The sequence below is a fragment of the Micrasema longulum genome, unplaced genomic scaffold, assembly GCF_059751315.1.
Source record: "Micrasema longulum isolate JH-2025_06_02 unplaced genomic scaffold, ASM5975131v1 h1tg001813l, whole genome shotgun sequence".
Taxonomy (NCBI): Eukaryota; Metazoa; Arthropoda; class Insecta; order Trichoptera; family Brachycentridae; genus Micrasema; species Micrasema longulum.
Window position 1 is genome coordinate 389,385 of NW_028278987.1, and position 72,089 is coordinate 461,473.

The following is a 72,089-nucleotide window of genomic DNA, read 5'->3' on the forward strand; positions in this document are numbered from 1 at the left end:
TTTGTAAATATACACAAAATAAAATAGTTTTTTTAGACACATAATTGATTAAATACACATTTATTAAAATTGACTGCCTAGTGCATCCTTTTGAGGAAATAGTCAAAGTATAGATACCTACATACAACAATGTTGATATTACTTAATTCTATGATTCTGCTGTCAAATCAAAATAATTTTAAAACAAAATATCAACCAAAGACCTTAGTTTAATCAGAGGCGAACCTACCACAGGTCTAGTTGGCACAAAGAACCAGACACTTGCTGACAAGGGAGGGAGAATACTATGCACATATTCATTTACAAACATGTATATTCCCGTCCCTTTCCAGTAAGTGACTGGCGCTAGATTCGGCACTGGGTTAAATAAACAAAGTTTTGATAATATTGACGTTTTTTAACGATCTTCCATGATAAAACTTCAGTTATTCTAGAAATATCTACAAAGAACTGATTTTAATAAAAATGTCAGTAAAATTTCTGGGTTTGGTTGAATTGTTTTGTTTATTAAAGAGCTCATTGGTCAATAAACAAAATAATAAAACTACGCTAAGAGATTTTATAGATATTTTTATCAAAATCATTGACAATATTTTGATTTATAAAATAAACACGTTAACCCTTTCCCACACTAAACATCAAAAAATTACGCATGATCCAAATGCGGGGACCAAACGACACCAGCGCCTACTTGTATATGGCGTCAGGAGAATAAAACGTTGGAAGTGCTTATGACCGTGCAATAATTTAGTCATGTTTTCGCATACACATATTTTACTCATTCGTGTATTTTATTAATTTTTGTTAGTTGGTCGAATGCTTATGTACATAAATTGAAATTGATCTTTGTATTATTTATGTCTTTTTTTGTTTTAATATTTAAAAAAAAAAAAAAACAACTATTTCAAAATTTAAAAACAAAAACAGGATAATGCTTCTTTCGATTAATTTCACGGTTACAAAAAACATACGGCAAATAGCTTTAATAATACTTGAGTTATCGAATTAAATTCGGTATATTTAAATTTTAGTATGAATTTTTTCGTGTTATGTATGCATTGAAATATTTTGTAATGTACATAAACGTTTATAAAATAAATAAATTCAAATTGAAAATGAAATCTCTTATGAAATATTAATGTGTTTTTTTAATAACATTTAACTTAAATATTTAACAAGTCAACAATATTTTGAGTTTGTCCAAATTTTTGTAGACAAGGACCGGATTCAACTCCCTGGGGAGCTGTTTATATGAACATATTACAACAGAGAAGAAGTTGATGAATCCACCTGGTCCATGAAGAAGTATAGAAATTGAAAAAATAACATTTTTAGGCGTTGCGTTGCGTTATTTTTTTATTTTTTGCACCACAACAGGCCAGGAGGCCCAATTACAGTGGTGCCCAATTACATTACAGAACTACCAGGCTTGAGAAAAATCACATTTTAATTTTTGTGTTCTCACCGGGAATCGAACCCGGAACCTTCCGTGCGTGAGTCAAGCGTCTTGACCACTACGCCACGGAGGCCGCCATATGTCATATTTACCATGTCAGGAATCAAACCAGAGACCTCTTGCACGGTAGGCAAATGCACTGACCATTACAAAACAAGGCCGACGATAAAATAAATACAAAAGAATATGTCAATCACCCCTAATTTCGCCATTCCCCGCGGGCTGCAGTTTGCCCAGGGTTGTTATGGATAGCTAGTATAAAAATAATGTTTAAATTTGTTGCAACACAGAAGGAAAACGTCGGCCTCGCGGTGTAATGGTCAGCGCATTTGCCTACCATGCAAGAGGTCTCGGGTTCGATTCCCCACATGATATAAAATATTATTTAAAAGGGTGTTTTTACACTAGAATATTTCATAGTCCCTCGACTGGTACCTGAAGCGTAAGACTGATCACCTTACCTTCATGTAAAAAAAATTGATCAAGATACGCTGCGATTGGTGTACCAATGCAGTGCCCTACGCACCATTAGGTGCGCAAAGGGAATGATGATGATGATGATGAGAAGGAAAACACTTTTGAGAAGGGAATATGGGAGTCCAGGCATTTACAGGGCCTACAACCTGTCATTGGCTGGTCCAAGTGGCCACCTTACACACTGTGCAACATTCACCATTCTGCCTATGTTTGAACATCCACACTTCCTCAACTCTTTCATCTGTTGAAACCTTTATCGTGTGGGTGAGATTCATCCGGCTGAACCAATTCACCTACTAGGCAACGCCTGAAAACAATTTTCCTATTTTTTATACTTCTTCTTTTACCAAGTAGTTAATTCAACAGCCAATGATAGGTCGTAGGCCCTGTAAATGCCTGGACTCCCATATTCCCTTCTCAAAAGTGTTTTCCCTCTCTGTTGCAGCAAATTTAAATATGAACAACTCCTTAGGGAGAAAATCCAGCCAGTCTGCAAGCATTTGGACATACTCAAAATATTTTTAAAGATAACGTGTCTATTTATTATACGTCATTGTCTATTTATTATACATATCTGTTTTTTTTTTACTTATAGTCCTTAAAATATAGCTTGTTTAGAATGACAGCTGTCAAACTAATTTCATTAGTGATGGGAAATTAGTGATCACTAATCAAATCGATTTTATCGGTTTTTTCATGCAATCACGAAACTCTGTATCCGAAAATTGATATAAAAACGCAAAAACAAGCCTATTATAGTGTGTTTAACACAATTATTCACCAAAAAATAAGACATTTATACTTTTTTCATGAACAACATCGAATGAATTATTTTTTTATTCAATCAATTTACATTGATCAATTTGTCCCATCTCTAACGTTTTTGAAAAATGATGTAACCTTGTAAGAACGTCGTTAATATTTAGGTTTATTTTAGTTTTTTTTAGTTTTAAAGCTGATTTTATATATTTATGTTGATTTATGTGTCAACCCAGTGTTGACCCAAAAACATTGATACAAAGAAGAAAATAGAAAAGACACAAAAGAGTATAAAAAGCAAAATACCAGATTCATTAATATCTCAAATGAATAATAAATGAGTAAGTGACCTAGAATACGGGGCTGATATAAATACTTTAATGGATCACTTGACATGCACGGATGACAGCGTAACACCCACCACTATCTTTAAAGATAGGAAACAATTACATATAGCAGATATTGAAATGCAGGACACAGAACCTGTAACTTCTCCCACTGAGAAATCTCGTAGATTGCAAGTTGAAAATATAGAGAAATTATCAGATTTAATAAGAATGTCCCAGTTTCCGTCCTCTGAGGAGATATTAATATTGGTTAAGATAGTCTCAGATTTAATTTGGTAATGTATCCAAAATAAAACAAGTTTATTGGATTGTAATTCTACTTTATTTTTTATAAAAAATATACAATCCAATAAACTTGTTTTATTTTGGATACATTACCAAATTAAATATGGAATTCTACCAATTATCTGCATACACAATAAATAGTCTCAGATTATCTGCCTGTCCATCAGTCTAAGATACTCGTAGCGAATTATTCTCGGGCCATAGAACAAATAGGTGCAAATTGGGACTCTAAAAAACTAGAGATGGCTCCATCACTGACTTATGATGTATCTCCCTTCTATTTGTATCTTTTGGGCACAACAAGTGCATATTCATACTGTAATTCTAGAGATTGCCTCCACATTGGCAAATTCTACAGACCACATCAAGTCCTGTTCCAAACAAATGTCAGAACAAGTTCAAGCTGGCATAGTTTCATTGGAACATCAGACTGTACAATACAATCAAATAGCAAGGGTAGTAGGTGATCTGATCAACAGAATTGAAGTCACAAACTGCGAAGCTACAAAGGTAAACTTTAAGGCTCCCTCAAAATCACACATACCTTCTTCATCCAGATCCTCAACAAATATTGGTGAAATTCCCACCTGTATACGAAAGTTAGATCTAAGTATACAAGGTACATACAAATGTGATTATGGTGTCCTTCTATATGATACAAAATTGTCATGGTTCCCTATAGGCAATGAAGGGCTCATTCTTGATGCCCGGGTCAAGACTGGAATTAGTATTCAAGGTCTTGAGAGACTTTTTAATAATGATTTGGACCAAATTGTAAGATATACCAATGAACATCAGGATATAATCTTACGACTATCTAGGGAAGTTGATCCCAATATCAGGTATGCTATCTTTTCAGAGATTTACACTACTTTACGCTACTACACCAAAAACACATCAGTGGTATAAGATCTAAGACTATTATGAAGATTATCAAACACATAAAATACCTGAACTAATACCTAATAAGAAAACAAAAGCAAATAATTATGACAATATGAGGAAGCATTGTATTAAAAAAATAAATTAACACGCCAGATACAAATTATTTTTCGTGTGTCAATATAAATAACTCCTTAGATGTCACTACAAAGTTATGTCGTCACTACTTCTGACAAACATAATTCTAATCAAGCTATATTTTAAGAACTTTAGTAATGAACTGGACGATCGAAGTAACTTACGACATTATAAAATTGTTAAAATAACACTTACACAATATTATTTACAGGAAACATTTTATTGTAACTTAAAATTATGCAATTTCGAGTAAATTTTTTTAGGATTAAAAATTAGTTAAGCGCTAAATGAAATTGTGCAGTCAAACTCGGTTATAACGATCACAGAAATAGCGAGATCTCGGATGTAACGAGGAAACAGTAGTTGACATTTAGTTCATGGTTTTCTCCATACAATTATTCACTGTTATAACGAGCTACTTCTCGGACATACCGAACAAAAGTATTGTCAAAAATTACACAAAAGATCTTCAATTGTTAAAAACATCGTTCTCGAAATAAGAATCCAAGTAATAAAATCTAAACAGTCGGCTAACGTAAAGGATAAATACCGCCGGGCGTTGGGATCGAATTATGTTTATAGTAAGTTATGTAAGTGTCTAAGTACCTAATTGGATTTTTCGCCGAAAATATTGAAAAATTAACACATATAGTTTTTCAAAAATCCACGCTTTGTAAACTTAGTAAGTGCCGGTTAGGCACATTGTTACAATTTACAGCGGCTTTTGTAGTTTATGAATGACATGCTCCACGCACATTCCACGCTCCGCGCATATTCCACGCCCAGCCTCCGAACAGGCTGGGTGTGAAATATAGTTCCTCTCTCCCACTTTAGTTTAAAATTTTAAAATATGTGTTTAATTGTTCTAAACATTGAGTTAAGTCGCTGAGGTGTGGACATGCTATAAACAAAGAGTGAGAAGAAAGATAATTCATTTAAAGCATTGTTTTATACACATTATTATATTCAACGCTTTGTTCCAAACAAAATATATTTACTCGTGATTTTATAACTATGCTTCTGTTAAAACTGTTCAAAAATGTGTTTATATGTGAAAATCAAGTGCCGAAATTGAACTATTTATTATAATTATAATAAGTTAAGGAATGCTATCTTTGTTTAGTTTTTTATCGTTTACTTTTTGTGCTGTTACATGTTCACTTAATTGCCATACTTACTAGTTCCTTGCTCGATGTATTATTATTTTTTATTTTTATTGTAATCTTTTTCAACTTTTTAAAATCATTATTATGCTGATGAAATTCGACTGGTCAATGCACTTTGTAGCTGCAAGACTTTTTGTTAGCTATCATATTTTATAAATCGTATTATGTAAATATAATCATCTATCAAATATCTAAATTTAGTAAATGAGGTCTAGAATTTCAACCGTCCATGCGCTCAGTAGCTGCAAGACTTGTTGTAATCTAACTTCTATTTTTATAAATTTGTTTTTTATTTCGTTTTTTACAATATCACTGAAACTCTAAACTTCATTGTCAGATAAATTAAAAAAAAAATGTAAATAGGAGCTAGATTTCTTACTGTCCATGCGCTCCGTAGCTGCAAGACGTGCTATATTGTGATCTAGCGTGATCTAGCTCCTATATATCGTATTTTTATATATCATAATTGGAGACGAGGAACTAGAATCCCAACCGTCCATGCGCTCTGTAGCTGCAAGACGTGCTGGGATATTTATTTATTGTACAGCGCCCTTGAGGTGATTTGCTCAAAAAAAATTATCCAAACATATATATATATATGTATATATATGCTAGTTTTTGGGTTTTTAATGGCTTTTTTAGATATTTTAATGTTCTAGGCTTATTTCAATTCACAATAAACATTACAAGTGGGTGATATCAAACGAGTTCTAGACCACATCAGTTAAAATCTAACCACTGTAAAAAAATTCTGTATGAATTGTATGTACACAAATGTATTTACTTGTTTACTTAGTGACAATGTGCAATAGCGATTGTATAAAAAAACCTTTCTCTGATACAACGAGTAACGCTTATAACGAGCAAATTCAAGTGGTTCCATCTTCCTCGTAATAACCAAGTTCGACTGTATTTTGAAAATGTACTCTCGATGATAACGCTAGTATTATGGTGTAATAAATGGTATCACAAGTTTATTTATTGACACAGGAGAAGGTTGATGACATCCCCAGCTTTCACTCCTATTTAATGAGGGAAGTTATTTAGGCCCCCACCAGTCTAAGGGTGTAGGTCACAACGAAACCCCTTGACTGGTAAAAATTGATGGATAAAAGTGATCAAAGTATTAGATGTTAACATAAGTTGTGTGTGATTTTTAACACCAAAATTAAAACAAAATGGTACATGGATCAACCTTGGCAAATAAATGTTTGTCGCATGTACGATAGACGCACAAATGTTGAGATCTGTACATTATGTAAGTCTGAGACAAGCATTATCGACAAAATCAAGAAAAGAGCTCTGAAATCATAAACATATTACAATAACAGATCTATTAAACGGTTACAATAATAAATATTTGTCGCAAGAGGCAGAATTAGCAGTTCACAACGGAGTCCTGGTCCCGACCCTGATGTATGGGAGCGAAGTGTGAACTTGGAAAAACAGGGATGAATGTAGGCCGAATGCTGTCGAAATGCGATCTGCCAGGCGAATGTGTGGTAAAACTATGTACGATAGATGCACAAATGTTGAGATCTGTACATTATGTAAGGCTGAGACAAGCGTTATGGACAGAATCAAGAAAGGAGCTGCGCGCTGGTTTGGACATGTAGAGCGAATGGACAGCGAAAGAACGGCTAAGAATATTTACAATGTGAATGTTGATGGATGCAGAAATACAGGAAGACCGAGAAAAACATGGCATGAGCAAATCCAACAAATACTCGAAGATGGACGTGTCGAAAGTCAGAATAATCGGCACGCATGCATTACAAGATGTATGAATGTAGAGGAAGCGAGACCTGTATGCAAAGATAGAGTGATGTGGCGTTCTATCCTCTCTGCCTACCCTTATGGAGAAACGGTGTGATGGTTTGTTGTTATTATTATATGTCATTTGAAAGAAAATTTATTTCATTCATTTAAAGAGTTACAAGATATTGTTCGATTTCACGTGGCGTATATTATTTTATTGTCGGTTTTGTGGTGTAGTGGTCAGCACGTTTGCGTGCTTACCACTACACGGGTTCAATTCCCGATGGGGTTTTTATTTTTAAAAAATAAATTATTTATCATATTTTTTTCTTTGCATTTTACAATAGATAAGTTACAAATACAAAAAAACTCTTACATTAACACAAAAAAAAAAACGAATAAAAAAATTATGGTTGACATGAAATATTTATTGAAAAAGGTGTTTTTACACTAGAATATTTCACAGTCCCTGGACTGGTATCTGAAGTGTAAGACAGATCATCTTACCTTCAAGTAATAAAAATGATCAAGACACACACTGCGATTGGTGTACCAATGCGGTGCCCTATGCACCATTAGGTGCGGAAAGGGAATGATGATGGTGATATTATTTTATTTGATTACAAGCCTTCAAAATGGAATGTCCAGTAGACGAAAGTGAGCATTTTCGACACATGCTCCGTTCGCGTTCAACCGAGGGAATAAAGCTGCTTGCGATATTTGCGCAGTGTCCAGTGAAGCTGCTAAGAATTGTTGAGAACACATTCGTCCTAATTTGATGTTTTCCTATTCTTTTAATTTGGAATAAAATGTACACAACTTATGTTAACTCCCAATAGTATTTTTCTTAATATAATTTAAATATTGTCCCACCAAGAAAATTTAGTAGAGAAACTCAATGTATAATTTTGTACCAATGAGTAAGTTCTGTGCTACGGGAAATTGAATATAAAAATATGAAAAATAGTGAACGTTACGCAGTGTGTAAAGTGACCACTTAAACCAGCCCTGTAAATGTCTAGACTTCCATATTCCCTTCTCAAAAATGTTTTACCTCTCTTTTGAAATAAATGAAAATGGCAGTTTGGAATAGTTTCCATATTTACACTGGTGAAATTCAAGTATGTGATGGCGCAGCAGGATTATACGTCGCGAAACGTAAATATTTTGACATTTAATATTAGGTGTTCACGGATGTTCCATTGTGATCGCGAATACGATAATCAACCATGGTGAGAAATTGTCACGTTATCGATAGTTATTTGTGATTGAGCTACTGGTTATTGTTTCCATGAACATGTGACTTTTCAAAGTAGTTAATTTTTATTCGAACCATTTTTATTATTTTTTATTCATCAATACTGCTCTACGGGGTTGAGACATGGACTCTCAAGGTGAACTCCATGAACCGATTAGAGGCTTTTGAAATGTGGCTTCACCGGAGAATTGCCGAGAATCCCGTGGACAGATTTAGTGACCAACGTGGAGGTGTTGAGACGAGCCAGTGCCGAAAAAGAACTACTGTCCTCAATAAAAAAGAGAAAACTCGCATATCTGGGCCATATCATGCGCGGAAGCAAATATGCGCTTCTACAGCTGATCATGATGGGAAAGATCGAGGGAAAGCGTGGAGTTGGAAGGCGACAGATGTCCTGGTTGAGAAACATCCGCGACTGGACTGAAAATGCGCGGGGTTGAGGCGCTGTTCCAGTTGGCGCAGGACCGAATGCCTACTCTAGATTGATCGCCAACGTCGGGGAGACCTGATATGGCACAGAAAGAAGAAGATTCATTTGCAAGAAATTTGGCCATGCAATTAAATGCTTTAATTTTTACCGCATGTAAGAAAACATTTTTTATATCCTATTTTCCATAGCACTGAACTTCCCCATTGAGTAAAATATCAAAAGGCACACTGTAATAATAACGATGCTACAGTGTTCTTCTCATATTTTAACAGTCAAATGAGCAAATACCACAAAAAGTACTGAGTGCCATTACTGTCAATATGCATTGAGTTACGAGCATTAATCAATTTGAAAAAAATTGTCCATGCTCTCCCACAAATTGGCCGATTAAGACAAACCACAGTATTCACCTGGGGGACGATTTGTACATACTTACGCTATGTGGTTCTTTACCGAATAACACAGATAAGCTTAAAGGTATCATAGATTAAAACATGGTTGTAAAGTCAGTTTGTTCTACGTCGCTGGCGGTTTTGGCGTCATACAATTTCCATCAGGGTATCGTTTTTGAAAAGCTTGTATCAGTTCTGGATCCACGAGGCGAACTCCATCTACTTGATTACCTAAAGTTATCCTAAAAAAAAAAAACTAATGTTATTATCACTCATATCACTCCCTCCCACTTCTGCTCAATGTACTTCATAGTCCTAACGCTCCTATATACCTGCGTGAAAAATTTCAACGCTTATCAGTTCATGGTTTACCTCTTTGTTCTAATTCTCAAGGCACTCTCTTAATACCCATCCACAATTCCTCTTTCTTCTCTAACTCGTATGGTGTCCATGCGGCTCGACTGTGGAATTATCTCCCATCCACCATCAAAGATGTTACTACATTATCTCTGTTTAAATCACGTCTGAAGAAACATCTCCCTTCTCTTCCTTAATCTCTCCTCCTTTCCTTTTTCCTCTTTTTTTCTTTTTTCCCATTAAGTAATAGTTTCGATTTAAGGTAATTTATAAACAAATATGTTTTTTTTTATTTTTATATATCTTTAGCTTTTTAATTTTTTTTTCTATTGAATATGTTCTGTGACTTGAATTATAAAAATAAAACTTTTATTTTATTGGTTGGTTGGAAGAAATTGCCATTTGGCAATAAGCCCGTCAATGTACAAATAACGTTATGTACAAAAAGTTAAATAAATAAATAAAAATAAATATCAACCATTTCTATCTTACCTGGTGCTCAATCACAGATAACTATCGATGTGCTAATAATCGATCTGATAACAATTTGTTTATCATATTCGCGATCACAATGAAACATCCGTGAACACCTAATATTAAATGTCTAAATATTTACGTTTTGCGACGTATAATCCTGCGCAATCACATATTTAAATTTCACCGGTGTAAATATGGAAAATATTCCAAAATTGTTATTTTTATTTGTTTATTATTTATCATGCTATTCGTTGCCTTTAGCCGGCGGTTGGCAAGCCAAATGTCAAGAAAAGCAGTCGCCATAGAAATTGTAATTTAATTTTCACTTTTTTGTATAAGATACTCCTTACTATTTTGCAAATGCAATATATTGTATTATTTTTTATAGTAAAAGCCGATTTTTTGCCAGTGAACTGTAGTTATTTACGAGGAAAACAAAAATCAAACAGACACGAGCGTTGACTTAGAGATTACACACGCGTTGACTTATTACCGCGATAGCTTAAGCATGTTCATTGTGATCGCTCAAATGCTTAGCATCTTTTTAAGCACGCCGATAGTTATTTGTGATTGAATGAACAGAATTATAAAGGAGTTGCATCTTTGGGGTTAGGATAGAGGATAGCCGAGACTAATATTCGTATCATCTGTTATGCTGACGATGCTGCAATTGTAGCAGAGTCTGAGGATGACTTGCAAAGACTACTGCACAAGTTCTACCAGGCGGCGAAGAAAATATGACCATCTCCATTAATAAGACTTCAAGAAGATTCAAGCAAGTCATCGAAGACAATCTGATAGAGTGGGTGATGCAATTAAAATATCTGGGTGTTGAGATACCCAGCCACGGTGATCTCTACAATGAAGTTGAGGAGCAAACTAATAAGGCAGCAGTTATATCCGGCTGTTTAAAAGGCAAAAAAAGGCAGAATCGAGTTGTGGTCCCGTGGCTAGAGTCTCAGACTTACTGCTAAAAGGATCAATGTGAGATGTGGCAAGAGACCGCAGTACTAGAGAGGCCACGTGTCTACTTTCCAAGAGGATGGCTCCCGTTCAAGAACAGATTAATGATATGAACTCTCTAAGTGGGGGAAAAACTCTCTAGTGGGTGCTGAAGGCCTTCAGGGAAGCGGTAGAAGGCCCAGAGTAAATTGGGAGAGTGACGGCCTAAGGGGCGATGGCTGATTAAAAGAAATGTATCATGTATCGAAGGTCGAAATGGAATATTGATTGAAAAGGTGATGAAGGCTGATCACCTTACCTTCATGTAACAGATGCACCATTGGGTGCGGACAGGGGTATGATTATGATGGCGATGATTTAACCATTAAATAAGAAAACGTTGAGCGCTTTACCAATTAGGCTGTACATTGTGTGGCCGACCAAATAGTTCAATTTTTCTTGTTCCTGGACTGAGGCGTTCGATGATTCCGTAGATCTCATCGGGCTTATGCGAAGTCGCGCGCACTTCCGCGACAATCACATCGCAGTCCAGACTGCGGTTCAGGTGAGTGGGTCGCCCCTTCATACCAACCTGTAGAACAGAAAAAAAAGAATGAGCTTTCATATTTCTACAATCAATAATATTAACGACAAAAAGTAAAGGTTTCAGGAGAAGGTTTTTTTATGATAAAAAAATTATTACTAGGATTTTGACAAAAACAAAAATACTGTTTTATAGAAATTTTGTATATTTGTAAATATTGTATTTTTTTTCGTTATAATGGCTGTTTTTTTCTTTTGGTAAATAAAAATAAATATAAAGTTTATATTTGAAGCACTAACTTTGTGGTTATTCATTATAATAAAATAAATAAAACAACTTTGTTTTTAAGTTACGTAAACCTTGACAAAGAAGCTTGTTTGCTTTGAAACCGGTCGGTGAAAATAAAAATTAGTGGTTAAAAACAAAGTTGTTTTATTTATTTTATTAAAAATAAATATCCTTAAATGTGGCAGGTAAATTTTATAGAGCAATGATGTTTTTTACACTTGTGCAGGGGGCAATAAGGAACACTTTTCCTTAAAAAAACGCAACTCGCCAAAAGTGTTACTTAGGTCGTTCTGCCGATTACGGCTCGATATATCGTTTTGCTAAAATTTTATTTCACCAAACAATAAATCTCATATAGAAGAATCGATTTCCATTAAAAAAACACATTTAGTTTTTTTTGGAGATATTTATTTATTTATATATAATCCCAATAGGCATTTTTATGGACACATTTATACAAAGAAAATTATTATAAAAAAAGTAGAAAGACTCAATGGTTTATAGTAGACTTTGTGGGAGTGGAAGCGGGAGAGAGGTGTTTATAATTTAATTTGATTCAGTGATCGTTTGAAAGAAGACAACTTGTTATCAAAGAAATCAAGACTGGTATGTTTGTTGGCAGACCTAAGAATTCTGGGCATAGGGGAATGAAAACCATAGTTAGTTCTATGGTTATCGGTATGAAAGAGTAAGTTTTGTCTGAGGTTTCTAGTTGGGATATTTAATTTTATTGAGCTCAGTAGTTCAGGCTCATCAAAGAGTGAGTTGAGAATTTTAAATAGGATTATAAGGTCGGATTTATATTCAAGGTAGTTTCTAACGAAAATTATTTTCAGGCGTTGCCTAGTATGTGAAATAATTCAGTCAGATGAATCTCTTCACAACAATAAAGGTTTCAGCTCTTTAAAATCAACAGATGGAAGAATTGAAGAAATATGGATGTTCAAACATAGGCAAAAATGGTGAATGTTACACAGTGTGTAAAGTGGCCACTTAAACCAGCCAATGACAGGTCATAAGCCCTGTGCCTTGACTTCCATATTCCCTTATTTAAGGTATTCTCCACCCCTGTTGTAATTTGTTAATCTAGTTTCTAGCTCATTAAACGCATATAGGTCTCTGGATAAGCCCAACCTGCAGCCTATCCTTCTCAAAAATCGATGTTGAACTGATTCAATATTCTTGATGTGAACATCATAATATGGAGACCAGATAACAGAGGAATACTCTAGGTGCGGGCGAACTACAACAGAAGAGAGAAGAGAGTTTTAAGGGTATTGATATTTTTGAAGTCAGCTGTGCTTCTGTTAATAAATCCAAGAAGTTTTAAGGATTTATTGATAACATGTTCAATATGAATTGTAAAAGAAAGTTTAGTGTCAAGTATAATACCCAAATCTCGTATACTAGACACAGAAGATAATATTTCATCGTTCAGTGAGTAGTCGTATATGATTTGATTTTCCAGACGAAAAAATCTCATAACCTTGCACTTACTTAAGGTGAGATGTAGATTATTGGATGAGCACCAGGCGCTAAAAGACAATAAGTCGGATTGTAATAGTGAAAAATCGGAAGGACTGTCAATCTGTTGGAGAATATTAGTGTCATCAGCAAACAGCCAAATTGATGAAGTAAGAAAAGCATTTTTTATATCATTGATGGACAGATTGAATAGCAAAGGAGCAAGGTGAGCACCCTGTGGTACATCCGAAGATACATTAAAGCTGTTTGAGATGGAATTATTTACCCTTACAAACTGTTTCCTTTCACTGATATATGACTTAAAGAAAGATAACAATGGATTACGAATTCCAAACCAATTAATTTCGCTTTGTGAAAACAGTCCTCAATGGGGAACTTCAGCCTTGCGGGAAATTGGATACAATAAACGTTTTCTTGCAGGCGGTAAAAATTAGAGCACATAATTGTACGGCAAAGTTTCCTGAAAATGTACAAAAAAAATTATAAAAAACATTTTAATAAAAACGACGAATGACATCACTGGTTCATATGAATCAACCAATGATAAGAGAGTTATGGAAGATTTCTGGTTTGCTTGCTGTGAATGGGCAGAACTGTGATGGGCAGAACTGATCAAGAATAAGCGGAAGAGAATCTCTGACGTCACAGAATACGAAACTTTTAAAAATCGCAGCGCTGATAATACGATATATAAAAATTGAAAAAAAATTGTTTGGCTTAGTTTAATAGTAATTAACACGGAACTTCCTCATTGGGAGCGATTGTGGAAAAGAAAAAGAAGACAAATAGTCTTACCAAACAATGTTCCTTTCCGTGGTTGAGCCAGTGTCCCGTTCTTCCCGTCCGAATGATCCTCTGCAGTTGGTTAGTTTTGACCCATATAATTTCGTCCACTCTCTCGTAACCCCACAGTTTTAGACATTCTCTCCCCAACTCCATAGCTCTGAAATCATAAACATATTACAATAACAGTCTACTAAACGGTTACAATAGTAAATGTTTGTCCCAAGTGGCAAAATTAGCAGTTCACAATGGAGTCCTGGTCCCGACTCTGATGTATGGGAGCAAAGAATAATAATGAAAGTAGTTTGAATGCTGTCGAAATGCGATCTCTCAGGTGAATGAGTGGTAAAACTATGTACGATAGATCATTGATATATTCTTGAACTGGAGCCGTGCTCTTGGGAAGTGGAGCACCAGCTTTTTTTCCATATTTTTGGTGATTTCCCACGGGTATATTGTGAGCATTCACATGGAGAGTTCTTGTACAATACATTCTATTCACTGTGAATGGAGGGGTTATACTAAAACAGGTAGAAGAATTTGTGTATCAAGGAAGTATGTTTATTAGGGATAGAATGACTGAAAAAGATATTGATAGGAGGGTGAGTGCCAGGAACAGAGTGAGCGGTGCACTCAAATCAACATAAGCAAAAATAATGTTTGTCGCGAGAGGCAAAATTGGCAGTTCAAAATGGAATCCGAGTCTCGACCCTGATGTATGGGAGCAATGTATGGACTTGGAAAAACAGGGATGAAAGTAAGCTGAATGCTGTCGAAATGAGATATCTCAGGCAAATGTGTGGTAAAACTATGTACGATAGATGCACAAATTTTGAGATCTGTACATTATGCAAGGCGGAGGTAAGCATTATAAAAAAAATCAAGAAACTATGCATCTTTGCAGGGCATTTCACAGATAATCATATTATGAAAATGATTTTTTTTAAATTGGCATTTAGGATAGCTCAGAATTTGGCTTTCTTACACAAAAAGGTTGCCAATCTATCGTGTAGATGATCTTTTGATTCTATCTATGATTGGTCCGTAACGCGTTACGGGTAACACTTGATTGCTAACCAAACTCGGTTATGGTAAATCGTTGTCGACATTGAAGATTTAATTACCTGCCCGTAACCCAGAGGAAGATGAGCCCGTGGTCCTGCAGCTGTGGTACTCCGAGCTGCCTCATCTCATCATCAGACATGGTTCCATAAGGCAACTCCATGTGAATGTCCCAGGGAGGGTCTGCCATTATCACAGCAAATTTTCCTAGAAAGAAAAAATATTAAATACTCATTTGAGTCATCCATGCACACATATATGAATGCATACATATTCCAGATGAATACACACATCTACATGCATATATAAAACATACACAAACACATACATTACATGCGGTACATGTACATATTATAAACCACTCAAGAAAAATACATTTTCTGTATAAATGCAATGTGCAGTTAAAAATGTCTACATTAATACCGAGTCCATTATAATTTTTACAGGTAAGTCAAAAAAAAATATTTTAGGTATAATTATTTTTACAAGTAGGCATACAAAAAAGGAAATGTAATCTGGTAAAGCGAAGAGGAAAACGGAAACCAATATTTTGTAAAAGGTATGGCGAATCAACCATATTATTTAGAATTTTGAAAAGAAAAATTAAATCACATGTAAGACTCCTTTTTTGTAATGATTCCATATTAAATTTAATTTTAAAAAATTAAATGCAATATTTTTTTATAATCAAACCGTGAAAAATATCAAAACTTAGAAATTTTAAAAGCATTTTTTGTAACATGTTTTAATTTTTTTTTTTTAAAAGGAATAACCAGCTAAGCCTCTATTTTGAGGCTTGTCAGCAGGTGGGATAGAGGGGACATGGAAGGAGGTAATGAAAAATACACCACAACACCCAGACCAATTGAGAAAAAAACTTTCTTGGATTTTTTTCTAGCAACTGGCGGGAATCGAACTCGCGACGCCAATTTCACAGTTGGCCGTCTAACCAACTGCGCCCCGGCGCCTTCTTTCCTTGAACCGTTTTATGATCAATAGTGTGATAGTCAAACATTTAAGGAATTGAAATGAAATAAATTACTTATTATTATTTTATTGTTTAGCCCTGTTCTATAAGTTGTTTACATGTGATCGGCTCGTTAAATGTTGTTAAATCTTTCGCTCATTTGCAACAATTTTGCAAAACCTTGCAACAAAAACATTGGTAAATTAAGGCATGTATCACTCAAATTTGGTTGCTTTGCCGAGAAAAGAAAAAAAAAATATTTTAGGAGCAAAAATTCACAAACATTTCTTGTATATTCACGAACAGGCCATGCCTTTAATAATAATATTTGGCTGATTTATATAGCGCCATTTTTGTAAAAAATCACCTCAAGGGCGCTTTACAATTGTATACCTAAACTTACATTCTAACTAAACTTAAGTGATACATTATATTTCCAGATTTAAAATTGAGGGTATGATAGTTTAAAGAAGTGGGATTTTAGTTGGGATCTGAACTGACTGGGACTGTCGATGATTCGTAAGCTTGAAGGCAATTGGTTCCAGGCAGAGGGGCCGGCGGCGGCAAAAGCACGATCTCCAAATCTAGTGTTTATTTGTATTATTATTACTATTTTTACTGCTAATATGTATTTCATTGCTATGTAATTATCCTTTATTTTTTTAATACTCTGTTTTACCTTTTATGTATATTGTAAAAAAAACAAAAAATAAAAAATAAATAAACCCACACGAAAAACATTCACTTCAAGGGACGAACATTACTTAATACCGAGAACGCGTACGATGTTTGCTCGGAGACACTTTTCATATAAAGCTCCAAGAGTGTTCAACGTCTTGGATGAACATATTAAGTTCTCCAAAACAACGTCTATATTTAAGATGAAGATCCATAACTGGATTGTATCGAGGGGTAGAGACCACTGTATGAGATTGCTTCGGGAATAAATGCATAACATCGCTGCTGTTTTCATTTTTATCCATATACGTATATCGTATATGTGTATGTCATCACTGTCATACGTATTATTGTATAACTTTTGATTCCATTTTTGACATGTATTATAAATTTTATTTTTCTATTACTATTTTGTATATTGTTTTGATTATTTTGCATATTTTTTTTGATGACCTGTATATTGAATGATCCTTTTTTTTTTTTTTAAATCTATGTTGTTTATATACTCATCTTCTTTTTTATACCAACTTTACTTCTTAAAAAAAATTTCGTAAAGTTCATGTGTTTCCGGTTGAAACTTGAGTTTAAATCTGACCAGTATATTCATATATGTAAAAAACATCACCTACTGCCTCTGCAAAAACGTCGTGAAATAGCGGATATAATTTATTTACTTAAAATTGCCTCTGGTTCAATTGACTGTCCTGAACTACTTTGCAAACTTTCTATCAATGTTCCTTCCAAAGTTTTAAGAAATAACCCTCTTCTTCACATACCTCTTGTTTCATCTAATTATAGGCAAAATTCATATTTATGGCGAACTTTTAATAATTTTAATGCAATAAATAAATCATTTAACATAGATTTATTTGAAAATAATCTTAATAACGTGCGGCGTTTGCTTTCGAAATAACTCGTAGTATTTTTTTCTTTTCTTTTAAATTTACATTTAATTACTATTCATTTTGTGTTCGAGAATCTTTTTTAACTTACTGTGATGCTACTTGTGAAAACCTGTAATTGGCTTATTTGTTATTTGTTTTGTTATATAAATATGATATAATTATAGCTGTTGGTTATCCAAATAAAAAAAATAAAAAATAAAAAAAACACTGTTCTATCTTTTGTTGCTTTATATTGTATTTTTTAAATTTAATGTTGTTTATATACTTATATTTTGTAAAACTTTCATGTATGTAAAAGCCTTATGGGCGTGAAAAAATAATAAAATAAAAAAAAAAATAAGAAAAAAAAATATTGTTTTAATATGTAAATAAATATTTTTGATTTTTGATTTATATATCGAAGAGTCCCGACTTAACACGGAATTTTCTAACAAGTCGGGACATAAAAAAACGTATAATTGTGTCTGTGTAAAATTGTGTATTTTGTGCATTAAATAAAAAATAAAATTTAAAAAAAGGGATTTCATCATAACTTGGACATCTGTTGATCTTGGAAAGTAATAAACAGTGCAGTTAGCTCATAAACCCGCCATGGTCCATGAGGATTTGTGTGAGTTTGTGAGAGTTGTAGAGCGCCTGTCTTTACTGCAGTATAGTCAATTGGTAATTGATCTAAGGATAGGTGGCAATATTGCATTTCTCATTGCAAGAGGCATGTAGTTCATTCCAGAGTCGGGCACCTTGAATAGCAGAGTAATGTTTAATAAATAATTGATTTAAAATGTTTACCTAAAACAGTCATGTCCAGAAATCTGAGGTCACACTGGACCCACTGAGGTGGATAAAGTACGGTGGGGTCGCCTGATGCGGCCGCTCCTGATATTCTGCTCAGCGTGCTGGAACTCGATAATCTAGATCCTGGAAACACAGGCAAAAGTCAGAACATCACAATCAGAAATAAACGAGAAAATGGTGAAATTTCGCACGTCAGAAAACTAATCTTGAAATCAGCCAGAAAATTGAACAGAATTTAAAATTACAAAAAAAAAATGCACTAGACTCCCATTTTATAGGTAAAATAACGCAGTGCAAAAAAAGATTAACAAATTACAACGGGGATGGAGAATACCTTAAATAAGGGAATATGGAAGTCTAGGCATTTACAGGGCTTATGACCAGTCATTGGCTGGTTTAAGTGGCCACTTTACACACTGTGTAACATTAACAATTTTGCCTATGTTTGAACATCCATATTTCTTCTATTCTTCCATTTGTTGATTTTAGTGAAGTTTAAGAGCTGAAACCTTTATAGGCGCCTCTCTAGGTTACGCATTATTACTCTGAGGTTAGTTTAGTTTGTTTTGTGATGTAAAACCGATCAAATAAGACTTTGTTTTTTACAGAGCAACACAAGTATTTTATTAGTCAATCAATTCAAAGGAATTAATGTTATAAATATAAAGTTTAACTTTTAAAAATAAACAGAAAATAAATAAGAAGTTTACATTAGTCGACATAATTACCTGATCCGTTTGGGACTCCCGAGGACACAGCAAGGGACTGGGAACAGCCCTGCGACACCCAGTTAGAGTTACCGGAAGTGGGAACGCTCCCGCCAGCCTCTCCATCTTTTTGCTGCACAGACCCGTCTACTTCATAATGCACGTATCTAAACAATTCATTTGCAAATTAGGACACAATACTGATTAGACTAATGGATTTTTGCAACAAATCAAGATCTAAATAACTCCGTAGGGAGGAAATCCAGCCTGTTTACAGACATTTGGACATACTCAAAACATTGTTAGATATTTTTTATTATTATTATTAATAATACACTAGCAGCTATTAAGCTGATGCGTGTATGTCAAGTGTACATGGTTATTAAACATTATAAATTGATGTGTGCATCTAGTTAACATGAACTGAACTAGCACCAATCACTTTCTCGGGAAGGCCATTCCATTTCTTCACTCGGTTTGTCAGGAAGTTCTTCCCGGGGTTGGATGAGAAGGAGGCAGTGTTTAGTTGCAAGGAATGACCTCTGAGATGGCGGTTTTCATTCATAGTGAACATTGATTTCAACTTGGGTACATTATATTGCTCAGTTAAGATTTTGAATGTTTGAATCGAGTCACCACGCTATCTCCGCTCTTCCAGTGAACTTAACCCGAGCTCCCTTAAGCGGTCCTCGTATGTCCAAATGCTTGCAGACTGGCTGAATTTCCTCCCTAGGGAGTTGTTTATATTTAAATTTATTTCAAAAGAGAGGGAAAATTTTTGAGAAGGACTTCCATATCCCCTATCAAAAATTTTCCCTCTCTGTTGAAATAAATTTAAATATGAACAACTCCCTAGGGAGGAAATCCAGCCAGTCTGCAAGCATTTGGACATAGTCAAACATTGTTGAATTACTACCTGGTAAAAGAAGAAGTATAAAAATTGGAAAATTGTTTTCAGGTGTTGCCTAGTAGGTGATTTGGTTCAGCCGGATGAATCTCACCCACGTGATAAAGGTTTCAGCTCTTTTACTTCACAAAAGTCAACAGATGGAAGATTTGAGGAAATGTGGATGTTCAAACATGGGCAGAATGGTGAATGTTACACAGTGTGTAAAGTGGCCACTTAAACCAGCCAATGACATGTCATAAGCCCTGTAAATGCCTAGACTTCCATATTCCCTTCTCAAAAATTTTCCCTCTCTGTTGAAATAAATTTAAATAGGTCCTCGTATGATGTATTTCTTGGAGAATTCAAGAAGTAATAAGTAGTAAGTAATAATTTAAGAGAGTTTAATTTATTCGGTTAACAAACCATGAAAAATAATACATGATATACAGAAATATTCAAATAAAAAAAAAACATTGATAAAATACGCATTTAAATAAAATTAACAATATGGATTTTTAAAATTAAATTATTGAAATACATACAATCATACACTTTTATAAAACTAATAAGAGCAATAAATAAAATATGCATTGGAATAAAACTAGCAATGTAAGTTATCAAAATGAAATTATTGTAAAAATGAATATATTCATATAAAAACGCATCTTGTATATATGTGGCGGCCTCCGTGGTGTAGTGGTCAAGACACTTGACGCACTCACGGAAGGTTCCGAGTTTGATTCCCGGTGGGAACACAAAAATTCAATGTGATTTTTCTCAAGGACTGGATTCAACTCCCTGGGGAGCTGTTCATATTAACATATTACAACAGAGATGAAGAACATTTAAGAGAAGGTAATATAGAAGTCTAGGCATCTACAGGGCTTATGACCTGTCAATGGCTGGTTTAAGTGGCCACTTTACACACTGTGTAACATTCACCATTCTGCCTATATTTAAACATCTATATTCCTTCAATTCTTTCATCTGTTGATGTTTGTGAAGTTAAAGAGCTGAAATCTTTATTTATGCGGGTGAGTGTGTGTTTATGAGTTTAAATATGTTTATACTTTACAATTAATTTATTTATTTATGCTTTGTTAAGTTAGTTCATAACATCTTAAGAACTAATATAAACCTTTAATAATATTACAACTTTTTTATCAAAATTTTTCAATAATATATTTTTTCAAATGAATTTGAAATATTTTAATTTTTTCTATTTCCTTTATTTCTTCAGGTAACTCAATACAGCTTCAATCCCTTGTAAAATGAGTTTTGAGATTCTGTTTTTCTCCTCATTGGTAATCTTATCTTTTTTTTACCCCTTGTTTCATATGTATGACATTGTTGGTTAAATTTTATTATTGTTTTAATTTTATTAATCCCCTTAACTATTTTATGAATAAAAATTGCTACATTATATTTAATTTGTTGCTGTACTGTGAGCAAGCAAATTTCTTTGTGCATTCTTTCTACATTAGAAAGAAATTAAAGTTGAAAGTACCGTACATATAATGTAAAATTACCAACCACCTGCATGAAAAATATGATCTTTGAGAAGCAATTGAACTCTAGAAAAACACTAAAAATGGCTCCCCTGAACATGATTGATTTTGTCGCTTGGTCAATTTCTCGTGTATGCCCACGATATATTTATTGTAACGTGGATTCTACGAGCCACTAGAATGACACTACCCCTCCCCCCTCTATCCAATGAATAAAAAACATACTTGCAAGAGTCCATATGAAAGCAAGTGTTGAGGAAGGAACAGTCTCCGAGTGTCTCGTCAGTATGGGACTGAATTATTTTCTTGAAGTGCAGCTTCTTGCATATGTAGATGCCTTGCAAACTGATTTTCTGGTCGATTTCCTCCTTGATCGATGGCTCGCTGGATTGCTTCTGTTGCGAAGTGTGGTTGCGGAGACATTCAGCCCGAGTGCCGTGTGGGCAGAATTCCATCACTTGAGCGCCTGGGAAGAAATAAAAATTAATAAAAAATTGATCATAGAGCTAATTGAGGTTTTGACTCTTTTTAATCAAAAATCCTTAGGTTAGCTAAACATTACCTTAGTATATAACGTATTAGTCCAAATATTATGCTACATTTTAAAATCAATCACCAGTTGTTTTTTTGCACAGTTTCAGGGATGTCAGAGGAGGGGTAATACGCATACAATCAGCGATGTGATGCGATGTGTACCATCTGCGAGAGAGTGACATACGGCTCTCTTCCGCGGCCAATCGCCTTAATTTGAATAAGAGGTCATTAATCATTCCTTTCCGCACCTGATGGCGCATAGGGCACTGCATTGGTACACCAATTGCAGTGTATCTTGATCATTTCTGTTACATGAAGGTAAGATGATCAGTCTTACATTTCAAGTACTAGTCCAAGGGCTATGAAATATTGTAGTGTTAAAACACCCTTTAGAATAAATACTTCATTTCAACCATGCCAGGAATCGAACCCGAGACCTCTTGCATGGTAGGCACACGCCCTGACCATTAACATCACGAGGCTGACAATAGAATCTCCTATAATGAAAGAATTAAATTATTCATCAAGGATTTAGATTTAATTTTAGATACAGGTAGATTTATTATTAGTCTGAGTTAATCCAGTGTCAAGAATGTGCAGATTATACAACACCATTGAAAACATAGAGATTGACATTTTTGACGCAGGATTGTGTAGGTTTTAGCGTATACGAAATGCGTTTTTATACTGATAAATTATTTTTTACATTTTGATGGATTACATTGCTGGTTTTGTTTCGATGCATATTTTGTTTATTGTTTTTATTGGTATTTTATTGTTTTTATAAGTTTCATATTGATGAATGATTTTTTTAAATAATTTATTTTTGATCATTTTTATTGTTAATTTTATTTTAATATGTATTTTGTTAAGGTGTATTTTATTATTAACTCATACAATTTTTGCATTTTTTAAACTCATTTTATATAAATATGTATTTAGTTAGTGTTTACAGGTAATTGATGAAAAATAGGTAGTGTCTATTTTTTTTATTGTTTCAATATTTATGTGGATTATGTATTATTTTTCGTTGTTTGTAAACCAAATAAATAAATAAAGGACACAGCAATGAGGGTGCGATACGGTCTGTGGATGCCTCAGGAGCCTTAATCTAAGTTGCTTACTTATAGGGTCTCCTGGAGGAGTCTGGTGATGTCCACATGCTCCACTATACTAGGAGCGGATGTAGAAAAAGCAGAAGACTTAATATTAGCAGCATTGGCTTACCTCCTTGTGATTTAAACTTCTCTGCTAAGGACCTTTCTTTCGCTGTGGGTTTGCTCAGAAGATCTAAAATTTCTTCTCCCATTTTTTTGTTCTCTTTTTCTCGACTCGATGGCATAGACAGAAGCGACTGAAACACAGTACAGTTATGCTAAAATGTGCATTTATAAGGCATGTGATTTAGCAAAGAAGATCAGAACATATCGTCCGAGGAAATCTGAAATGCTGCGAGGGACAGGGTGTAAATGGGTAGGAAAATATTGCCGTAAGGAAATATGCCTGCCCTTATATGAATACAAAGCAGGGGCGAATCGTCAAAGTAAGCGATTATACACAGCTTACCATTATATTTGACTACAAATTATAATAATTTATAGTAACCATGTTTATGGGAAAATATATAAAGTAATTGTTATTTATTATAAATCACCGTTTATATCTTTCTACAAAAAAATATCTATGAAGTGCGCCCAGTCCATTCTCACTGAACGATAAAACTAGCCGATTACCTCAGCTTATTCTTCCATACAAAAAAGTACACTGTATTTTTCGTCTTTAACCCAAGTCGGCTTTTTTAGTACTAAAACAAACTTGCAGATTACAAATATTTTTAGAAGATTCTCTATTTGGAAACTAGTATTTCGAACATTATTTCCGAAGGACTATTTTTCTTTGATGGGATACCGTTGACATATTATGTATCACATAGGAGAGGTGGCGTTCGCAGTGGCCGTTTTAGGCATTATTAGTTTTAAAAGAAATCGGCCAGTGCTCAAGTCTTGACAGTACTGTCGATGACAGATCATAATGAAAATATCTGTTGAATGTCATTGTGGTATGTGTTAATAAACTTTTGTACAAGTTTAGTATTCTAATAAAATAGTGTTGATAAAAGCTACATATATCGCGTGGTTAGTAATAATTGTCGTTTGAGTTGATTTTCACAGAACCACAGAAAAAGTAGTAATTTATAATAACATTACTTACATGTTATGTAAGTACTTATATGTAGTACAAATTAATGAACATTTTTAATAGATTACCTATAAAATGAATCACGGCTCGCCACTGATACAAAGTGTTGAATAAATAAATAAACCGGGTTGTGGTCCCGTGGCAGTATTGTGGACTCACTGGCTAAAAGCTCAAGGTTCAAATCCCACTCAACCACAATTCGATTTCCGTTTTCGTCTAAGGGAAGAGACCATTGCAGGAGACGGCTGCGAGATATTGCATAGATTTATATACTATTAAGAGTGTTGTCCAGATGTTTATTGAAATATATGTTAATGCAATAATTTTTTATTTATCTTTTGCTATTATTTAATAATGTACATGCTTCCACTTTCCATTATGTTGTATACCAACTCAACACAGGGCTCTTGGCCTCATAGAGTTTGGGATACGTTATTATTAACTCGAGAGTGGCTCGATGATTTGGGGGTCACATGACCTGAAGTACTCTATTATGATAGAGAAAATCCAAAAGAAGTTTCTGAGATATCTCTACATGAGAGAGTGCGGGTATTATCCTTGGCTCTACCCGACCGAGTTACTCCAGGGTATGCTTGGCTACAACAGTTTAGAGAATAGAAGGAATGTGTATTTCACTACACATTTTTATAAATTGTTGCGCGGTATGATTGATAATTTTGAGATTATAATGAGCATTGGTTTGTATGTTCCTGATAATTACCTAAGACAGCGTCAGCATAGATTGTTTCATATTCCGATATACAGGACAAACCGGCCTATGGTTATGCCGGTTGGAAGGGCTACCGCTATGCTGAACAACATCGCTCTGGATATTGATCTGTTCCATGTATCCGAAGGGGTTTTCCGGAGCAGGATTCTCCTACTACTTTGACACGAGTCTCTTTCATGTATTTTTTTCTTTTTTATAATATGTACGTATTGAATATATGTTTGTAATGTATATGTTATATTTAAAATAAATGAGTTGAATTGAATTGAATATTTTTTTGTTATATACGTATTTGTATGAATAATTTAATTTACTTACTAATATATCTGGTTCATTTTTCTTAATTGACTTTTTGTCATCCTTTTCTGTCCCCGTCTTTGCTACTTTTTCATTAGAATCGTCCACTTCATCTTCAGCTAAGAGTGGAGAAAAACATTAAATTATAACTCATACTTCTACTAATTATCCGGCATTAGAAAAAGTATAAAAATTGAAATTAATAAATAAATTAACGGGTTGAATTGGGCTGCTTCTGGAAAGCCGAAACACGTATTTGAAAATCACAAACAATTTGAAGGTTAAAGTCTACGACTCTTGTGTTCTGCCGGTGACAACGAACAGTCTTTGAACCATGGCACTCAATGCTTAGTGTCCACTAAATCGAGTGTACTCAGCGGTCTATGGAAAGACAAATGTTGGGCGTCACCTTAAGGAAATGAACAAAGAGGAACTGCAATTCTTGGTAACAAAGGTCTACGATGTATGCGAGGGAAGCGATTTGCTGATGAATGTCAAATGTGATGGTTTTTGAAAGAAATGAAAGTATGACTAAATATGAAATCACTGAGAATAGGGTTATACTAAAACAGGTAGAGGAATTTGTGTATATGGGAAGTATGTTTACTAGGGATGGAATGACTGAGAAAGATATTGAAAGGAGGGTAAGTGCCGGGAACAGAGTGAACAGTGCACTTAAATCAACATTGGCAAAAATGATGTTTGTCGCGAGAGGCAAAATTGGTAGTTCAAAATTGAGTCCTGGTCTTGACCCAGACGTATGGGAGCGAAGTATGGACTTGGAAAAATAGGGATAAAAGCGGGCTGAATGCTGTCAAAATGCGATAAAGCAGGCGAATGTGTGGTAAAACTGTATGATAGATGCACAAATGTTGAGATCCGTTCATTATGTAAGGCTGAGATAAGCATTATCGACAGAATCAAGAAAGGAGCTCTGCGCTGGTTTGGAAATGTAGAGCGAATGGACAGCGAAAGTACAGATAAAAATATTTATACTGCAAATGTTGACGGATGCAGAAATAGAGGAAGACCGAGAAAGACATGGACTGACCAAATCCAACAGATATTTAAAGATGGACATGTTGAAAATCGGGCGTGTGTGCATGAGAAGATGTATGAATGTAGAGGGGGCGTGATCGGTATGCAAAGAAGAAACGGCGCGATGGTCTGTTTGTTTGTTTTGTTTACCTTTTCGTTTTCTTGAGATTTCATCCGGTCCTTTAGCGTCGGCTTTGTCATTAGATTTCAATTCCATGTCATGTGTCATGGCTGCCAACTTGACATGTTCGATGGACAGAACCTCCATTTGTGGAGGATTTCCGGGTTCTTTTAAAGACTCCTTTATACTGCAAACGAAAAAAAAAAAAACCTTATTAACACACCGGCTGGGGTGAGCACATTAACATTCTTAGAATTTAACCGGTGGTCCTTCAAGCATGTGGCTTCTTTTGTAATAACTCTTAAAAGACTGGTAAATAATCCCTTTGCAGTGATGTAACATCGTGCAAACAGAGCCGCAACTTGTAAAAGAACAGCACCTTTCTTCTCAGAATTTCCCTTTAGCTTTGCTAAACGCTGTATAAAACAAAATACGCAGCAGCGTTGGGAGGGTTATTACCGAGCTTCTTCTACAGGTAAAATCACTAAAATGTTTTTCCCAACGCTGGCTGATGCAGCAAACTTCTGTTATCATCACCAAGGTACTTTCGAAACGACCCAAATTTTTACCGGACACGGAGCTATGAGAAGTTACCTACATAGATTTTTAAATTAAGGAATGATGACTATTGTCCATGCGATGTTATTTCTTCACAGAGTATCGAACATCTGTTATTTCAGTGCCAAATTTTCAGTTTGCAACGCCATAATCTTGAAGCAGAATGCAGGAAAGATGGAATATCCTTAACAGATATCCACACTGTAGTTAAAAGTAGTTATCACGCGACATAGGTAAAATGTATCCACTGTTTATGAAATTTGGTCTATTGGTCTATATAAATTGGTTATGTTTTTTATGATTATTTTAGTTTATATTGTTTAATATGTTAATGATAATTAGGTTAGTTAGATTAATTACGAAAGATAAGATTGGATCCATGCCTTAGTGAGCCCAGAAATTCCAAAAGTTACTTCTAATCTTTCAATAAGGATGGTAGATACATGCTGCATTTGGAGTACCGATGCAATGCTCTAAGGGGAAACGATGATGTTTGTATTTACACGATAAGTTGCTGGACGGAGAATTTGTGCAGTAGGCTGGTGATGGTTGAGGACATTCCATCCTTTCCCAGGAGAGTGCACAGCTCCCGGCAGGATACAGGAAGTGGAAGTACTCCGGAAAGCAGCCGGATAAGCCCTCGCTCCGTCTCCACCGACTCTTCGAACTTCGACTGCGAATCCGCTGGAGGACAAATTAACAAAACAAACATATAAAGATATTTTCCCGTAATGGCTTAAATTGAACGAAAAAATTTATAAATTTGGTAAAGGAAATGAGGAAGTTTAGTGCTACGGGAAATTACAGTACAATTAAATTAGAGCATTTAATTGTACGGTGATGTTTAAAAAATTGAAAAAAAACAAAAAACCTAATGAAACAAACGTGGTTTTAGGACATGTTGTTTGAGTTTTTAGGCTCTTCTAGAAATTCTGCTTTTTTTAAACATGACTATTTTATCGAATGTGCAGCTTATAAGTGGCAGTTACATAATCTATCATACATTGAAAACTTCAACCTTTCAGTAGATCTTATTAAAAATACTGTCGAACTTGGATATAAGAGAGCCCAAGTGACCGGAACATTTTTCTCTTATGGAGGTCTCTCTTATATCCATGCCTCTTTTACAGAGCTCTACAAACATAACCGGGCTTCCTATTCCTATTATGTATGTACATGAACGAAATTACATGAAATATGCATGTGTTAGGTTAAGAGGCACATAAAGAGATACACATACATACATCATACAAATTGAACTGAGGTTTTATTGCTCGGGTGCATGTACATAACAACCTGACGCTGAGGCTACATCTGCGAACCAAATGCTCTTTTGTAGAGGTCACGGTTTCGGCTCTCTCTTTTATATAGAGGTCAGTTCAGATAGAACGACTTTCTTATACATAGTTTTTCCCGCTCTATTTTAAATCGGTTTCCGGGGTAAAATGATGGGACCTTAAGCTAGCTCTCTTTTAAAGATGTCTCAGGTTGCTTAAGTGTTAATTATAGACATAACTTTAAAAACGGTTTAATTGTTATTTTAGAAAAGTTTGCCCAGAGGTTAATTGTGATAGAATATTTAAATACTCTCGATATGGTTACCTGGAATTTTCTATCATGATATTGTAATATTTGTATGTTATTTTCAGTTAGCTTAACAGTTATAGAGTACTAATCATGTTATCGATAAAATTTCATACAAATACTTAAATTTATGTAATTATAATCGCATTGTAATGCGGTGTTGTGGAATTACTGATTTTGCAGTAGTTTGATTTCAATTAAATAATAAATATTTGGCAATACTTTCACTTGTTACTTAATTGAAATAAAAACTCTCGTGTAAGCAAAAAACAATTTAAATTAAGTTTATTTTAACTCATAAAGCACAAGTTTTCTAAAAAAAATTAGAAAAAGATGTTTATTTTAAAAGGATTTATGGCAAATGTTTAGGGGTACTTACAGTTTTCATTTTTGATGCTGCAGGGACTGGATACTCCCTTTTCTTGCTTGATTGGACCTGGTGATCCCTCAGATTTAATGACAACTCCAAGAGTAGCGCCTAAAATATCCTGCCGCTCCTTTTTCCTTTTTTCCAACCTTTCCCTGTAACTGTTTTGTTTACTTTTCAGAGCTTGCCATTCTTCCCAAGCGTCAGACATTTCGGTAAAATAAAGATCACCGACAAAATTACAAGCGGCAAGAGATTGAGGTTAGGTCGAAGAAAGCGTCACTATTTTTTCACAGCCGGCTTCTCGGATGGAAGTTTTGGCATTTCATAAATAAACCGACACTTGGGAAATTAAACAACTGGGTGGGTTTGCCATTTTTCGTGTTTTTAACAAGCCATTGGCGTTATTTAAATCAAACACCGTCGGCCTGTCAAAGTCAAAATAGTCAACAAATATATTTAAAAGACATCTGTTGAAGAATTTAAACAACTATGAAAAATGTCGTAAATCATTTTTTCAGAAAACATTATGTAAAAATTGACATTTTTGTAATTCTTTTGATCCAGAGATGGCGAACAAATGTTCATTTTTAGATAATAATGGATTATTAAAATGCACAATTTTATTTTTAAGTTATTTTTCCTGTTTTTCAAAGGATTTGAGATTTTTCGTTTGTGACCTAAATTGTATTTTTAACGCACTGTTGTTAATAAAACATGAAGAGTAAAATAAATTTTATTTACGTAAGTTTGATAAAAAGAAGATAAGGAATTCATACGATTTTGCTATTTTAAAACGCTCTAAAAATAAAATAAATTAACAATGGACGAAATAATTTATTTCTGATAAAATAATTAAATTTTAACCTTTTGACCGGCAGATTACGCCTCTTGAAATTTAGACAAAATTTAGGTAGGTCGGAGACAATAAGGAATTTTAGTGCTAAGGGAAATAGGATATAAAAAATGTGTTCTTACGGAGTTTCCTCTAAAATGTATGAAAAATTCATACAAATGATTACTTTGTGACGTCGCAAGTTTTTCTAAATCAATCTATGATACTCGTAGTCTTTTGATAGGTTGCCCGCATAAAATGACTTTAGATAAAATTAAAATCATTGACTTATTTATTTTGACATAAACGGCATAAACTGCTTTTAACATATATTGAACATAAATATGAAAAAAAAATACATAACAAAAAATTATAAAATTGCATAACTATAACAATAGTAACAAGTGGGTAAATACACATAAGCAACCAAAAATATTAACGAAATAAATACATAAATATGAAAAAGCAAAAAAGGAAAACATGTTTAAATATAAAGACAACTTTAAGGGTTATATTGCGAGAGCAAAAAATAAATCAGACTCGTTTTATAACTATCAAGTCTAGAACCAAATATATCAGCCGTGTCCTGATTACCATATCTGTGGAGCGGTGGAGCCAAGGGATAGGCGAGTGCATGTGATAGTTGGTTCTAGAACTTGCAGAACAAAAAGGAGATTTGTGGCGGGTATATCGACCAGGTACACGGAAACACACCAACTCCAGCAAATCTGGACAGTCAATTAATGAATTGATCACATTATAAAGTAATATTAGGTCAGTTAGGATTCTTCTATCGGAAAGTTTTAAAAGATTTGCTGAAGATAACAATTGATTATAATTAAATAAAGCAGCTGGAATATGTGGTTCAAAATTAATATATTTTAGAAATTTCTTCTGGACGCGCTCGAGTGAATCAGAACGTACACTTTAATGGGGCGACCAGACTGGAGAAATATATTCTAAACGACTTCTAACCAGGCAGCAAAAAGTGACTTGATTGGTGTGATATTTTTAAATTGGCCAGTAACCCTACAAATAAATACCAACATACTTAGCGCTTCATATAGATGCGCCCATTGAGTAAAATATTTTTAAAAAGTAGTGAGATGAAAATGTACCCATAGCTACCGAGATTGTTTATTTATAGCAGGGCCTCGATTACAAACGCTATCTTCATCGGTACATATCGAGACGGTGTATAAAGTAACATCGATTTTTACGTACGAAAATGTGTATGCATAGAAGTAAGAATTGTCCAGAAACCGCATACTAGCATCAAACAGAAGGCGACAAAACTACTCATAAATGAGTAGGTTTACGTTTTGACCCATTAGTTTCTTTGTAGACGTCGCTCAGTACGCAACTCCTGATTTGAATTAAACTATGCCGTGTTGTCGTGTTGTGTCCTTTTAAAGTGTAGAAATACTGCTAGGATCTTAAGGAAACAGAATGGGATCACATTTCATATGTAATTAGCAAATGAATGTGTAAGTAGCAAATACATTACTTAAAAATTGAATTATTTTTCCATTTTAAGTAATGCATTTGCTACTTACACATTCATTTGCTAATTACACATGAAATGTGATCCCATCCGATCCTAGCAGTATTTCTACATTTTAAAAGGACACAACACGGCATAGTTTAATTCAAATCAGGAGTTGCGTACTGAGCGACGTCTACAAAGAAACTAATGGGTCAAAACGTAAACCTATTAATTTATGAGTAGTTTGGTCGCCTTCTGTTTGATGTGCGTATGCGGTTTCTGGACTATTCCTAATTCTATGGGCTTAGGTCTATGTGTATTGATATGTAAATGGGTAAAACATATCCATCTAATTCGATAATATTGCATCAGTTGTTGACCTTTAATCCGTAACGTAATATTGATTAATGAACGTGCTCATTTTCTAATTAAATAAATATTACCGATCTATAATTAACATTTAGACCGTATGCGAAAAAAACGCACCATTTTTATTCGTGGGCGTTGCAGAATCAAATCGATTTAAACAAAATTTTCCTCGCATTCTTTCCACAGCTCGCGTTCCCGCCATTAATTCGGCGCTCATTTGTCACCTGTCAAATTTGAAAAATTCTTCGCCATTTTTTAACACGTTCCGAATCCGGACGCGACAGATACGGCAGCTTTATGGCTTCTAAATTATTGTTTTTTCTACCAGTTAGGTACATTTGGGAGAGCCGTTATGGTACGAACCTACGCAGGTGTTCAGAAAATATAATAAAATGATATTTATTAATATTGTCCGCTGCCGTTTCTTAATTACAAATTGTGATGTTTTTTAATGTTTTGAAAGGTCGTTCAATTATTTTGGGAACGTTGAACCACACATAAGGCGGTTATTGGGTAGCTACTAAATAACAATAAACTTAGGTTCATACATAATGATTTGTAGGAATAGGTAGGTAGCTAAACTCTTGAATCTTTTATTGTAGATACATAGGTAGGTACTACTTATTTATTTATTTTTGTTAGTTAAGGTCTTTCGCTTCAGGTGCCAGCCAGTCCAGTGATTTTGAGATTTTCCAGGGTAAAAACACCCTTTTAAATACATATTCCATATCGACGAGCTCGGGAATCGAACCCGAGACCTCTTGTATGATAGGCAAATGAGCTGACCTTTACTCCATGAGGCGGCACTTCGACTATATTGACTTTTAACATTTCCACATAGTTACCAATTTTAATAAAATATTTTTTTCTCAGAGTAATAACTCACTAGAGAAGTCCTTTAGCTCTATTTGTTTATACTTTTACTTTTTGTACTTTTTGTATTCCTTTTTTAAACAGAATAATGTTCCCTCACTGGGGCGTCCCGTGCCGAGGGAAACATTACACAAAATGTGAAACATGCGTAAGTTATTAAACAAATTTAACATAATAATAATAATATAAAAACGTAATTAACCTAATTATCATGAACATAATTAACAATATAAACTATAAACAAACACACCAACTTGTATAGTACTAACACATGTGTAAATATTTAACTAAGTATAATCTAAAACTCGACACTGGCTAGAACACCCAGTTGGGAGGTGAAAAAGCCTATAAAAAACTAAAAAGAAGAAAAGTAGGCGTTTTTACAAATAAACAAACCTCACTAAGTTTTTCGCCGAGGTGTTGTAAACCAAATAAAGAAATGCATCCTTTCTTAATTACTAATACCAACCTAATGGAAAAAAAGTTGACATCGCAATTTATGAGAATAATATTATATTTTTTTGCAACACAACATGCCAGGAGGCCCAATTACAGTGGTAAATTACAGCATAGACCACCCAGGCTTCAGAAATATATAATTTAATGATCATGTTCTCACCGGGAATCGAACCCGGAATCTTCCGTTCGTAGGTCAAATATCGCATCACGGAAATCTTCCATCTGTTGAGTTTTCTAAAGTTTTCAAATTTTCAATTTTCAATTTTATTAATTCATATATATGTACCATATAATTAAGAATAGTCCAGAAGGAGCGTATAATAGTTTTTGAATACATCTGACTGTGTCTAATAATTCCCCCACTATACCCTACTTATATGCCCTACCAAATATAATCACAACACAAATGTAAGGTAAAAAAAATCAATCCGTTAATTTCTCTAAAATTGTATTGTGCACGCGGAAATATTGATTGACACAACAGAGTAGATAAGTAAAGGGTCATTTAATAAGAGTAATTTAAGCAATAAACTTTAAACTTAAAATATAAAACCAATTTTATTTGACATAAAACGCATATTTTTATATCATGTTAAATAATATTTGATGTTTTAAAGATTATGTCTATCAAATGTCCACCACGGCGTTGTTTAATCCGAAGTCCAATTGTCATTAGTTCAATGATTAGATGAGCAAAGTAGCGTTAAAAAATTGACTACCTTTTCAACACTAACGAAATGTCCATTTTGTTTTCTTTGACAATCTGACAGATGGCAAAATAATTCAATTTTTAAGTAATGCATTTGTTACATACACATTCATTTGCTTATTACACATGAAATGAGATTGCATCCTGTTTCTTTAAGATCCTAGCAGTATTTCTACACTTTAAAAAGACACAACACGGCATAGTTAAATTCAAATCAGGAGTTGCGTACTGAGCGACGTCTACAAAGAAACTAATGGGTCAAAACGTAAACCTACTCATTTATGAGTAGTTGAGTCACCGTCTGTTTGATGTGCGTATGCGGTTTCTGGACTATTCCTAATTATATGATATGTAAATTACTCACTCGTTATTTTTTAGAAAAAAAATGAATTTATTAAAAAATATATTATTAAATTTAACTTTAGTTTAAGTTTTCTTTGATACATATTTTTGTTTATTTCTTTATGAATAAATTATACATTTGTGGATTTATTGCCAAATTTCAAGTGATAAAATAAAGATGTTATTAAGATTATTTAAGCTTTTATATTAATCCAAAAAACGTATTATTTATAAAATCTTAATGTAGCATTATTATTCTTTTCCATTATTACTTAGCTAAATACTAGTCACTTTATGTTTATGTTAAATTACTCACAATTTTAATTTGCTATATTTATATTTAGAACATAAGGTTTTCTCACTTTAATTGTTATCTTTTATTTGTCATCTTAGATTTGTATGTTTCTTTTTTACTTTTTTGCAGTTTTAAAAAAAAAATTTTTTTTTTACTAGTTTGTTTAGTTTTAATTATTTAGTTGAATTAATTAGTTATGTTTCATATTATATATTACAGAATAAATTGTTCACTGCTGTGATTATTTCTGTAAAACTTTTTATTGTAAAAGGTTCTTTGAACCGTTGATATATAAATAAATAAATTACAAAATAAAGCATATTTATGAAAATAAATATAAAACAACCATGTGTACCGACCGATTTCAAAGCTACACAAGCTTCTTTATCAAGGTATACTTTACTAATGAATTCTACCCTATTTTATTTATACAGTGTTTTCTACATATTACACCGCTACATACTCTTCTAAAAACAACTTGTGTTTTTATGCCCCAATATCCAGAATGTGTAGATTAGTCAATTCGTCACACAACTTAGAATTCTTTGGGATAGATCTTCCGGCTTTTCATAGATCTCTTCGCCACTGAAACAGTGTGGAATGAAAATGGATTGGCATGGATAAACTCGAAGTCCTATATATTGATCGTATTTTTATTATTTTATTTATTTATTCCGGATAACTTCTATAACGCCATTTTCGTGAAAACCATCTCAAGGGCGCTGCACAAAAAACATCTCAACACATCTTGCAGCTACAAAGCGCACGGACGGTTAGAAATCAAGCCCCCATTTATATTTTACAAATAACGTGATTGGTTTTTTTTTTAAATACAGATAAGTTCTAGATTACGACATATCCTGCAGCTACACAGCGCATGGACAGCCAAAAAACTAGACCGATTTTTTTTATAGTTGAAGTTTATGTTAGATGAGTGTTAGAGTAAAGTTTATGATATTAAGTTAGTTGATTTACATAATATCAAAGCTAATATTACCGAACGTCTTGCAGCTACAGAGCGCATGGGACGGATAGCAACTAAAAATGATTTTATTATATTTACCAAAATATTCCAAATTAAATACATCAAGCTAAGTAGTTTTTTATTATTTTTTTATATTTTTTTTATTCCAGTAAAATGGCTATATAGTACAGAGCCAATTCTACCATATAAACATGAACATAATTATAAACATAACCATAAACATAAATATAAATATAAACAAAAATATAACAATAAACATAAATATAACAATAAACATAAATATAAAATAAAATTTTATATTTGCAGCACTTATGGTGGTCTTAGCATATTGCGCCATCGCTCGAACAACGGTGAATGGAACCACCCTGCAGTGGCTTGGAGAATTTCGTTATTAGAGCTTTTCAACGTTCCCATAGGCTCCAGACTCTTCGGCGAAGTAGGGCAGCGAAGGTGTTTATTCGTCCAGCTGTAAACATTTCAGAGGCACTGCAGTACCTAGGCAATCCGAATAATTGTCTGTATGAATTATTATACGTGACCCTTAATTTATTCCATGCTGCTGCGTATAGTTGTTCCATAGTTCCGCTGTATACATGGACGTCAAATACGAAGTAAAGATGATTTTCTTCACTTCATTACTGCATTACTGCAGCAATAAGTTTGGCAATTGTAAATATACATCGGCACAAAAAGTAAAAATTAAAATAAATATTAAAAAATAGCATTCCTTTGCATAATTTATTTATGGTTAGAAAGAAAAAAAAAGGGATGATCAATAAGAGCGACTATTGTGAGTTTTGAGAAGGTCCGGTATCCTCTGCTCGATTGTCAACTAACTAACAGCTTAGACTGATGTTAAAGGTATATCATCCCTTTCGCCCTAAGTGCGCTGGTTGCTTTTTGGTAAATAAATGTAGATGCACAATTAAAAAAATATATATATTTTACTCAGGAAACATACGGTTACATAGTTTTATATTTTACACAGTTAGACCAGCGAAGTTTTCATCTTTAAATATAAATATATAATTCCTCTGTACATGTGATGTCACCGAACTTCTCCTAAACGGCTTAACCCATTTACGTGCGGTTTTCAGAGAAATATAGATCTTTGCACTTTGCGTGTTTGTAGATATTAAAATCTTCAATCTAATATGTAAAAAATAAGTAAGGAGCATAAATGTTTTATTCATCGATCTACCAGGGTTGCATTCGAGGAGAATGCATTTACAAAAAAATGTAATGTTGTTTTTTGTGCATAAAAAAGGTTGTTTTTTTAATGTTTACAAACAGCATTTGTTTTTGTGGATCTCAATCAGATTCTTCCCTTAAATTCCTTATAATTTTAACATATTTATTTCTTTTTACTGGATTTTTGGTAATACTAATATAATATTAAATTCAATACATTCTTAAAAACCGTATTCTAACATAAGTACACCCCTCTGTTGGTGAGAAGACCAGAGTTTGACTTTGCAAAAAAATGGCATATTTGAAAAAAACATTTATTTTATGTTTTGGAATTCAATTATAAACAAGTACCTATGTACCTACTTAAATTCAATATTATTTGAATATTAACCGTTTTTTTTTTTGCACCGCAACAGACCAGGAGGCCTAATTACAGTGGCGAATTACATCACAAAACACCCAGACTTGAGAGAAATCCCATTTTAATTTTTGTGTTCTCACCGGGAATCGAACCCGGAACCTTCCGCGCGTGAGTCAAGCGTCTTGACTACTACATCACGGAGGCCGCCTTGTTTCGGAATTTAATCGCAAACATGTATATAAAAGTCTTTTTCCAAGCTAATATATAGCAGGCAAGCCAACGTTCGGACAACGTCTGTCGGGTCCGCTAGTATTATATTATAATTTAATTTAAGGTTATCAATGAACTATTAAAAATAAATAAATTAGAGAACAGTAAAGAGAAGGGAAAAAAACATAAATGGTTTAAATTTACAACAGAAATGAAGAACATTTTAGAGAAGTTAATATAGAAATCTAGGCATCTACAGGGTTTATGAGGTGTCACTGGCTGGTTTAAGTGGCCACTTTACACAATGTGTAACACTCACCATTCTGCCCATATTTGAACATCTATATTCCTTCAATTCTTTCATCTGTTGATGTTTGTGAAGTAATATGTATGGGGATGTGCAAATGACACACTGATCAAGCAAATAATAATTGCACAAAAGCTTTAATAAAATTTATCTTAATAGTCCTAATCAGAACTAGCTTCCTCGGTATATCTGAAAATCTTAATGTAAAATCTATAAAAGAACTTTATGTAAAATCTTTGTCACTATACGCACGTAAACATTATTCTCTACCTTCCGTTACAAATACAAGAGTTACTAGATACTCCACCCTGATGATGCAAAACAACCTTCGGTCAAAGAGGATTAGCCTACTACTCGGTTAAAGTGTACAATCTAATTCCATGATCCATAAAGACAATTAGTAATTTCTTACAATATAAAATTGCTATTAAGAAATGGATAGTAGAGGTGGGTTGCACACAGATCGATGAGTGGATCAAGCCAAATAGGTAAGATGTGTGTACTGTTTATGAAATTTGGTCTGTTGGTCTATTTAATTGGTAATGTTTTTTATGTTTATTTTAGTTTATATTGTTTATTATGTTAATGATAATTAGGTTAATTGGATTACGTTTTTTTTATTGTTATTATTATTGTCTTGTCCTTTTCCCCTTCTCTATGATTACCGAATGGAGCTTCTCGCTACTATCCGTGGCCCTGTTATAGGTCCTGTCGGATATCCAGATCTGGTGGCTTCCAAAAAGAATTTCAAGGCTTTTAAAAAGTTTTGTAATCATTTCGGCGAATTGATCATGTCCAATCAATTTAATCCCAGTCAGTGAAGAATTCGCTTCCCTCTTTTCTCAATCCAATGAAGTACATATTATGTACTTCTGGATTACCTCCTTTCAGCACAAAGAGCTAAGGTTACCAGATTTCAGAGAGCTCCTTCGGGCAGCTTTTTTCGTTTGACAATGAGCAAATTTTCCGTGTATGTGGGCACCGCCAAGGAGACTTATGTCCTCAGATGCGGTGTGCGGTATGTGGTGGGCGAGCTGTTATTAAAATGTTAACTTTGTTAAATAGCTAATATTAGGCATGTTTCACATTTTGTAAAATGTTTCCTTCGGCACGGGACACCCCAGTGAGGGAACATTATTCTGCATAAAAAAAAGAATACAAACAATGTAAATGTATAAATAAATATATAGTAGTATTTTATAATGTGAAATTTTATAGTAAATTTCCTCTAACTCAATTTCATTTAAGCATTTGGGTTTCTCTCGGGTCTCCATGACGAGGCTAGGTTCGCGTGTCAATTTTGGGCCGTTCTTTACCAAACGCCATAAGAATTCGTGAATATTTATACCCTAATGATTATAGAGTTGTCGGTGGCTTTCTTATGGGAAAAATGTTTAGGAATTTGGCTCCATTTTTGTGTTTTTATGAGATCTATTCGCCAGGCCCGTGAAATCGTGTCACGGGGGAGTATGACGCAGGCATAATTATATTATTTGTGTTGTGTGAACCGACTTTATTTCTGGGCGGTGAAAACTCTCCCAGGAATCAATCAGAATAATTATTTTCACAACAATACAAATATAAATATAATACGCCCAACTCAAAATAGTTTCGTTTTCAAAAGAATAAAAAAATACAAAAATCTCCCAATGAACTAAAAGCCATTAAAACCAATAAATAAATTCAAAGAAAATTGAAAGAATTTTTTTGAACTTATAATATTATAAATCAAACACTGATTTGGGTCTACTGAACACATTACTTTATTATTAGAAATATAAGAAAATACAAAAAAAAAAATCGTGACAATTGTTTCGCCTTGGTAGGGCATTTTCAAACGAATGTGAAGATTAGATTGATTGAATGTCTTTATAAAATAAAAATAATCTTATGAACTGCATGTACATTAATTATAATTGAGGGAAAAAGCAATGGTTAAGGGCTATGCTAAGTGTTTAATAGGTAATGGGGAATTTAGGTATTTATATTTGAATTTCGGGAAAAATATAACAATTAAGTATTTATTGACTTACATGTATGTATTGTGAGATAATTAATGAAGCTTTATAGTTATATAACTTGAGATAATTGTTGTACCATTGGTTTTTCCCTCAATTATGATTAATGTACATGCTATTGTTCATAAGATTATTTTTATATTCTACTTAAGTACCTTGAATTATATAACTATATAAGGACATTTAATCCATCTAATCTTTACATTCGTTTGAAAATGCCCTAACAAGGCGAAACAATTGCAATTACAACGTGTGAGTGAGAATCGGTAGCTCTTTGACTGATTGGTTCGGGGTCTCCACTGGAGTGAGGCAAGGCCGCGTCCTTGTACCGTTCTTATTCATCATACTGATGGATTTTATCTTATGCAAATCAATACCACCTGATCGAGGTACAGAAGTGAACTCCTCCCTTAAGTTGTGCGACTTGAAGTATGCAGATGATGCAGTTCTTTTTAAAAAGTCTGTTGGTGATTTTCAGGAAATTGTTGACTCAATGCAGGAAAACTCAACTCGTCTGGGTCTTAATATTAATCCAAAAAAGATTTAGATTATGTGCAACAAATCCTGTCCTGACCCTGATCAACCTCTCCATAATAATAGACAGAGGATTGAGAAAGTTGACAGCTTTAAATAGTAGGGAGTTCACATAACTGAGGATGGAAGCATCCACACAGAGCTCTCAATCCGCCTAGGAATTGCTGGAGCAACTTTAAACATGATGCGTGTTGTCTGGAACTCAAGTCTATACTCGGTCAAAACGAAATGCCGATTATTCAACTCTTGTATAGTGCCAGTACTATATGTGTGCGAATCTTGGCACCTTACCAAAGCTCTAAACACCAAACTTCTGAGTTTTGAGAGTAAGTGCTTGAGAAGAATATTAGGTATAAGGTGGTTCTATGATAGGTCTGACGTGATAAACGAGCAGTAGTATGACAGCCCGCGTATCAGAACTAGAAACGCTAAATGCGCCCAACATAATACGCACGTTATAGTTAACTAAATTTGTACTAATATCATGTCATTACGCATGTTCAAAGTGACATTTCAAACGAACTTCAAATCTGCGCATGCGTCGGCAATGCCCGGAATATGTTTATTATCTTCTCCCTCTAACGCACAATTCATTGGTATGAAGCATTGTCTGTCTCGCTCAAATGACGATTTTAGGAGATGTAATGTAGTTCTTACAAATTCAGGGTAAAAGATTGTGCAAAACAGAATATGCACTGGGACCATTGCGCATGCGTAGACAAGATGAGAAAATCGTCCGCTAGAGTCGATCTCGCTAGATCTTTTGGCGCTAGTATTAAATATTATGATGTTTACGTGTATAATATTGCAACGAATCCCTGTTTCTTTCTACCTACTTGTAACATATTTTTACTATCAATAAAATTACTAATTTATTCACACAAATTTCTGCTTGGCAGTGCACTGCACTTATGTACATACTAAGGAACCGCCTCTGCCTTCGACCTAGTAAAACTCAGCCGAAATAAAGTGAGGGTTATCACCAGAGCCCGCACAGGGCATTGCAGATTGAACAAACACCACGCTAGAATGAATCTTTTGGATGCTTCTAGATGTAGGTTCTGCAGTGCAGATGAGGAAAAACATACACATATGCTATGTGAAAAAACTCCAAATATAACCAGTTTAACTATGTAACAAGTTCTTCTAAATTTATTTATTCATTAATTATACGCCACAAGTGCCTTTTATAATATACAAAATATAACAATATAATGAGTTATTTAGATATACATAAAATAAAAACTAAAAAACAATATTAAAACATGGGTATAAAAAGAAAAAGAAAAATAACAAGAAATATAAATAGATGTATGTATGTCTGCATACAAAAGATATAAAAAAAATAAATAATAAACAACAGATCATTAATTAGTATAAGTAGCTTTTGCAAATAATTCGTTAATCGTTACTATAGAACATAAAACGAGATGATTTGAATTCACAGAGACTCGAGTTAAAAATGTCGATATGAGAGGTACATTCATTTCCTAGTCTATGTATACGCGGTATAGTTGAATGACAAAGATAGTTGGTTTGAGAAGGGTGTCAATAATATAGACTATTTTGTCTAGTTCTACGTGTTGGTATGTCAATATTTATTAAATCCAGGAGTTCGCAACAATCGAATTTATAATCAATGATTTTGTATAAAAATATAAGGTTAGTTAGTTTCCTGCGATCCTCCAGAGTAGGTAAATTCAAAAAGTTGAACAAAGTTGTCATTTGTTTTTTTTTCATCCATTGATATTTTATTTTTATTTTATTTTCTTTTATTCAGGAAACATACAGTACAGTTACAAAGTTTAATATTTTACACAATTAGATATATTTTACATACCCCTTAATTAACTTAAAAATAAAATAAGACTTATTATTTCTGGCTGCGATACGATCCCACTTACTATTTAATGATGCACACTCCTGAACACTTACTCCCACACTAATACACATAAACACACATCTACACTTACTCTCATACAAATACACATAAATACATCGTTTTGTTGTAACACAATTTAATAAAATGTATGATTTTTATTTAGAAACTTTGCTGGTCTGTCTTTAAAGTGTATTAAAAAAAAATTAAATTATGTCATTGTCGACTGTTTGTTTCTTTAAAATAAATAAATAAATAAAGACAGGTAGTTAATTTGTTCTATAGGAATATGCAGTTTGAAATTAATCTAAAAAAATTTCGCTGGACAACCAACCAATGATAGTTTTGTGATGGATGTCCGGTTTTCGGGAAGACAACCCACCAATCAGGACAACTCATCGAAAAGAACTAGTGACGTCACACACGAAGTAATTTCAAAATTATACAACTTTCAAAAATCATTAAGTTGATAAAACGATACATAAAAAGCATTTTCAAAAATTGTTCGGCCTACTTGATAGTCTATTAACAAATTCAACATTTTTTAAAAACCACTGGACTTTATCTTTCATAGAAAATGGGTATACAGCATGTTTTAATAGTTTTGTTGGATTGTCTGTACCGTTCGTCACATTCCCAGCATAAAGATTTCGTATTCTACAAAATAAAATAAAAACCTTAAGCATCTTAAATCTTCAAATGATTATTTTTAATAATCACACAGGACCCTTATACCAAAAAGGTATTGTTTTTTTGTAGGGTTGAACTCGGGCCATATATAATGAGACCATTCATCAAAATATGTGTCTATGATTCCTGATTTATTTTTCATCCCAGACGTAGGGACTGATTGAAAATGTAATTATTATGTAAGATTAGATATTTATTAATATTTTGAGCACTAATTTACCGAACTGTTCACGCGTTTTTGTATAGATACATTTATATTCGTGGGAAAAAAAGGTGACCGTGAAGAACGAAAAACAAAGGAGAACTTGCATTAACTTGAGAATATTTTGAGTTTGTCCAAATGTTTGTGGACAAAAATACTGGATTTCACATTTTGGGGAATTATTAGATTAAAACAGACTTTCGCTCTATATATTTCTTAGTATATTCTAGATTTTAAAATACACGCGCGCATAGGCATTTGCATAATTAGTTTTTAAAAATTGATAGTAAGAATCATTTATACATTTCATTCATTATTCCATGTTCACTCCCTAGTTGGAGCATCTGGTGTCCACAAAGATCCTCCAAGCATCTCTGTTGGCTGCCAGCTCCTGTACATCTTCCAAGTCATGAAGGATGTACAGGAATATTAGGAATACGTAATGAATTTAGTAACTATGATTATTTATTAAATATATTAAATTTGATGAAATTAAGGGACAGGAGAACTATTAATGATTTATTAGTTCTATTTAAAATGTTGTTAGAAAACAGGAATTGATTTTGGATGGTTTGTTTTTGTTTTTTGTTATAAATATTATCCATTATATTTGTACCCACGCCACGCCCACTTTACATTTACTGAAAAAATTATATATATTATGTTAGTTTGTAATTAACCCTGAAAAAGACATAGTATTGCCGAAACTAGTTGGTTGTCAAATTATAAAAAATTTAAGTGGTACATAAAAACAAAGTGATTTTATTTTATTTTAATATATTACACTAGCTCACCCGACAGACGTTGTCCTGCCCAAACGTTGGCTTGCCTTGGAAAAATACATTTTATTGATAAGTAGGTACCTAGGCAATTGTTTGTAATTGAATTCCAAAACTGAAAATTTATTAAATTTAAGTAGGTACTTGTTTATGGTTGAATTCCAAAACATAAGATAAATATTTTTTCAAATATGGCATTCTTTTTGCAAACGTCAAACTCCGGTCTTCTCACCAACAAAGGTGTGTACTTATGTGGGAATACGATTTTTTAAAATGTATTGAATTTAATATTATTTTGGTGTCACCAAAAATCTAATAAAAAGAAATAAATGGGTAGAAATCATAAGGAATTTAAAGAAAGAATTTGATTGAGATCCACAAAAAACAAATGCTTTTTGTAAACATTCAAAAACAAACTTTTTTATACACAAAAAAACAACATCTTCCATTTTTTTGCAAAAGCATTCTCCTCGAATGTAACTCTGGTAGATCTAATATAACATTTATGCTCCTAACTATTTTTTTTACACATTCGATTGAAAATTTTAATATCTACGAACACGCACAGCTCAAAGATCTATATTTCTCTGAAAACCGCACGTAAATCGGTTAAGCCGTTTAGGAGAAGTACGGTGACATCACACGTACAGAGGAATTATATATATAAAAAAGATAACAAGTCATTTACCTTTCTTGTCGTTTCTAAAGTTTTGAGGTTAAAGTGTTGGAGTCTCTTTTCATAACTATTAAGTGTGGAACCCAATTGACATTTCTGTGATAAAAGTCTAAGAATATGCAATTACTTTTGATTAGATTTGAGGATGTTATCCTGTGCATACTAAGTCAAAATGCATTATGTTCCTCTTGTGAATGTAATTGACTAAACCTGGAGTAATGCATGGTTTAATATTTAAGTTATAGTAAATGTTAAATACGTCTATCGAAACAAGGAAAATTACGCCATGATGTACAATATAGAAGCATCATTACTCGGAAACAGGTATTGAAGGAGATATTCTTCATAACTTAAGTAGCGATTGTATTAACCATAGATTATGTACACGAAGTAGCCAATAGCAGTGAAGGCCTACGGCTAAAATACTTACATAGTTCCACCTTCAAGTCTTGTGCCGAGGACGTGAATAGTACCCACATAATATAAAATGGTCAAGAGAGAAGATAATATGAATGTGCTTTATAGGATGGCGTAGCTCACTTTTCGAAAGATGAAACTTACCAACAAGGCGTGTCTTGTCTTTTGTCTTTCTAAAACTGTTTATAATTCCATCAGGAAAATTCTTATTGATAAACGAAAGTTCTTATTGAAGACATTGTGTTTCCATGACTGATTTAAGCTGTGAGCAACTCGATAACCTTGAACGACTTCGGAATACATGCATAAGTTACATTTTTGGTCTTAGGAAATATGACCACGTTTCTGACTATCGTAGGCAACTGAAATGGCTCAAAACTAGATAGCGGAGAGACTATCACTCCCTCTCACTTCTGTTCAACGCACTTCATAGTCCTAACGCTCCTATATACCTGCGTGAAAAATTTAAACGCTCATCAGTTCATGGTTTACCTCTTCGTTCTAATTCTCAAAGCACTTTCTTAATATCCATCCACAATTTCTCTTTTTTCTCTAACTCATATAGTCTCCATGCGGCTCGACTGTGGAATCATCTCCCATCCACCATCAAAGATGTTACTACAGTATCTCTGTTTAAATCACGTCTGAAGAAACATCTCCTCTCTTTTCTTTAATCTCTCCTCCTTTCCTCTTTCCTCTTTCTTCTTTTTTCCTTTTTCATATTGAGTAATAGTTTTGATTTAAGGTAATTTATAAACAAATACGTTTATTTCTATTTTAATATATCTTTAGCTTTTTAATCTTTATTTTCTTTTAAATATGTTCTGTAACTTGAATTATAAAAATAAAACTATTTTTTTATTAGTTGGTTGGAAGAAATTGCCATTTGGCAATTAGCTCGCCAATGTACAAATAACTGTATGTACAAAAAGTTAAATAAATAAAAATATTATATTATTATTATTCTGGATAACTTGTATAGCGCTATATTCGTAATATCAAGGGCGCTTTGTGTATTGATTATTTAGATAATAAATTTAATTAAAGCTTTAAAATTTTTTATTTAATTTAAACAATTTTTTTTGTTACCACATGCTACTGATTTATTCAAATGCTTTAGAGAACAAGTGGGTTTTAAGTTTTTCCGGAACATCACTTCACTCTTACAGCCTCGCACCTCTGCTAGGAGAGCATTCCATGCTATAGGGCCTGCGACCGCAAATGCGCGTTCGACGAATTTAGTGCGCTGTTTGCGTAGAAGTATAATAGCTTTTCCTCTCGACGTAGATGTAGCTGATCTGAGCGTAAAACGTCTGTCAGCTAGTTCATCTGGAATGCAGAGCTCCCTTAGATATTCTGGAGCAGAGTTGTGCAGTGACTTATACATAAGCCAACAGAGTTTGTATCGCACCCTCTGTGGAAAACGTAGCCAGTGTAATTCCCGAAGTAGTGGAGTGATATGACTGAACTTAGAGATTTCAAAAATAAGTCTCGCTGCGGCATTCAATACAGACTGAGGGCGAGTCATTTTATATATATACTACGACATAACTAATTCAAACTTAAATAATGTCTCCCTAATACAATAATAATATATTAGTTATGCAGATGAGATGATATGGTATTATTGCGTCATCTATTAATTGTAATTACTGTTGCTCAATATTTGCGAAAAATATGCAAACGACCGCAATATGATATTTATTTATACTTTTACATTGTTTGTATTCTTCTTTTTATACAGAATAATGTTCCATCACTGGGGTGTCCCGTGCCGAGGGAAACATTTTACAAAATGTGAAACATGCCTAAGATTAGCTATTTAATAAAGTTCACATAATAATAACAATAAAAAAAACTTAATTAATCCAATTAAACTAATTATTATTAACATAATAAACAAAAAACCAAAAATATTCATAAATTTGAAAATTGAAAAGAAGGTAATACAGAAGTCTAGGCATCTACGGGGCTATGGCCTGTCAATGGTTACTTTAACCAAAGTGGCCACTTTACACACTGTAACATTCACCATTCTGCCAAATTTGAACATCTATCTATCTTCAATTCTTTCATCTGTTGATGTTTGTGAAGATCAACAGATGAAAGAATTGAGTGATGAGATGCTCAAATATGGGCAGAATGGTGAATGTTACACAGTGTGTAAAGTGGCCACTTAAACCAGCCATTGACAGGTCATAAGCCCTGTAGATGCCCAGACTTCTATATTACCTTCTTTTCAATGTTCTTCATCTCTATTGTAATATGTTTATATAAACTGCTCCCCAGTGAGTTGAATCCTGTCTTTGTCTTCAAAAATTTGGACAAACTCAAAACGAGGTTGATTTATTCGTGTGTTTTTTTCTTCATGAATACAATTTTAGAGATAGTGAAAGGTGAAGACGCTTGAACCTAATGTACAAAAATAAAAGTAACGAATGGCCAACAAGTTCCAAGTTCATTTTCTTGTAATAAATCGGAAGCGTAAGACCGGTCGTGTGATCACCATACTTGATCTTACGGATTATGGAGATAATTTTATTAATTTATTTACCTTACTTATCAGCGCCCAAGGTGCATTTTAAAAAAATATACGGATTAATTTATTTTTCCTAACAAACAAACCATAACACCGCTTTTACGTAAGGGTAAGCAGAGAGGATAAAACGCCCACAGATCTCGCTTGCTCTACATTTATGCATTTTCTCATTCACGGGCGCCGATTATTCCAACGTTTAACACATACATCTTCCAGTATTTGTTGTATTTGCTCATGCCATGTCTTTCTCGATCTTCCCCTCTTTCTGCATCCATCAACATTCGTATTGTAAATATTTTTAGCCGTTCTTTCGCCGTCCATTCGCTCTACATCTCCAAATCAGCGCAGAGCTCCTTTCTTGATTTTGTCGATAATGCTTATCTCAGCCTTACATGATGTGCGGTACATTGGTTTACCACACATTCGCCTGAGAGATCGCATTACGACAGCATTAAGCCTACTTTTATTCCAGTTTTTCCAAGTCCATACGACGCTCCCATACATCAGGGTCGGGACCAGGAGTCCATTGTGAACTGTTAATTTTACCTCTAGCGACTAACATTTTTTGCCAAGGTTGATTTAAGTGCGCCGTTCCCTCTGTTCCCGGCACTAACCCTCGTTTCAATATTTTCTCAGTCATTCCATCCCTAGTAAACATACATCCCATTTACACAAATTCCTCTACCTGTTTTAGTATAACCCTATTCACAGTGATTTCTCATTTGGTCATACAAACATTTCTTTCAAAAACCATCACATTCGATTTATCGACATTCATCATTCAGCAAATCGCTTCCCTCGCATACACCGTAGACCTTTTTCGCCAAGAATTGCAGTTCCTTTTTGTTGTTAGCAAGAAGTACGGCATCATTAGCATACAAAAGACAACTGACACCTAGCTAAATCACCCATTTTTGTACCCATTCTTAAGCCATTCAGTTATCGATTTACACGTTGAACAGCCACGGTGACATGACATCACACCAGTGGCGAACCGTGATTTATTTTATAGGTAATCTATTAAAAATGTTCATTAATTTGTACTACATATAAGTACTTACATAACATGTAAGTAATGTAATTATAAATGACAATTTTTTTGTAATTCTGTGAAAATCATCTCAAATAACAATTATTATTAACCACGCGATAAACGTAGTTTTATTCTACACTATTTTAATACAATACTTGCATAAAAGTTTATTAACAAATACCACAATGACATTCCGCAGATATTTCCATTATGATCTGTCATTACAGTACTGTCAAGACTTGAGCACTGGCCGATTTCTTTTAAAATGAATAATGCCTAAAACGGCCACTGGGAACGCTACCTGTCCTATGTGATACATAATATGTCAACGGTATCCCATCAAAGAAAAATAGTCCTTCGGAAATAATGTTCGAAATACTAGTTTCCAAATAGAGAAACTTCTAAAAATATTTGTAATCTGCAAGTTTGTTTTAGTACTAAAAAAGCCGACTTGGGTTAAAGACGAAAAATACAGTGTACTTTTTTGTATGGAAGAATAAACTGAGGTAATCGGCTAGTTTCATCGTTCAGTAAGAATGGGCTGGGCGCTGGCGCTGGGCGCGCTTCATAGATATTTTTTTGTAGAAAGATATAAATGGTGATTTATTATAAATGACAATTACTTTTTTTTTCCCATAAACATGGTTACTATAATTTATTATTATTTAAAGTCAAATATAATGGTAAGCTATGCATAATCGCTTACTTTGACGATTCGCCCCTGCATCACACATCCCTGTTTGACGCCTTTATGAATGTCAAACCACGATGTGTATGATCTATTTACCTAGCTGAGCTCAAGTGGCTTCATTGTTATCAGCGCATAAACTTTCAATCTCCATCATTTCTTTATAATAATCTTAACAACCTGCGGTCCAAAATATCTGGCTGAGAATTTGATTTACCTTTCTGATCATGGTCTTTTGCTTCTTCGGGAGGAACACTTTCCATTTCTCGATATAGCACAACATTTTTCAGCTATTCTTTTTCCGTTCAAGCTGCTAGACTTTAGAATGAGCTACCTCTTCATATAAAAATGCACCTTCTCTAGCCACCTTCAAAACACGCCTAAAACATTATTATGTATCCCCAGAATCCCAAACTCTCTGAATTTTTACTGTTTTTTATATTAATACTCCCTTTTCTTTTCTATGTTCCTCTATCTCTTTTTATTCCAAGCTCATTATCTGAATCCACATTCCTTATCATTTGACATGTGTTACATAATGTACTTTAAAAAAAAGTTAATATTTGTAAGCCTTATCTCCTAATTAGAAAACAGCTGTCAGTTTTAATTAATAAGGTTATTATTAATTAGGTAATATTTATGTTTTTTGTTGATATTTTGTAGATATTATTTTGTTGATATAACTAAACCAAGAAGTTTCATTGATAAGTTTATTTATAATTTTATCATAATCATTATTAATTAGGTCTTCTTTGGCACAACTTAATTTGTCAGCATGCGTCGCACTCCGAGTATAAACACAAGTTGGTACATGATTACAACACCAGGTTTACTATGGAAGGGCTAGCTGTTCCTAGATATTGCAATAAATATAACAAAAGACACTGCAATACAGTATACCTAAAATATTTAACATGTTACCAAACAATATTAAAAATACTGAGTTAAATTCCGGAGTGAGACATTTGCTCAAATTATGGTTTGTAGATTTTTTTTTTGTATTAGTGATAGTTTTTGGTAATGTAATATGTAATGTTTTTCGAGTAAAATTATTATTAATGTAGGTTAAGTATGAATAATCAAAGCAATTTAAAAGAACCTGCTGACGAGTTGGATGTATGCAACTCAGAAGGACTTTAATTTTAGACTATTTTGTAAATATTTTCGAAGAATAAATCAATAAAAAAAAAAGTTTTATGTATGTGTCTTTGATATATATTTATAGTTATTTAGTACGAAATTTTGACCAACTCTTTTTTTGTCTAGTCTGATTTTTGGTTGGTTGGAAGATATTGCTTTTAGCAATAAGTCCGCCAAAGTTCTTATTGTTCGTACTTGAAGTTTTAAATAAATAAATTAACATTTCAACTCGGCCTGAGGCTACAGAGGGCATTGGCGCTTGGGATTTTAGTTCCCCTTTCCACTGGGAATCTATTGAGATTATTTTGAATTTAAAAATTCATGGGAGCTAGATGAAAACATGTCTTGCAGCTACGTAATGTCTAGCCATTGGGCACTTCTTGTTTTCGGGGATCGTGTATGCTGTTTATAAAAGTTCAGATTATAATTATAGTTGAAATCATTTTGAAACAGAATCTTCCTTCAGTTCATAATATTTTGTCAGTTTGTTATTTTAATGATTAATTTAATAATAATAATTCTTCAACAAAATATAAAAGTTGCTTGAAGGTGGTGTTTGAAAATACTAAAAACGTAAAATACAACATTTAAAGTCAAAATTGAAATCCCCGAAAAATACAAAGTAAGATTTTTTATGTATAAAATAAGTCGTTTTTATTATTGCTGAACGAACTTGAAACTTCTGACAGTTTTGCTAGGAACACGCATGTGTCTGTTTCTTTGTTACATAATAATTATATATTCCTATAAAGTGAAACTAATATTAATTTTATTCAAACTTTGCAAAATTCTATGATCAAATTGTTACTACATAAAATGTATACCGCCAAAGACACAATATTTTAGTATCAACGATGTATAAATCTGTAAATAAATTATCAGTAAGGGCTCTTACCTAATAAAGAAAAAATGGTGTCATTTTTAAAACGCGAAGTAATTTAAAAGTGATATTTCCCTATTATTATTATTTTTCTTTTAAATTTTATTTATTAATTACATTATACATACATTTGTTAAGGACAGAGACACAGTTTATAGCGACACAATCAGGAACGACCCATGTCTGTGAACTTGCTCCGACTCGCTAGAAAATCCGTGTTGAGTCGGGGCACTAGTAATGCATTCATAACCATACATTCACACACATATATACATATATATTCGCACATACATATTTATATTATATTTTATACATACATACTTTATACATTATGGCAACTAAACAAAAATAAATTCTGTGTATTTCGTTTTGAAACTCATCACTGTAATTTAACTCTTTGCCAATTATGTTATTTTTTAAATTCACCATAAAATTTTCGAATAATTTTTTTTATGAAATATTTTTGTTTTTTTTTTCAGATGAGACAACTTCTTCCAGTCTTTTTTCTGATGCTCGCATGTCTTGCTTTTGCAGACGATAAAACTTCTTCTAAATGCGAAGGGCATTGCGATCCAACTCCTGGATTTTATGAGCGCGTGCGAAGAGATTCTGATTGTCCACCAAGATACATAAAAATCAATGGGAATTGCGTTCCAACTCCTGGATTTTATGAGCGCGTGCGAAGAAATTCCGATTGTCCACCTAGAAATATAAAAGTCGACGGAAAATGCATCCCAGATCCCGCCTTCAGCAAGCGATTTAGTTGTCCACCAAAATACATCAACATAAATGGCCAATGCCTAACATCTCCCGCTTTCTATCCTGTCTTTTAACATAAGCAATTTTTTTTAAAGTAATTATATAAAGTGAGAAGAATCTATGTTTTAAAAAAACTGTTGTGTGGCTATGATGTCACATGAGTCTACATACAATTACAACCCCAGAGGTCTTATATTGGACTCATTTGTCTTTAGAATCGTATGTTACTTCCGCAATTTGCGAGCGACAGCATTCTAGAACCACGAATGAAGTCGATTGAAAACCAGTCGACTTTATCTCGAGTGCCCCAAAGCGCTCGACATTGACAATCGAATGCGACATCGTATCTTCAGACCCTCGCCATTCAACATTGAGCGAATACTACAACAGAGATGAATGTTATGATGTTAGTGTTTTGAAACATGTGCAATGAATATAACTGGACGTACTTTTAATCGCTCCTCAAATGAAGGTTTACGAGGAAAGTTGTTTTCAAATTATTCTATAGGATGTCGATGCCAAAATACGTATTTGAGAGATACAAATAAAATAATACTCTTGAAATCCATTTTATGAATTTTATTTTAGTTATTTAATTTTTTTTAAAGTTTATAGCAGTGCACACAGTGCTATATCGGTATAATTACAGTGTCATTACAAAAAGCATAAACCCAGCACAGCATCAATTACGTACACAACACAATATATAATACAATTTCTGACAGGATAACAAAATGTGACAAGAATATGTTTAACGCATGACTCCATTTGTATGAAATGTGGTGTTTGTTTTATATATATAAACTACAAATTAAACATACCAATACAAAATGTGAATTATGACTATTTATTAACACTGCTCAACCTAACAACACTTTCTGAAAGAAGAACTATTAATGATCTCATTGTACTGTATAAAATTGAAAACTCTCTTTTTGACGTACCAAAAATACTTGAATTGATTAATTTTAGAGTACCTGCTGTCAACACTAGGAGTACTTTATTGTTTCATTGCTCCAGTACTTCTTCCAACCAACAAAACAATTAATTGATACCGATACTGCATAGTGCGTAGGTTAGGTAACACTTATGGAACGGCTGCAGACATTCTGTCCAATTCTTTACTATCTTATAAGTCCACAATATCAAGTTTATTTGTAGCTGCTCGTCAAACTATTATTGACAATTCAATTCCATAAATTAAAAAAATACTTACTTGTTTATTTTTATTACCTTATACTTGTTTTTTTTTATTTTTTGCTATTATATCAAATTGCATTGTAGTATTGGCAAATACGCATTTCATGTATACATATTTTTATTTCTTATTTTTTCGTGATAATATATGCTTGCTTGTTTATTAATTTAACTTAAATTTGTCTTTCTTGCTTACCGTAACACTTAATTTATTGTTTGCTTTACAGAATTTATTTCATAAACTTATATCTTTGCATTTTTTGTTTATATGCTTACTGTTTTTTCTTGCATACCTTTGTTATTATTGTTTTTTTTTTAACTTTGTAAAACTTTTTATTGTATCCTTTCTAACTAATTTCACATATTTTTTCTGTATATTCTGTGTTTATTATTTAAGTATGTTAGCATGTATTTCATTTTTATTTTTTGTAAATGCCTTTTGGACGTTAATGAACAAATAATATAAATATTTTTTTTTTTTTTAAAAAGAAGCTAAATATTGTTAAAAGAGGCTGAATATTATTATTGTAAATGAGACTCAGTTTCCGTTTGTAGCGGAGTAAGTTGTAAGTCGTTATATATATTAAATATTTAGTTATTTTATAAGTTAAATATTTAGTTAAATATTTCGATGTATGTTATAAGCCAAGCCATAATTTTGAATGTTGTTGAGTCTCAGTAAAAGATTTTGATTTTGTTATAAAAATATTACAACACTCACAAAATACACAAAGGAGCAAGTTTGACTAGAAACAATATATTTTTAAATTATGTATACTTAAATTATTAAAAAAAAAAAAAATTACAACATACTATACATAATTTTATATAATACAAGCGGACCCGACAGACGTTGTCCTGCCCGAACGTTGGCTTGCCTGCTATTAGCTGGTTAAACAAACGTTTTTTTCGTAATTAATTACACACATTATTTATTTTGGACTTTTTTAAGCTATTTATATATTCGTAATAAGGGTTTGTTTTTTTGTTTTACCTCCACAAGGCTAAGAGGCCAAATCGTGCAAAAATCACTACTATAGTGCCACAATCTATGGAGAAAATACGCGAATGCGTGTTGATGAAGAAAACTCAGACAGCGTTTTACCCTGAGCCTTCTAAAATTATGACACTCAACCCATGCCCAACGCGAATTTAGTCATTATTTAATCGCCAGCCGTGTTTTGATGTGAGCTTAACACTTAATTCGACACCAAAATAAATTACGAAAATGACAAAATGCATCGTTTTAACTTTACATATTTCATTACATTACATATTTTTTGTACTAAATTTTCCCAATCAGTAAAAGTGCTGGTCTGAGGGTATATCATTTATTATGATACAATAGTTTTAATAAAAAGTCGATAATTTAACATAACATATCACTAGCACGGGCTGTAAGAACTGTTTTGTTCGGTAGTTTTTTAAGTGCGTATATGTTTTGTATATTTTTTAGGTCATTAGAAAGTGAATCGTAGAACTTTTTTGCTGTATATACAAAACTGTTATTTTAGTTCTAGGTTGTTTGTCAGTTAAATTATTTGACGATTTTGTATTTCTTGTTTGTATATTGCAGTAAAAATTAAATTAAATTTTTGTTTTAAAATGAAAAGAAAAATGCTTGATTGTGTCGTGAAAGCGTGCAAAAACTATTCGAATTAAAGGAAAAGACTTTTCATTGAAAATAAGGTACTGAGGTTTGATTGAATTCCAAAATTAAAAGCTATTGATATTCAAATATTGAATTTAAGTAGGCACTTAGGTACTTGTTTATGGTCGAATCCCAAAACAAAAAAATATTTTTATTCCCGAACGTTGGCTTGCCTGCTAAAAGCTGGTTCAGCAAATGTTATTTCGTAAATAAGGACATGTTATTTATTATTCCTCTTTTGAGCTATTTATAAATTCGTAATATGGGTAAGTTTTTGGTTCTATCTCCTAATTTGATTGGCTAAGAGGCCTCGTTGTGCTTAAATCAAAATTGTGCAAAAATCACTGCTCTACTGCCATAATCCAGGGAGAAAATAATCAAATACGTGCCAACGAAAAACAGTCTGACCACAATATATCTAAGCCTTTAAAATTATGTCACTCAACTCGTGCTCAGCGCTAATTATTTAACCGCTAGCCAGATTTTACAATATATATCGTGTTAATGAAGAAAAGTCAGACCACGTTTGGTAAAACGTGGTATTAAGTCTTCTAAAATTATGTAATAACCTTGCCAAAAGTGAATTAAGTCATTCTTTAATCGCCAGCCGTGTTTTGACGTTTTCTTGACATTTAATTCGATACCAAATTTAATATTTAATATGTAAAAAAAAGCCAAATGCCTAATTGTGCCGTGAAATCGTGCATAGACTGTCCGTATAAAGGAAAAAAGACTTTTCATTGATAAGTAGGTACCTAGATACTTGTTTTTGATTGAATTACAAAACTAAAAATTATTAATATTCCCGAACATTGGCTTGCCTGCTGGTTTAACAATCGTTTTTCGTTTATTTTATTGGTTAAGAGGCCTCGTCGAACTCAAATTAAAATCGTGCAAAACATACTACTCTAGTGCTATAATCCATGGAGAAAATACGGGAATACGTTGATGAATAAAAATCAGACCACTTTTCCCCATGAGCGTTGAAAAATGCCTGATTGTGTGGTAAAATTGTGCAAAAACTGTTCGGATAAAAGAAAAAAACCTTGTATTATATATTCGTAATAAGGGTTAGTTTTTCGTTTTATCTCCTCATGCGATTAGCTAAGAGGTCTCGTCGCACTCAAATCAAAATCATGCAAAAATCACTACTCTAGTACCAATAATCCATGGAGAAAATACAGGAATATATGTTAATTAAGAAAATTCAGAGCGCGATTTACCCCGAGCCCTCTAAAATTATGGCACTCAACCCATGCTCAACGTGAATTTAGTAATTCTTTAATCGTCAGCCGTATTTTGACGTGAGCTTGACATTTAATTCGAAACCAAAAGAAAAGAAAGAACTAAGATAGACCAAATCTTGTCTTGAGGTAGTACTTTTTTTATTTTTTTGTCCTAGTTTTCATGTTATTGATAATATCTAACATGTTATTTAGATATATAAAGCTATCAGCTGATTTTCAATTTGCAAATCTTCTTCATTTTCCATTTCATTTTTGTTATTGAAATCGTACATGCTTCTGTAGAATTTTTTGAGGTTTTGATGAAGCTGAGTAAGTGAACGAACCACATAGCAAGTAAAATAGATGGCGATAGCATTTAAAAAAAGCTGTAGATTTCGAGGTCAAAACTGAAACCGAGAAGATTTTAAATAAACTGTAAATCTACAGTTAAAACTGTAGGGTTGGCTACACTGGTCACGTCTGAACACAAAGAAAGTTCTTTAAAAAATAGAGGCAAGGAGGAACCTCACCAATTGATATGCACGTCTACTTCGCGATTGTAACGTATTTATTTAATTATGCTCCATTGATTTCAACTAATAAATTTTAATGTGATCAAAAATATTAAACGATTGTGGTGTTAAACATTACCAGGAAATTCGACCTTTTGCGGTTTTTGGGTTCCACCCGTTTCTAGAAACAAACACATGAATAACGCTTTGTTTTATAACAGTTATCATTTCGAATTTGAAGATGCCGATCACAAAAATATAACGAAATTAATAGGAACCAACCCTCCCACTCTGGGGTCGTGTGTCCCGATCGTACCCTACCTGGCTAAAAAAAGGATTTACATAGCTCGTCGCGTTTAGTTATGCCAGTAAGAATATAATGAAAAATAACATATAACCCACGGAGGTATAATTGAATAGAGATGACGCTTCATAGAAAGATAGTTTAAAATTATGTTCTGAAAAATGAGCGTTGTCTCGTCAACATTGCCGTGCAAAACGCGTAGTAGAAAAAAGACTAACTGTCTATACCAGTTAACTGTGAATTCGAAGCTGTATATGACCACAAGTTAGGTTCCGGAACTTAAGTTGAATGGAACACAAGACGGGTGCTTGGTGCTTAGTGCTGCATCTAGAAGTAAGCAACCATTTGCTTTTTTTGATGTATTAAAAAAAAAATTTGTTCGTTCTAAAAAAATATTTTAATGTGCCAATATGTCTTCTTGCTCATACTGATCATGGTGGTTTTGGATGTGACAGGGTTTAATGAACACCCTGTATATTGTATATGTTTATAAAGTGTTAAATAAATAGTGAACTTCTGGCAATATTTTTCCCTAACTAACTTGGACGATCGATTTTGCGACTGTCAGCTAATCGTGGCACAGTTGGCTGTGCAGAGCTATACGCGGGGACCTCTATAGTTCTCCCAGCATAACAAGCGGCATGTCTCCTCTCTACGTCTGAACGAAACACCAAACCTCTTATTTGACCCATTCTCGTATCATAATCGTCAATTAGTTACGAGATTTCGTTTCCTAACCATATATTAGGCGGGGCCTTTATTGCTGTACGGAAATATTTTATTTTTTAACTCTTAAAAGACTGGTAAATAATCCTTTTGCGCGCGGCGATGTAACATCGTGTCACCACGAGTAAAATACGGAATATTCTAAAGTTCAGACATTTGAAAAAAAACGGAGAGAGAGAAGAAAGAAAAGAGAAAAAAAAAGTGAAATGGAGTCATACTGTTTAATAATTCCTTTTCCATAATTTCATCATCATCATCATTCCCTTTCCGCACCCATTGGTGCATAGGGCACTGCATTGGTATATCTATTGCAGTGTGTCTTGATCACTTTTGTTGCATGAAGGTAAGATGATCAGTTTTACTTTGCAGGTACCAGTCCAGGGAATATGAAATATTCTAGAGTAAAAACACACTTTTGAATAAATATTTCTAGTCAACCGTGTCGGGAATCAAACCCGATACCTTTTGTATGGTAGGCTAACGCGCTGACCATTACAAATTAATCCTTACTATATGCGAATAAATATATAATTTTGCCCTTTTGTAGCAAAATAAATTTAAAATCACAAATACGCCACTCGTGTTACGCGCGTGCGTCCCCTATCACTGTTATAAACCGACTGAAGACTGAATCTGTTTTAGACAACACCCGCCGCTGAACAGCGTCTCTGTCTTCCTTGTAATGACTACTATCTTCGTGCTCTCTTTTTAAATTTACACTAAAAATGCATTATGTAACTTAGTAGACATTATAATAATAAATATGTACATCTTCCTTCCCCACCTTATCCTCTCTTCAAGCATATTTGTCCTAATCCCACCTAATTTACAATAACTTACTGTTCTTAAAAAAATATAAAAACTTCTTTGATAATTAAAAAACATTTACGAGTACATGAAAATAACATTTTTATTTATATAAAATTATATGTATTTATTTAATATGTAATATATTTTCTTTACTAACTTTGTATACTTTGTGGAAATCTGTTATTAGTTCTGAGTTTATACACTATATCTGTTTGTTTACTATAAATATGTATGTAAAACTGTTGATTTCCCAAATAAAATAAAATAAAATAAAATATATAAGTAAATATATATATGTATGTACTTTTAAAATATGTTTTTTTACTAGTTATATGTAGGAATATGTCTTTGAATGTTCCAAATGCTGTATTTTATTACTAACTTTATATATTTTAACTACGTACCATACCTGGGCGTTTATGTAAATTAAATCAAAATAAAATATGTATGTTAGATATCATATAACCCTGAAGAGAGCAATGTGCAGTTCCCGAAACTAGTCGGTTGTGTCGATAAAAAGTGGTTCATAAACCAAAGTTATTTTACAATATTTAAGTTTTTGCAAATGTTCATAGACAAAAGACTGGATTTCACCCCCTCGGGGGTCATTAAGATTAACAAATTACAACAGGGATGGAGAATACCTTAAATAAGGGAATATGGAAGTCAAGGCATTTACTTGTAATGAAACCAACTGGTCCAAGAAGAAGTTTAAAAATTGAAAAATTGTTTTCAGGCGTTGCCTAGTATGTGAAATAATTCAGTCAGATGAATCTCTTCACAACAATAAAGGTTTCAGCTCTTTGACTTCACTAAAATCAACAGATGGAAGAATTGAAGAAATATGGATGTTCAAACATAGGCAAAATGGTGAATGTTACACAGTGTGTAAAGTGGCCACTTAAACCAGCCAATGACAGGTCATAAGCCCTGTAAATGCCTTGACTTCCATATTCCCTTATTTAAGGTATTCTCCATCCCTGTTGTAATTTGTTAATCAAAGTTATTTTATTTATATCTTAAAAATATTACAATGATCCACAAAATTCGTGCTACAAATATCCAAAAATTTAATAAACTCCGTTAATTAAAATGATTAAATTCATTTTTTATTGTATATATAAAAATACAAAATAAATACGTTCACGCTTATAAATGCCCTAAGCACCATAGCGCCGACCCCGGGTTGGGGAATTCTCACGACACAGTACATGGCCCGATTCCTAAAATTTAAAATGACCTCTTTTCCAAAAATAAAATCTTTTTGGACGTCCACTAAATAAATTCTCACCAAAATATATTATTTCATTGACATATTAATTACAACAGAGATAAGAACATTTTAACCCTCCCTCCCCGGTGATGTGTAGCTAGTACACATTGCGTCTAATAACTATAATATCTTTATAAATATAATCAATATTGGGTTTAGATTGTCAGTATTCCTCCATTACACATTTACGTATCGACTGAAATATTTTTTTATTAAATAAGTACTTATTAGGCACAAAAGAAGCATTTTACCGGAAATCGGGGATAAATTATACTCACAGTATATCAATGATTCGCATTGTTGCGTATGAAGAAAAGAGTAAAGAATTTACGCTCTAATTGTACTAGCTACGAGTGCTTAGTAGCTCTCGGGAAGTTGGTATAGGTGCACGTTTCGCCCAAGTCGTTAGAGATACCCAATGGTTTTTTCATCATTTTCAGCAGTTAGATTTGAAATATTATGAACTTTGAATTCAATTGTGGTTAATTAAAGCCATTTCTACTACACAGCACTGTAACGCGTGGGTGTTTTTTAGGACAGTAAGGGAAATGTTAAAGAAGAAGTTTATGGTAGTCATTCTATTCCGTGTCCAGGCAGATGAAGAATACAGATTTGTGTGTGAAATAAAACCAGAATCCTGGACCAGCGTTTTCGACGCGATGGCTACATCATCATACTGCATTTCGTTTGCTGCATAGGTACACCAATTGCACCATAACCAGTCTTACGCTTCAGGTACCAGTCCAGGGATTATAAAATGAACGTAGTTATGCAGAAAGCAGCCAGTCCACAATTTTGAAAAAAAAAACTTTAGCTTATTTATGCTTTATTAAGTTAGATGATAACATCTTAAGAACTTATATAAACTTTTTAACTTATAAAAAATTTCTTAATAACATATTTTTCCAAATTAGTTTGAAATGTTTAGATTTTTTCAATTTCCTTTATTTCTTCAGGTAACTCGTTGTACAATGGGTTTTGAGATTTTTTTTTTTTTTGAAAAAATAAATATATGCATTTTTATGATTTACCCAAATATTTAATTTTGAGGGCCATTTTCGAAGAGTTGTAAATAACTCACTATAAGAAAATGGAATCAAGTTGGGGTAGAGTGGGATTCGAACCACAGACTTTTGGTCCGTGAGTCCGAGACACTAGCCACAGGACCACAACCCGATTTCGAACCTGATTCTGTTTTTCTCCTCATTGGTAATCTTATCCTTTTTTTACCCCTTGTTTCATATGTATGACATTGTTGGTTAAATTTTATTATTGTTTTTATTTTATTCATCTTCTTAATTATTTTATGTATAAAAATTGCCACATTATATTTAATTTGTTGCTTTACTGTGAGCAAGCCAATTTTTTGTGCATTCTTTCTACTCGCCTACAATCTGTATTGAATGCCGCAGCGAGACTTATTTTCGGAATCTCTAAGTTCAGTCATATCACTCCACTACTTCGGGAACTACACTGGCTACGTTTTCCACAGAGGGTCGAATACAAACTCTGTTGGCTTATGTAAAAGTCACTGCACAACTCGGCTCCAGAATATTTAAGGGAACTATGCATTCCAGATGAACTAGCTGACAGGCGTCTCACGCTTAGATCAGCTACGTCTACGGCGAGAGGAAAAGTTATTATACCTCTACGCAAACAGCGCACTAAATTTGGTGAATGCGCATTTGCGGTCGCAGGCCCTATGGCATGGAATGCTCTCCCAGCAGAGGTGCGAGGCTGTGAAAGTGAAGTGATGTTTCGGAAAAAACTTAAAACCCACTTGTTCTCCAAATCATTTGAATAAATCCGTAGCACGTGAAAACAAAATAAATGATTTTAATTAAATTACAAATTTAAGAGCTTCAATTTAATTAATTTAACAATAGATTCACCATGTAAAGCGCTCTTGAGGTATTTTATTACGAAAATGGCGCTATATAAGTTATCCATAATTAATTTAATTAATAAGAATAGATATTTCTTTTGAGCGTAATCCTCATCGCCTTATTTGGAAGAATTTGTATATTTTTAATTTCTCCTTCATTACATAAAAAAATGGCAAATTAAGGAGGGCTTATATCGGAGATTGGCAGTGTGACTTGTATGATATTTGCCTGATCGATCAAAATGCACAAAGCGTGCGTGGCTTTGATAATCACGTATTATTTTACTAGCGATGTTCATCCTTAAATGTTGTTCCTGCCCTTTTTTCCTTAGTCCAGGTTAGTTCCCGGAATAATACAAACCTTGTGAACTACATTAAGAAAATAAATAAATGACCCTAGCATTTTCTGTAAAGTCTCTAATTCCATAATGGACGCTTAGCCCCAGCTCCAGACAACCTTAATCCTTAACCCTTTGAGCCGGCGCTCAAACAAATTCTTTCATTTTTCATAAAATAGAAACATTGAGCAATGTTTTGAGTATGTGCGAATGTTTGTGACAGGCTGGATTTCATCCCTAAGGTACGATTACAAACTAAATACGCGCTATAACGAGTTAAAATTGAACGTAGTTATGCAGAAAGCAGCCAGCCATAGAAAAGTAAAACTAAGATAATAGCACTTTGGTGAGAGTGAATAATCAAATTTACACAAAAGTATAACATGTTTTTGACTTTGGCAAATGATAAACACTGAATACATTAGTTTTTTTTAAATATAACTAACGAGAATGTAATAATGTATTTGACCAGTTTTAATAATTTTTAAAGTACCTTAGGTTATTCCAGTATAGAATGTGTTTTCTGCAAATTGAGAATTGCCATTTTTGTGATCGACACTATTTTCAGGAAGTGATTATTACATTTTTTGTATAAAAGCGGTCTGGCTGTTTTTGGCAGAACATAGAATTGACCTTTCTGCACCCGATAACACCAATATCTCATTTTCACAATATTGTAGACGGGCTGCTTTCTGCATAACGACGTTCAATTGTAGTCTATTCTTTACATAGGATTCATCGAGTCTTTGATAAACGTCAATAAAATTATGACTATAAAATAATTCAACAATCAGGAAATTAAACCCAACAAACGAATAAATTTAAACTAAATAAAAACAAACTAAAATCAAAAAATTCAAATCTAATGCCATAAATGAATCTAGCCACCTTCAAAAAACGCCTGAAACATCTATATCCCCAGAATTCTGAACTCCTTGAGTTTTTACTGCTTTTTTTTTCAAATGTATTTTTTCAATCCCCCTTTCTTTCCTTGGTTCCTCTTTCTCTTTCCTTCCAAACTCATTATCTGATCCCACATTTTCTTATAATTTAATACGTATAACATAATGTGCTTTTAATTTTTATTTATTAATGTTTGTATGTGCAAGCCTTATCTCCCAATTAAAAAACCGCTTTTATTTTTAGTTAATTTGGTTTTTTAAATATTTTATTTTAACATATGAATGTATCTTTTGATATATTTTTATGTTTTTTTTTTCACAAAATTTTGACCAATCTCTTCAAAAGAAGAGTCAAAAGACCAGTCTGTTTTTTGGCTGGCTAGAAGATATTGCTTTTAGTAATAAGTCCGCCGAAGTACTTATTTCTTTGTACTTGAAGTTTGAAATAAATAATGCCAATCTGTCTTGTCCTGCAAATATTCTTCGACTCTATTGTAGCTCTTTCCAAAAAGCCTGTGTTTGACAAAATCTTTAAAAAATTGGTTGGCAAAGCCTGAATTCAAAGAGAAACCTTGTTGCAGAATCGTATGCAGTTTGAGGCAAAATATTATTTATTTTTAGCAAGGGTTTTATTTTTGTTTTGATAACCGCAACCATCTGACACTAATGTAATTTTCTCACATGTTGCATCACAAGTCAAAATAAAATCAATTATACACGTGGTAAATTCATTTGCAGTAACACCACCATTTACTTCGTGCCACACATAAAGGTTAACATCACGATTTGCCAAATTGTATATTGAAAAATTGTGAACCTGTAATTTCATTTTGTAGGACATTGCAGATTGTAATGTCTTTGGGCACAATAGAATGCTTTGAAGATCCATAGCCACTACAATATGTTTACTATTGACTTGAGCATCAGTTTTTGCTTTATTTTTTTCAAAGCGAGCCTGATCTTTCCTAATCACATGCACATTGTACAGCTCTTCTGAAATATGACCCAGTTTGAAGCTGCAACAAGTATCACATTGATCTTTTCTTGGACTGTGAATAGCAATATTCTTGCTTTTGAGAACTTCTTTAAATGCGCTCAAGGAAGCAGAGCATAATTCTTTTTCAAGGCACCATTTCAAATATACGTCATGCATGTGCTTCTTTGATCGAAATATCGGTTCTACATACATTTTTTTGGATGATTTCCTGCAATAATGACTAAGAACCTTAGGTAATAAATCTAGCCAATTATTTACAGATTGGGAATTCTCAATTTTCCTTTTTTTTCTTGGCGGTAATTGTGCAGTTGTATTATGTTCAGCTGAATCATGTTCAACAATATTTTCTTTTTTATTCCATCTTTTGAACGTATCTTCTCCCAAGCACAAGGTATTCAATAAAAACCTCCTACAGACCTTTACCATTTCACCCCCATCTTTTGGTAATAAAATATCATGGCCTCGTTCTTTTTGTGAAACTTTAGATTCAATCACATTTTTATTTCGTCTTTTTCTTATAGATCGTGTGTGCACAAATCCTCTGATAAACACCCTTTTTTCAGCCCAAGTCTTTAATTCCCAAAATTGTTTAAACAGACCTTGACGAATGCAGTCAGTTATCTGGGCACACATGAAAGACCTCTGAGTTTTTTTTACTAACAAATTATGCCCACAGCGACTTTTCATAAGTCTTGCTGGTTTTTTCGAATCGTTAACCACCTTTTGATTAACTTTACGATATCCCACGTATGGACTTCCTGATGCTCGAAGAAGTCTTCCAGTTTCTTTTCTATCACGCAATGTTTTGTCTATTAATAAATCAGAACTTTCTCGAGTTGCAATCCCTGCTTGTTGGTCTAAGAATTGAATCTCCACTTCATGATTAATAACAGGGTCCTCAGTGTGCACTGTTTTATCTACTGATAAATTAAAACTTGCTTGAATTGTAGTTGTAGTTGTGGTCCCTTCCGCTTGATCCAAAAATTGAATTTCCATTTCATTTTCAATATTCATAAAATTGATAAAAACACCATCATCAGTCCGCTTTGCAATCTGCGATTCGTAATCATTGGTGGATGGTAATACTTCTGAAATTATTTTCTTCAAGGACTCATCCGGGATGTAAGAAAAATATTCCTCAGATGATAATGTCATCTGAAGTGTTGAATGCTCGCCAATATTATTTTTTACTTCTGTTGCATTTTTTGTTGCTGTATTATTCTCCTCGTTCACCATTTCAATCATACGTCTTCCTCGACTTGTCATTATCTGAGAAAAGTTTACACAATCAAATTTGGTTTTTGAACAAATAGTATTAGGCATTAGCAATTTTTAAAAGCTTTGGTTCGAATGAACTTGCCGAAAAGTTAAATGCATAATATTCCGCATTATTTAAACTAAACAACATAACCTCAATACTATGTGAGTAGTAAAGAAAACAAAAAACCTCATAATTTACGTAATAAATAATAGTACTTACATAAAGTATTATCAGTTCTTTCCTATAGTATTCTATGTTGTTTGTAATGCACCACTAATATGCTAAAAATATGCTTTAAAACGTTTTTAGGTGAGAGTAAATCAATCTGTCAACACTGTCAAAAAAAGGCGCCAAAGGCAGGAATGAGCAGGAAGAAACAATGAAACATCTCCTATGTGTTTTTTTCAAAACGCGCACTATGCTAATATTCATAGAAGTTTGCTAAATCAAAAGCTCCTATGTATACATGGAATACATGGGAGGTATTTGAAAACGATTTTTTTTCAAAGACCACATAAGAGATACAAATAAAGGTTTTGAATTAAGTAACAGTATTATCTACGCATGGGAGGTTTTTCCAATCGGTAGAACAGTTGAAACTCTACGCAATGTCATATTTAACTCATTTTCGTAAAATCGACCACATAAGAGGTATTTTCCCGTTGACGACGATATCTTTATTTCAGACAAAGAAATTTCGGTAAGTGGTTATATACAAATATTTGATAACATTTACTAAAATGGTTGACCACAAAGTTGATGCTTTAAATATTAATAATATAAATATAGCGTTTGGTTATCCGAGTAAAGAATACAATTATTAAAAAATGTGTAATACACTGTTTATAAGTAAATAAATAAAAATAAAGCCTCAGTTATGCAAGTTACGATTCAGGTCCCAGCCTTGTAACCCTAAAATATTGCAGTGTTGAATCGAACCCGGGACCTCATGCATCATAGACAATAATAGCAACCACTACACGTCGAGGTGGACTTATCTACACTCGATTTTTTTTAATGATTTTTATCTGAGAGCAGTTATCGAATCGAGTCAAAAACATTCTTCCAGGGTTTTAAGTCTATTTTACACACATAAATGCCTGAGCTCAAAAAAATAAACGCAAAATTGATCAAAGTTATTATTTGTATCTAGACTAATTAATTTAGGTCAGAAAGTGTTAAATCAAAAGTTACCTTGGCTTAGCAAAAAATAACTCAGACATAAGTAATAACACATTATATATCTCACGGATATGTGTTTATTTATTTAAATATGTGGTACATATTTAAACTTAAATTGTAATGGAAAGGTTTCAGTACTAATTTGTATTTTAACAATCACTAATAAAATCAGTATCAACAATGATTATTAATTAATTGCTGATAATAATTGGTTGGGCCTATCGTAGGACCAATATACGTACAATGAGTTAGAAACTACCTTAAATATATCTTATCTTCAAGACCGTCGAAATAAAATTCTCAACTCGCTCTTTAATGCGCTTGAACAACTGAGCTCAATAAAATTAAATATTCCAACTAGAAACCTCAGACAAAACTTACTCTTTCATACCGATAACCATAGAACTAACTATGGTTTTCATTCCCTATGCGCAGAATTATAAGGTCTGCCAACAAACATACCAGTCTTGATTTCTTTGATAACAAGTTGTCTTCTTTCAAACGATCACTGAATCAAATTCAATTTTAAACACCTCTCTCCCGCTTCCACTCCCACAAAGTCTACTATATATCATTGTGTCTTTCTACTTTCATTTATAATAATTTTCTGTGTATAAATATGTCCTTAAAAATGACCATTGGGCGTATATATAAATAAATATTTTCCCTAAGTTTTTAATCTTGTACGGACAGGGTATTATTATTATGGATAACTTATATAGCGCCATTTTCGTAATATAATACCTCAAAGGCGCTTCACAAAGTGATTATATAAAGATATATATTTAATTTTAACGTCTGTCAGCTAGTTCATCTGGAATGCAGAGTTCCCTTAAATATTCTGGAGCAGAGTTGTGCAGTGACTTATACATAAGCCAACAGTTTGTATTCCACCCTCTGTGCAATTCCTTTCCAAAAATAAGTCTCGCTGCGGCATTCAATACAGACTGTAGGCGAGTCATTTTATTCATTAGTAGACCTGCTTAGATACCATTACAATAATCGACTCTAGACACTGCAAACGCGATTTGTACCATGGGCAAAATATGTCAATGAGTTGCCAGCAGAGATAAAGGATGCTGGGTCTATCGTTTTATAGGATGGCGATAGTTTTCGAAAATAACGGGAATTTTCGTTTTTTGAATAAAAATATTTATTTATTCGTCTACATTAATGTTGTTGCCTTTAAAATGGTCCCCATTAGATATTATGCACTTGTGCCAGCACTTCTTTCAACCCTCGAAACACTTCTTAAACTCGATCTTTGGGAAAGCCTGTAGCTCTTGAAGCGATGCGCTTTTAATGTCACCTATGCTTGTAAAACGACGGTCCATTAAGGTTCTGTTTATTTTTGGAAATAGGAAAAGACACACGGAGTCATGTCTGGCAAATATGGAGGCTGGAGCACCCTTACAGTATTGTTTTTGGCCAAAAATTCACGAACTAGCAATGAAGTGTGAGCAGGTGAATTTTATCATAGTGCAAAAGCCATGAATTGTTTTGCCACAAATCCGGGCGTTTTTTTTTAGATTGCTTCACGCAAACGCCGTTGAACTTGTAGGTAATACTCCTTATTGACCGTTTGACCTCGTGGCGAGAATTCATGATGCACTATGCCATTGAAATCGAAGAATGCAGTGAGCATCACCTTCACGTCAAGCCTTTTTCGATCTTGGCAATCCAGAATGCCCCCACTGGGACGATTAAGCCTTAGTTTCAACGTCATATCCGTAAACCCACGTTTCGTCACCTGTTATAACACGTTTCAGTAATTCTGCATCGTCGTTGGCTTCATTTAGTGACACCTGAGCAGCCATTTGCCGCTGTTTTTGTTCAAAATTCAACAATTTTCTCTCGTATAAACAGCTAGAGTGTCATCATAAACACTTTGATCCCGGAGCCGTGTAAACACGTGGTTATATACCCACGCGTTGTGTCCCGGTCCCGTGTTTTCACGTGGTTTACCAACTGTCCAAAAAAGTGCATTTTATTGACATCTAGTGATTTTTATAAGTACTTTTACGCTGCTGGTAAACTACGTGAAAACACGGGACCGGGACACAACGCGTGGTTATTATAATCACGTGTTTACACGGCTCCGGGATACAAAGCACAAAAAAAGAGTGAGAACCTGTATATTTGCAAACATTGCAATGTGGCTCTCCATAAAGGCAAATCTTGGCAAAACTATCATACAAAAATGTCATTTTAAATTGTTTCAAATAAATAATAGAATTTTCAATTGATTTAACCCTGTATTTTTTAAATTATTACATATTTAAGAAACTTTTCACAAAGCATGAAATTTCACAAAAATGGGCCGGGCATAGGGTCAATTCTATGTGTATTCGGCCATTGCTCAAAGTGTCAAGATGAAAACTTTGGTAAAGTTAAAAGTGTGTCGGTCTCGTGGTGGTCAGCGCGTTTGCCTACCATGCAAGAGGTCATGGGTTCGATTCCCAACATGGTTTAGATAAAATATATACTCAAAAGGGCGTTTTTACACTAGACTTTTTCATGTTCCCTAGACTGGTACCTGAAACGTAAGACTGGTCATCTTACCTTCATGTAACAAAAATTATAAAGATAACATTAAAAATGATTACGATTGATTACGATCTTTGATTAATTTCAATATAGAATCACTCCAAAAGAGGCGTCTTACATGTGATTTAATTTTTCTTTTCAAAATTCTAAATAATATGGTTGATTCGCCGTACTCTTTAAAAAATATTGGTTTGCCAGATTAAAGTCCCTTTTTTACATACCAACTTGTACAAACAATAATACCACGAATTCATTCATTAGACGTACCTGTAGAAATTATAATGGACTCAGTAGACATTTTTAACTGCACGTTGCATTTGTACAGAAAATTTCTTCATGGAGTTGATTATTTCATATTATTACATCCACATTTACTCAACTCTTCCATCTGTTGACTTTAATGAAGTTTGTTGCATACCTTTTGTTGGGTTTTTTTGTGCCAAGCCATACATCCATATGTGACATCAGGTCTTACCATGACTGTATATATCCAAAGTGCAGCCTTTGCTTTTAGCCCCCATTTTTTACCCACCATGCGGCAGCCAGTGCCCCGTATGATTTTGGCCATTCTGATCACATGTTTTATGTATTAACTCTAAGTTGGTCATTGATTCAAGATTATTCCCAGATATTTGACATCCTTGGAAAAGTTTTTAGTCTTATCAAAAATAGTAGGAGGTTTAAGAGCAGCTTACTTCCTCCTCTTGGTGAAAGCGACTATAATTGTTTTGCTGGCATTAACAGAAAGTTTTGTCTTTTTCACCAGCTTTCGATCTTTTTCAAGGCCATCTGCATGAGACTCGATATAGTACTCGGGCATTTACCCACAATAAAGACCACCGAGTCATCTGCAGATCCTGAGTCATAATCTGCGCACCATTGAGCTCAAACAGATCGTCAACCACAATGAACCATTCAAGTGGCGATAGAACACCTCCTTGAGAACAGCCCCTTGTCAGCGATACCTCTATGGTGGCATCAAGAAGTGCCTTCCTGACCGTTCTATTTGATAGCATTGGCTAAATCCATTTTACAGTGGTTGAATGAACGCCACGTTTCGAAATTACATTAGTAATGACTTCAGTTTTACTTGTATTTGATTTGATTAATCTTTTATTTTATTGATGTATTTGAGATTTTTTTATACAGTATGTAAACATTATTATATTGTGTTACCAAAATGTTTAAAGAGAACATTTGTTCAGAAGAATGCTTATGTGAAAAAAAAAAGAAAGTAGAGTTGTTATCAAAAGCTGTCTTAATATCCAGAAAGGCAAAAAGGGCAGTTTCTTTGTCATCCAGTGCTTTCTCTACTCTGTCAGTTAATGCAAGTAGTGCAGTCTCTGTGGACTTGCCTTTTTGATAGGCATGTTGATTAACATGAAGATGTGCCACGTTCAGAGTGGTTTCTGTCAAGTAAATGTAAATCACTTTTTCCATTGTTTTAAGAAGGAAAAAAGTGAGACTGATTGGTCTGTAGGACTTAGACTGTGACTTGTCTTTATCTCTAGCCTTGGGAATGGAGACTACCAGGACTTTGGTTCGGCTGTTTAGTATATAGACCCATGCAAAACTAGCTCTAAAAAGTTTGACTGGTATAGGTAGGATGACGTCTTACCCCTGCTGTAGGAGAATAGGGAAAATGCCATTATCTCCCCTAGTTTTGAATGGCGCAAAGTTGCCAATTGCCCACTTCACTTTGGGTGGTCGAAAGACAAGATGCCCTTCTCCAGTCTTCGATTGCTGGTTTTTTTTATTGACTAAATAGCTTAATCGATGTACCATTGTTACTAGAACTGCTGGCATTCAACGTTTCAATCCACCGGTTGCGAAATAGTAACGTGCTGTTCCTTGATCAGCACAGCCCAAGCCGTGACTTGCATGCACCAATGTCCCGATTGCGTAGCTTTGGATCTGGACTTTTTTGGTGTAAGTCTTTCTAGATTGAAACAATCACAAAGATAGACCAGATCTTGTCTTGAGGTAGTAATTATTATAAAAAAAAATCTAGCTTTTATTTTATTTATTTGTATTTTATTCGAATTTTAAATGTATTTGCCCATAGAATTGAGACTAGTCCAGAAATCGCATACGCGCATCAAACAGAACGCGACTAAACTACTCTTAAAGGAGAAGTTTTAAGTTTTGACCCATTAGCTTCTTTGCAGACGTCGCGCAGTACGCAACTCCCGATTTGCATTCAACTATGCCGTGTTGCGTCATTTTAAAGTGTAGATTTACTGTTGTGATCTTAAATAAACAGGATGAGATCACAATTCACGTGTATGTAGCAAATGCATTTTTTAAAAAGTGAACTATTTTTCCATCCGTCAGATTTTCAAAGAAAACAAAATGGACATTTTGTTAGTATTGCCTGGGTAGTCAAATTTTATACGCTACTTTGCTCATCTAATGAGAGAACTAATGGAAATTGGACCTCTCGTATTAAACAATGCCGTGGTGGACATTTGACCGAGATTATCTCAAAAACATAAAATATTATTTAACATGACATAAAAATATCAGTGTTATGTCAGATAAAATTTGTTTTGTTGTTTAAGCTCAAAGTTAATTAATTAAATTACCCTTTACCTATCAACTCTGCTGTGCCAATCAATGTTTCCGCGTGTACAATAAAATTTAAAAACTCCCTTTAGTTTTGCGTTGCCTTCCGTCCGGCCAAAGCCGTACAGTGTTAGGCTTTTTGGCCTCTTTTCCGGCCAAATTTGACTGCGTCCGGCCCGTGCGAGTCGAGACCTGTCTTTTCCTGCAAAGGAAAATATGTTGATAATACTGATTAAAACATTGTTGTAAAAATACGTGTTTTAATAAAAGTTTTAGTCTAAAATCCTTTTTTTTGCGTCCGGCCTTGGGACCCAAAATTCCGGCATTGTTAGCTGCTTAGTCCGGCTTTCTGAGTTTCCGAAAAAGAATTTGGCGGTATTGAACTATTTTGAAGAAATTCTTCCGGTATCTGATAACACATCATATTATTTTGTGTGCTAAAAACATAACACCTATGTGTGTTCCATAGGGAATAAATTTTTAAAGTCATTTTGACACATAATCAAGTTTTGTTTATTTCCTAACATTTTTATGAATCTTGCTTGTAAATTCTATTGATATTTGTTTTAAATGTAAGCCCGTAACAACGGAAGCAACGAAATAACGCGTCTTTTGATTCCACATGGTTTTTTGGTATTAACAATATTTTAAATTAAAATATTCGAGTTATAAATCTATATGTTCTATTTTGTACCGTAGCCTTGCAGTCCGTAAATAATTAGTAACCCAGGGTAGCAGAAGAGATGAAGAAATATTGAACGAGGATCGCCAAATAATTAGGAGTCCAGCCCCCAAATCTTCATTGGCTACCAGTGTTGATAGAGAGTGGTTCGATTTTAATAACGAGGGGCGGTACTACTTACCATTTGCTTGGATTTATATTTGAACTAAAAT

The 72,089-nt window shown here is 33.5% G+C and overlaps 1 protein-coding gene and 1 long non-coding RNA gene across 2 annotated transcripts; one reads left to right on the top strand and one right to left on the bottom strand.

Annotated features, from left to right (window-relative positions):
• Nucleotides 1-8,049: 8,049 nt before the first annotated feature.
• Nucleotides 8,050-29,643, bottom strand: Mettl3 (methyltransferase like 3). The gene is made up of 12 exons (XM_088238009.1): nucleotides 29,176-29,643; nucleotides 27,716-27,896; nucleotides 26,684-26,841; nucleotides 25,517-25,614; nucleotides 23,497-23,623; nucleotides 21,961-22,201; nucleotides 19,360-19,505; nucleotides 18,626-18,754; nucleotides 15,349-15,493; nucleotides 14,237-14,384; nucleotides 11,538-11,716; nucleotides 8,050-9,590 (listed from the first exon to the last, which is right to left on the bottom strand). Exons 1-12 carry the CDS (start codon nucleotides 29,372-29,374, stop codon nucleotides 9,473-9,475), a joined length of 1,869 nt encoding a protein of 622 aa, XP_088094135.1. The 5' UTR covers nucleotides 29,375-29,643; the 3' UTR covers nucleotides 8,050-9,472.
• Nucleotides 29,644-50,626: 20,983 nt separating this feature from the next.
• On the top strand, nucleotides 50,627-52,387 carry LOC148273895 (uncharacterized). Its single transcript, XR_015824437.1, has 2 exons — nucleotides 50,627-50,802; nucleotides 51,540-52,387. It is a non-coding gene; the product is annotated as an uncharacterized LOC148273895 (long non-coding RNA).
• The last annotated feature ends 19,702 nt before the right edge of the window (nucleotides 52,388-72,089 follow it).

Excerpts from the sequence above, each read along its gene's own strand:
- Mettl3 (XM_088238009.1), bottom strand. The coding sequence starts at position 29,374 with ATGTCTGACGCTTGGGAAGAATGGCAAGCTCTGAAAAGTAAACAAAAC. Across the intron at positions 23,624-25,516 it reads AAAATGAACCAGATATATTA|TCGCTTCTGTCTATGCCATC; the intron begins GTAAGTAAATTA and ends ACTGTGTTTCAG. Across the intron at positions 22,202-23,496 it reads GAAGTTTAAATCACAAGGAG|GCGCTCAAGTGATGGAATTC; the intron begins GTAAGCCAATGC and ends ATTTCTTCCCAG.